Raw genomic sequence first — 71,620 nt, 5'->3', positions numbered from 1 at the left:
ACGAACCTAAAACTGGCAATTCTAGCAACGGGAGCAAATGTTTCTTCATAGTCTACTTGGTACTTTTGAGTAAATCCTCTTGCAACCAGTCTAGCTTTGTATTTTACTGGGACTCCTAGTTCATTATATTTAATGGAAAATACCCATCTACTGTCTGTATTTATTGCCTCCTCCCAATCAGATTTATCATTCCTAAAATTTATTTCATCAAAAGAATTTGGAACTTCATCAAACATTATATGGGCATTTAATATAAATTTGTTAAAGCTTTTATCATGTTCTTTATAAGACACCTTCGGCTTAGACTTTAACCTCTCACTTTTTCTACTAATTATATTAGTATCCTTATTTTCTTCACGACAATTATCTGGCTGATCAGCTTTTTCACAATCCTTACTCTCATTCGGGATATATAATTCCTTACTATCATTCAGGAAATCAGTTTTTCTTTTCCTACTATCATTCGGAAAATTCAGCTTTTCGCATTCCTTACTTTCATTCAGGATTTCACATTCCGTACTTTCATTCGGGAAATTAAACTGATCACATTCCTTACTCTCATTCAGGATTCCACATTCCGTACTATCATTCGGGAAATAAAACAGATCACATTCCTTACTCTCATTCAGGATTCCACATTCCGTACTATCATTCGGGAAATTAAGCTGATCAGATTCCTTACTCTCATTCAGGAATTCTTGTTGACTTTGTTGAAATTTGAAGTGTAACCATAATATGATCTGTCTGGCAACGCTAATTAACATAATGTACATGAACAGCGAGAGCCTCTGTTATCCCTCGTCTCTCCTATTCGTATGTAAGTACATATGTACACATGTCATCTCTTCAGTTCTGAATAAACCACTTATGAGCACAGACGCGTCGTTCGCTATTTAATACATGACAAAAGGCGCAATTCACAATAGGTTATGGGCCCAGATCACCGAAAGATCGGGCGTGTATTAAAGACAATTAAAAAACCGTGGTAGAACTGGAAGTTAATATTTTGTTTGATGCAATTGCAAATAAATCGTGCACCAGTTAGAAAGTGGCGTGTAGCAATTAAAACAAAATGAGTGTGTCTCTGCAAATTGAAAAATTGGGGGAAGACAATTACGATGTGTGGTCTATGTCCATGCGTAGTGTATTGATCACAACGGATTTGTGGACATATGTAACTGGTAAAACCGAAAGGCCACAGGAGGAAGCAGCAGGAACACAGGAACACTTGGCACAGTGGGACAAGGCTGATCAAAAGGCGTTGGCATGTATTATATTAAATGTAAAAGCAACGCAGTTGATGCACATAAAGTCGTGCACAACGTCGAAGCAGGCGTGGCAAAAATTACGCGATGTACATGTGTCAGTGGGACCAGTGCGAAAGGTACAGTTATACCAAAAACTTTTGCGGCAAAATATGCATAACTGTGATAACGTGGTACAATATGTAAATTCTTTCGTGGAAATTACTGAAAAGTTAGCCGAGCTAAATATCGACATTCAAGACGAGCTAAAAGTAATAATGTTGTTGTCGAGCTTGCCCAGCGGTTGGGAAAATTTCGTCGTGGCGATAGAAACACGCGACAGTCTGCCGTCGTTCGAAACGGTAAAAGTAAAAATACTTGAAGAAGGAGCACGTAAAGACGAAAGAGACGATCGTGAGCTTGCTGTACAGGCAGTGTACGCACACACACAGACTCAAAGAAACGGTGCGCGTTCGAAGAATTACGGTTCCAGTCGAAAAGACAGCAAACGAGACGGCCAGAAATCCAACGATCATCGCGAGCTTCGAGGAAAATGCTACAAATGTAAACAAAGCGGGCACCGCGCATCCGAGTGCAAAAGCAACAAAGATAACACGAAAGAGTGCGTAAGGGATGAAAAATCAAACTGTTTAATGCACAGCTGCGTTGTTAAGCAGCGAAAAAATTCTTGGTGTATCGACAGTGGGGCAACATCGCATATGTGTTGTAATAAAAATTTGTTTGAAACCTTTAATAAGAAAAACACAACTATTATGTTGGCTGCAGAAAAGTATATTGAGTCCCTAGGTATTGGAACTGTAAAAATTAAATCAAATGAAACAAATATAGAATTGCGAAACGTGTTGTATGTGCCGGATTTAAAAATGAATTTTTTGTCGGTGAGCAAAGCAGCCGAGTTCGGGAATGTCACTACATTCGGAAATTCAGAAGCTTTAGTGCGAAATAAACATGGACATATAATGTTGCGAGCGGTACAAGAAAACAATTTATACGTGTATGGAGTGGAAAAAACCACTGATGCAGTGCATTTGATATCCGATATATCTCTTGAAAAAAAATGGCATAGCCGCTACGGGCATTTACATTTTCAAAATCTATGAATGTTAAATCCCTGGCTGGAAACCGTTATTTTGTTACATTTATAGACGATTACTCGCGAAAAATTCACGTACATATATTTTATGCGCGCCAAAAATGAAGTTTTTGAGAAATTTAAAATGTATAAAAGTTATGTTGAGTGCCAAACCGAAAAAACAATCAAAGCCTTGCGAAGCGATAACGGTACTTAGTACATAAACAATGAATTTACAAAATTTTTTAAATACGTGCGGAATAAAAAGAGAACTAACGGTGCCTTACACACCTCAGCAAAACGGCGTTTCTGAGCGCGCAAATCGTACAATCGTTGAAATGGCTAGGAGTATGTTAATTCATGCAAATTTAAAAGAATTTTTGTGGGCTGAAGCCGTTCAAACTGCAGTATATTTGAGAAATAGATGTCAAACCAGAGCGTTAAATGGATGCACCCCCTTCGAGGCTTGGAACAAGCGCAAGCCGTCGGTAAACCATCTGAAAATATTTGGTTCACGCGCATTTGCACTGAAAAAAACCAAAAAAGGCAAATTCGTTGCAAAAGGAAAGGAGTACATTTTTGTTGGCTACTCTTTTGCAGCAAAAGCATATCGTTTATATGACCAAGAAAAGCGAATGATAGTGGAACGCCGAGACGTCAAAATTGTGGAGGGTGAGTTCGTCAAGGCAGTAAATGATATTTACGAAAATGGAGATCAGACTGATGATCTTGCAAAAATCATCATACGCTTTGAGTCAAACGAAGAACCTGTGCAGGTACAAACTGTTGTTGAGCCCGAAGACGAAACGATTAGCAACATTGACAACAGCGAGGATGACGAGGAGGAGTACTTCGTAAGTGCAAGCGATCCAGAACAGAGCCGCAGCTCAGATGAAGAAGACATCCCACAAATACGTGGCCCAGGAAGGCCAAAAATCATTCGTACTGGTCAACCTGGCAGACCAAAGAAGCAGTACAATGTCCTCAACAATCTTAGCTGCTCCGATGACATTCAGACTCCACGGACCGTTGCAGAGGCGTTGCAAAGCCACGATGCAGAAGAATGGAAAAAATCTATGCGAAAGGAATTCGATGCACTCGTGTCAAATAATACATGGACTCCTGTCAATCTTCCGCCCGGAAAAAAGGCTATAGGTTCAAAATGGGTTTTCAGAATCAAACGCAACCAAAACGGTGACATTGAAAGGTTTAAGTCGAGACTTGTGGCACAAGGATGTGGCCAGCAGTTTGGCGTAAGCTACTGGGAGACATATTCTCCAGTGATACGTTATGAGACAATCCGAATGTTATTTGCGATTGCTGCAGAAAAGCAGTTACACATGCATCAGGTGGATATCTCTAACGCGTATCTCAACGGTAAACTCCAAGAAGTCGTCTATATGAAGCAACCCGTAGGCTTTATAGATGAGCAGAACCCCCACAAGGTACTCAAACTTCAAAAGGCTATCTATGGGCTGAAGCAGTCTGGACGTGTCTGGAATGACACATTGAACAAGGTGCTGGTTAACATGGGCTTTAAAAAAAGTCAACACGAGCCATGTCTATACGTCAAACAGCATCAACAAGGCTTCAGTTATATAGCAGTTTACGTCGACGACCTGATAATCATCTGTCCAAAAGAGATGGACGTAAGCGCGATCAAGCAAAATATCGCATCCGTATTTGAGATGAAAGATGGAGGTCAGCTCATCTTTTTCCTAGGCATGGAAATTCATCGAGAAGGCAAACAAGGCGCCCTCAAGTTATGCCAGAAGAGGTATATTGAAAGCGTTTTGAATACTTTCGGTATGCAGGATTGCCGTCCAGTCGCAACACCACTTGACCCAGGTTTTCACGTTGGTTGTAAAGATGAAGAATGTGTAAAGGTAAATAAGACATATTATCAATCACTAATTGGTTCGCTCATGTACTTAGCAGTTTTGAGCCGGCCCGACATTCTTCATGCTGTGAGCAAACTATCACAGCGAAACCAAGACCCTCATGTGGAGCACGAAACTGCAGCTAAGCATGTGTTGCGCTATTTACGAGGCACAATGAATATGAGCATCATCTACCAAAAGTCTGGAGAGCCAGTAAAAGGGTTCGCCGATGCTGATTGGGCAAATGACAAGCTGGACCGAAAATCATATTCCGGATACGTTTTCTTCCTAGCTGGTAGTGCGGTTTCGTGGACATCAGCCAAGCAGAGCGTCGTCGCCATGAGCAGCACCGAAGCAGAGTATGTGGCGCTATCAACAGCCGCTAGAGAAGCAGTATATCTACAAGGTCTGTTGCAAGAGATTGGATACTCAAATCAAGGGCCAATGACTATCTATGGTGACAACCTCAGTGCGCATCATATTGCGAAAAATCCTATTCACCATAAACGCACAATGCATATAGATTTAAAATATCATTTTGTTAGAGACAAAGTAGAAAGTAAAGAGATAAAACTTGAATATGTATCCACACAGAAAATGTTGCCAATGTATTAACCAAAATTTTATGTAAGCAAAAGCATTATAGATTTCTAAAATCGCTTGGATTAATTTCTGGCAACGCTAATTAACATAATGTACATGAACAGCGAGAGCCTCTGTTATCTCTCGTCTCTCCTATTCGTATGTAAGTACATATGTACACATGTCATCTCTTCAGTTCTGAATAAACCACTTATGAGCACAGACGCGTCGTTCTCTATTTAATACATGACAAAAGGCGCAATTAACAATAGACCCCTTTCCTTACTCTCTTTCGGGAAATCTGTTTCAAATTTTACTTCTCTAGAATAAAGCATATTAGTCTCGTCTACGACAACATCTCTTGCAACAATAACTTTTCCTTTAATGACATCCCACAATTTGAGTCCATTTTGTTCATACCCTATCAAGATAGCTTTGAATGATTTCTCATCTAATTTACCTTTTTTAATTTTGTTGTGCACATGCACGGTTGAACCGAACACTCTTAAAAACTTTAAGTTGGTCTTTCTATTATGCCACAGCTCATATGGGGTCATTTTACAATCACCAAGTGCTTTGCTTGGAATTCTGTTGATTAGATATGTTGCAGTTAGCACAGCTTCACCCCAAAAACTTTTGTCTAATTTTGCACCATTTACCATAGCACGAGCTTTCTCTGTAAGGTTCTTATCATTCGCTCCGAAACACCATTCAACTGAGGTGTATGTGGCACTGTCAAATGATAACTTATTCCTTTATTAACGCAGAACTCACGCATTTCATTCGACAGGTATTCTCTACCGTTGTCAATGTACAAATTGACAATCTTGAAATTAAAATGAGCCTCGCTCTTTGCTACAAAATCTTTAAATACATTGAATACATCTGATTTATATTTTAACAAATAGGTTACACAATAATGTGTAAATTTCTCTACGAAGATCACAAAATAATTTGTATCGTCTAGTGTACCTGGTTTAATGGGGCCACATACATCTGAATGTATTACAAACAAGGGTCGTTTTATATAACTTTTATCTTTAGATTGCTTAAATGGCAACCTAGCCTGTTTCCCATTTAAACATGACTCACAAACTTCATCTGATATTTTTAAATTAACAAGAAGATTACTGTCATTAAATAAATTATTATTCTTTATTTCAAGCAATTTTGCATTGCTTAAATGCCCCAACCTCTCATGCCATAATCGATAATTATTTTTGTTCCTAGCATCTACACTGTATGCTTGGAATTTGACTACAGGTATATCCAACATACCTGTATGTTTAACAACAATTACTCCGGTTTTTTGATATGGAGACACCACCACAGTCAAACTTAATTGACATCCCTGCCTGTTGCAGACGCTTGACAGACATGAGGTTTCCTGCTGCCTCCTTGCAGTAGAGCACATCCTCCAGTGTGATATTGTGTCCATAGTGCAGCCGCACAATTCCACGCTTAGTGGCATATAAAAACTCGCCTTCTTTTGCCACAGCGATTTTAATTGGCTGCTCCAATTCAATGCAATCGGCGTACAGCGAGTCATCATTGATCAAATGATCCGTTGCACCAGAATCGAGTATAAAACCGAGTTCATTATTTATTTGATCACTCTTTGTCATTTTCCGCATCATAAATGCGAACCCGTGGCCCGATGCTGCAAGCTGAGCTTGTTTATTATGTTTATAATTTTCTTTATTTTGATTTAACCTTATAAACTGGTAACAGTCTTTTTTCATGTGCCCTTCTTTGCCACAGTGATGGCATTTAATGTTACTTCTAGCTTTTCCCTTAAATAATATCTTTTGCCGTGTGTTTCTAGATTCAAACGTTTTACGATTATTAAAATTGTTATTATTTCTTACAACTGCCTTCATGACTTTACTACTTGTATCAGTACTTTCATTTGTTAATTTGGTCTCGTAGTCGAACAATTTATTTTTTACAAACGCTAATGATAGAGTTTCATCTGACAAAGTTTCGATTGCCGTGATGACACCATTATAGGTTGAAGGTAGACTCTGCAGCAAATGTGCCACTTTGTCCATCTCATCCATTTTAGCGCCCGCCCCTAACAACTCACTCACTGTTTCATCAAAAATAACAAAATGACTCGAAAATGTCATTTCACTTGAGAGTTTGAGTGTTATTAAACGTTTACGTGCAGCTAATTTCGACACAAGGCTTCTACGCTCATATATGGCGTCTAAATTCTTCAGGATATCACGTGCCGAAATGTCGCCTGCCGCGAAGTTTAGAAATGCGTCGCCTAAATATTGAATTAAAATGCTCTTCGCACATCGCTCTGCCTTTTTATACCCGATACTCAAAATGAGTATTGGGGTATATTAGATTTGTGGTAAAAGTGGATGTGTGTAACGTCCAGAAGGAATCGTTTCCGACCCCATAAAGTATATATATTCTTGATCAGCATCAATAGCCGAGTCGATTGAGCCATGTCTGTCTGTCCGTCTGTCCGTCCGTCCGTCTGTCCGTCTGTCCGTCCCCTTCAGCGCCTAGTGCTCAAAGACTATAAGAGCTAGAGCAACGATGTTTTTGATCCAGACTTCTGTGATATGTCACTGCTACAAAAATATTTCAAAACTTCGCCCCGCCCACTTCCGCCCCCACAAAGAACGAAAATCTGTGGCATCCACAATTTTAAAGATATGAGAAAACCAAAAACGTAGAATTGTAGAGAATGACCATATCTTTAAGACTGCGGAATCTGAATTGGATTGTATTATTATTATAGCCAGCATCAAGAAAACAATTTCATTTTTTCTCGCCCTGTCTCTCTCTAACACACACGTAGCATAGGCGGCTTTGCTTAGAGTAAAACATTAGCGCCTAGATCTCAGAGACTACAAAAGCTAGAGCAACCAAATTTGGTATCCACACTCCTAATATATCGGACTGAGACGAGTTTGTTTCAAAATTTCGCCACACCCCCACACAAAGGACGAAAATCTGTTACATCCACAATATTGCACATTCTAGAAAACTAAAAACGCTGAATCATAGATAATGACCATATCTATCAGGTTGCTGAATCTGGATCAGATCAGATCATTTTTATAGCCAATAGGAACAAATCAATTTGCAGTGGCTACGCAGCGCCCGACGTCACGCTCAGACTGATTTTCTGTCTCTCTCGCACGCACTCTTTGTCGTGTCGTTTAATATTAGCGGCGTCTGCCGGAGGAGAGCCATACTGACTTAGTATCGGGTATAACCGTAGAGTTGCGGTGTCCGCAGCAACTCACAACGTTCCCCCTCGTTCCAATTATCATCTACTTCGTTAGGCATTATGTTATCGACTACTTGGAGCACCTCTAATTCAGCAAACAAAGCTCTGATTCTAAATTTCCATATAGAATATTTCTCGGCTTAATATGTTGCTTATTTCTTTCCATTTTCTATGTATGTATGTATATATTATACACACACACACTACAAAAAAAAAAAACTACACAAGAACGCACGCGGAACTAATTTCACAACTATTTGTTATTAATTTAATTTATTTAAATTGGCGTGGACTGGGCCCATAACCTATTGGATAACTAGCTATGACAATTAGTAAACGAATGACAGTACCAACTTATATTTTTCTTTAAAGATTATTTATGTATTTTTTGATTACTTTTTCACTGCAACACCGGTACCACGTACATTCGATTCGAGATCAGAAAAGAAAGAGGAAGTGGACACTTCAAGTGTGACCAGACTAACTTTACATAATAATACTTAATATATCGATAGTATTATTTAATAGTATTTAATGTTATTATTTGAATGTGGGAATAGGCGTATTCCAACATTAGTTTTCTCGAATTTGCAATATTGTGGATGCAACAGATTTTCGTCCTTTGTGTGGGCGGAAGGGGGTGGGACGAAATTTTGAGATATACGTTTTATGGTGAGATCTAACAGGAGTGCGGATACTAAATTTGGTTACTCTAGCGTTAATAGTCTCTGAGATTTGTGGATGCCCCAGATTTTCGTCCTTTGCGGTGGCGGAAGGAGGTGTGGCGAAATTTCGACACAAAACGGTCAAGGTCCGATATCACAGGAGTGTGGATACCAAATTTGGTTGCTCTAGCTCTAATGGGTTCTGAGATCCTTGAACTCATATTTTGCAATTGGCAAAACCGACCATGAAACCTGTGTATTAGAGAGAGACAGAGCGAGAAAGAATGAAATTGTTTTCTTGATTCTGGCTATAATATTTATACGATCTGGTTCAGAATTTGCCCTCTAGAAGATATAGTCATCTTCTACGATTCTGCGTTTTTGGTTTTCTCGTATCGTCGAAATTGTGGATGCCAAAGATTTTCGCCCTTTGTGGGAGCGGAAGTGGGCGGGGCAAAGTTTTGAAATTTTCTTGTAGCAGTGACATATCACAGAAGTCTGGATCCAAAACATCGTTGCTATAGCTCTTATAGTCTTTGAGCACTAGGCGCTGAAGGGAACGGACAGACGGACAGACGGACGGACGGACAGACGGACAGACAGACATGGCTCAATCGACTCGGCTATTGATGCTGATCAAGTCTCCAAACTCCAGATGTTCCCACAGACAGAAAGAAGAACAGGGCTGAAAGGTTTATAAATATAAATTCACTCAAAGAAAAAATGAGAAGTCGAAACAGTTTTTGAATCGCGAATGAAGATAATCTCATTATTATTTTTCTTTTAAAACTAGTAATAATGTCGTTGGACTCCCTTTCCTTTGTGACACACTTTGTTCTCAAATTCCAGAGTGATACGAGTACTTTTTTTTTTACCAGTGTTATAGTATATACATATGTGAGCTCCAAGAGAAGGGGGAATAAAATTCCACTCCAGACTCCGTATACTGTCTGATTTCGACTGGTTTCCGTAGATGAAGCAAATGTTTAAGAGTTTAAGGGCAATTTGTGTTTTCCGAAGCTTTTCGCAATAAGTATAGATTACCTTGTCTACATCAATATTTCTGAAAGTAGTGCTCTTAATTGCTAGGGTCAGATGCGACTGAGAGAGGAGTTGCTCACTTTTGAAATCGTTTGCTGTTAAGTTTTCTGTTAATTATTGTGATATTACGCCATTCTGTCAACCGATGTCTTAGTAAGACTTTGGGTCGAGCTTCAGCTTGGACAAACAATGAAGTTGTTTGTCAATTGCTTGGGCAAATACTCGTACTCAGGTGGAAAAACAAATACCAGAATGGGGAAGAGGTTAAGATGGGAGACAAGAAAATATCAAATAAAGGGCCAATTAAGGAAGGTGATTGTGCGATTCTGTTTATCTTATCAACGACAAATTTTGAGCCCAGGGGCGTCATTTACAATCCTCAATTTGTTTGCATACTAAAGCAACATTAGCCGAAGAGCTACCTAAAAAAGAGAAGACGATGTTTCCTGATTCCCAATTCGAAGGCTATTGATAAACAATCAGTGGGGGAATATTCAAATTAGCCAGGTCTCATGTGTGATTAGCCGATTTCTCACACATTTCAAGCATCAAAGCAGACAGCAGACAGAACGGAACAGAACAGAACAGAACACAACAGAGCGGAGAAGACGTTGAGCTGACGGCTGGAGGGATCAGATCCCACAGAAGAAGCCGCCTTGAAATTTACGAAAAGAGCCGCCTATAAATCGCAAGATTTCAGCACTGCCCAGGGCTTTATCTAAAGCTCCATTCGGAACAGTATTCAAAGCATAAAGCGTAACCAATTGATTGCTAATTGATATTGATGTGTCGATTATTTTATGATTATTCTTTATGATCGTTAAATTTTGATATACCAAAAGGCGAGCGAGATCGAACACCAAACTTGATTCAAATTTGTAGATCACTTTGAACAATCAAGCCACTCCCTGAGTACTTCTCAGGCCTTGTCTTACCTTGTCTTCAGTTGGATTGCTATAATTTAATAACTACACGGGAGGGCAAATTAAGTCTGTAGTTCGGGTACCACAAAAACCACTTAAAGACGCTTTCTTTAATTGCCCCCAAAACGAAGATTTGGTTTTTATTTTTCGAGAAACCTGTGGGGTAGCTTTCGGCTGCGGATGTGGCTGTGACTGTGGCTCTGACTGTGGCTCTGCCTCCAGCTGCTGGCCAGCTCCATGGACAGACAGTCATTTGTGTGAAAATCATCGTAGCATGAAGCGTTGTCAAATACCGTTTGTTGCGGGGGTCGGTCCACTCTCATGCTTTTGTTTCGGCCATTTCAAGGTCTGTACAGAAACCGTCTGTTGTGTCAGACCTCCCTCCATTGACCAGAGCAGAGCTCTAACAATGCGGGTTCTGGCATCATTTTCATAGAAACGGCATTAGAAGTTACTCATACGCAGCGTGGGTTGGATAAGATTAACGAAAGCCCACATAGACATAGCTCATCCTCCCCATTCTCACTTGACTCTTTGCAGACAGCAGAATGAGCTCTAACAACTGCGGTTTCATCGATCCGCAGGGCCAGCTGAGCGCAGCCCTCGCTAATCGGGACATACGGGAATTCCACACTGCCCTGGACAGCGGTGCCCAGGCCAATCGCCAGGACGATCGAATGCCTCTCAGGTGGTCCCCTGCATTCAGCTGCTGCTCGAGTACGGAGCCTCTCCGAATTTGGTGGATCAGGGCGAGTTCACGCCCCTCCACCATGTGCTGAAGAATAGAAAGATTGAGGCAGGCACTAAGCTGGAGCTGATCCGACTTTTCCTGAAACAACCACAGTTGGACATTGACAGCTATCGGAACGGGCAGGTACGCCAGATTCTGAGGGATCAGTATCCGGAACTGCCGTTGCCGGAGCTGCGCGAGGCCGGAGCAGAGATCGACTGCGAGCGACTCCTCCGCACGCTGCGGGACGGAGACGAGAACCAGTTCGAGCAACAGTTCGCGGAGTACCACCAGAACGTCAGCGGAAACGCAGACAACCAATGCAATGCCAACCAGGAGGAGTATCAGTCCCTGCTGGCGGAGAGTATCAAGCGGGGCAAGCAGCGAGCCTTTGAGGCCATCCTCGAGACGGGCATCAACATTAATCCTTTAAAATTAAGCGACATCAGCCCCGTGGAGTTGGCCGTAATCTGGGGCAACCACAGGGCGCTAGAGAAGCTGTTGAAGCATCCGCAGCTGAGGCTGACATCGCACTCCAAGCTGCTGAACGCGGTTATCAGTCGCCTGGGTGAGCAGCCGCTGGACGACTTCTGTGACCACCAGCGCTGCTTCCAGCTGCTGCTCGAGAGCGATCGTGTGGACATCAATGAGGCGGACAAGGCTGGCCTGGTGCCACTCTCCTATGCGGTCAAGTATCGCAACACAAAGGTGGCACAGGAGCTTCTACGGCAGGGAGCGTACATCGGGGCGAGAAGCGCGTTCGGAGATCTTCCCATACAGGAGATGGACCCGAAAGTGCTGGAGGAGCACTTCGATTCCTGCATCACCACCAACGGGGAGAAGCCCGGTGACCAGAGTTTCGAGATCATCATCAACTACAAGAATCTGATGAGACGCCAGCGAGAGCCCGGGCAGTCGGACAAGCGGAGCATTGGCCATCCTCACCAATTGGAGGACGAGATGACTCCAATCGCATACATCGCCGATTCCAAGGAGCTGCGTTACCTGCTGCACCACCCGCTAATCTCGAGTTTCCTCTTCCTCAAGTGGCACCGCCTCTCGGTGATCTTCTATCTGAACTTTCTACTTTACTCTCTCATCACTGCCTCCATTATCACGCATACGCTCCTTAAGTTCCACGAAAGCGACCACACGGGCCTGACTGCCCTCTTCGGCCTGTTCTCTTGGATAGGGATTGTGTATCTCATGATCCGAGAGGTCATACAGCTTGCCATGTCGCCGCTGCTGTACTTCAGGTCCATCACGAACCTGATGGAGGTGGCTCTCATTGTCTTGTCGATCCTAACCTGCATGGAAGCCAGCTACGACAAGGAGACGCAGCGCATACTGGCCGTCTTCACCATTCTGCTGGTGTCCGTGGAGTTCTGCCTGCTGGTTGGCTCCCTGCCAGTACTCTCAATTTCGACGCACATGCTCATGCTGCGCGCCGTCTCCAGCAGCTTCATCAAGAGCTTTGCTCTCTACTCGATCTTTGTGCTTACGTTTAGTCTGTGCTTCTACATACTGTTTGGCAAGCCCCAGGTGGATTCCTCCTCTCCGAAGGACAGCACGCCAGAGCCAGCAAAGGAGGGAGAAGATGATGGTCACTTCAACACATTCTCCGTGCCCATGGAGGCGCTCATCAAGACGATTGTGATGCTCACGGTAGAATTTGATGCCGGTGACATAAAGTTTGACAGCGTCTACACTTACCTGATCTTCCTGCTCTTTGTGTTCTTCATGACCATTGTGCTGTTCAATCTCCTGAATGGTCTGGCTGTCAGCGATACTCAGGTGGGTTTATATTTCCTTTTCTTCCTCGGCTTTATCCAACTGTTTTCTCCCCTCTCTTTTCCCACAGGCCATCAAGGCCCAGGCGGAACTGAACGGCGCCATTGTCCGCACCAATCTGCTGACCCGCTACGAGCAAGTTCTCACTGGCCGAGATGGACACGCTCAGACCTCATCGTCCCAGTTGAACAAAGGCAGTCGGTTCGCTCGAGGAAGACCATGAGCTAGTCACCGGTTCAATCGTAATTTTCTTCATGCTTTTCTTGAGTTTCACGCCCTCGTGGCTTTTCCCACACTTGGGACCCCACTAGGCAGAAAAGCGAAAGGAGAGAAAATCTTCACTGATGAATCGCCTGATCGGATCGGATGGGCTGTTATATACTCACAACACATACTCATTGGCCGCATTTGCGAATCGCTGGGCTGTGAACAAGCTTGAATTGAAAGAGTGTCGGCACTTCGGTGTGCCAAAGATACATATCTTTACCCCTTGAATCAGCTCGTGTTGATTTTTCTGCCGTGCATTGCACTTTTGAGCTCAGGTCCTAAACGAGAGTCACACACCACACACATGCACATTATTATCATTATCATCATCATTATGATGACTGTGAGCGAACGAATGCTGATGAAGCATCATTGTCAATGTCGAAAGTTATGGGATTGGTTAAGGAAACCCAAGGTGGGATATGAAAAGTATTGCGTTCTGCTCTGGCATAGGATCCCAACTTTAATATTAGAGGGATTACCCTTCCAAGCAACGATGCGACAATCAACGGACATTGATTAACAACTGTATGTACATATGTACATACATATGTATGTACAGCGCCGAGCAGCGTAGACACCCAGTACCCTGCCACCCTCCGAGGGAAACAGAGAGCGATGAAGGGGGATCTGTGTGTGCGTATCCAATGAATTAATATTTCATTCTAGAACGCAGTTGTCTGCGTAGGTTGGGCACACACACACATAGTACATATATGCTGGCAGCGTTCCCATTCAATCTACTCGACGGCTGATGCACGCCAGTAGCCCCCGCTGGAAACTTCCGCAGATTCTGGAACGCAGAGGATGCGGGCTATCGGCGACAGGGGAATACTACTAAGCAGAAAGAGAAGGCGAGTTCATATTATTGCCAATTTAATGCAAGAAAAATAAAGAGAGTGGAGTGGGCGATGCCAAAGGCAGAAGAAAGAAAGGCCGTAAACCAAAAGAAGAAGGCCCGTCTCGCTCTCTCTCGTGGGAATTGACTTTGAATTTCGAATATTTCGGTATCTATTTTCATTGCGGCCAAAAACGGAGAGACGATTCCGTGTATTGCGATGCCAGCATCAACGAAAATAGATGCCCAAATGGAAGTGCAAACATCTCTGAGGGGAGGGGTGGAGTGTCGGGCGTGTGGCCGTGTGTCTTCTGTCAGTGTGTGATTGGATACTGCTTGCTGCTTTCTGCTCGATGGCTGCCCTAGAGCACGAGGTGCAGGCGTATCTGGAACACCAGCTGCTCGACGGTCTTCTTCAGGAGCGCCGCCAGGGACAGGATGAATCCCAGGAGGCTGAGGGAGAACAGCCAGGGCGTGGTCATGAGCACGGCAAAGAAGACGAGCGTCTCGTCGCCCCGGGCATTGGCCATGCGCCACAGCAACTGGCGCTGGATGGTGCGCAGCTTGAACTTGCTGTTCCACAATCGGTGGCGCTTCGAGCCGACGGTTTCGTTGAAGCCCACGGTATTATCGACCAGCCAGAAAACCGCGCAGCACAGCAGTTGCAGCACCAGCAGCACGACCTTGACCACAGCGGTCTCCAAGACGAGGTGGTACAAGGCCACCATGCGCTGACGGTGCTCCGGCTGCATTGTGGAGAGCACGACTGCGCCGAGGGACTCCAGCGGGGAGACCCTGGGGGAAGGGCCGTCGGAGAGCTCCTCCCACTCCGAGTCCGACTCGGTGCGCTCTATCGAGCTGAACTCGCTCTGGCTGACAGGTCTGGCTCTGACAGGAGCACGACTCCTCCTCTTGGTCCTCCTCGGTGGGCATCGAGTAGTCGCCCTCGTAGTCGCCCTCGTAGCGGCAGTCGGAGTACTCTTCGTGGGGGTCGTCGGAGTAGTCTCCGCGGCTGTCCGGAGAAGCGCCGCCTGTCCAGAAGGAGCTCAACACGGGCGGTGGTCCCTTCGAAGCCATCTGTGGCACAGCATTGAATCTGCAGGGGAGCCGGGTGTAAGCTATGTCCTGGGGGGAAGGGGAGTCTGGGCTGCTGCCGCTCACCCATCTGAATCCCCCATCGGAGGGAAGGTGGGGGGTGAGCGTGACCTATTGGACCCATTGGGCGGGACAGCAGAGGACTGGTGTGGATTTGGCCTAGGAAGGGCATCGCATTGAGTCCATTCTTGTCGGCGGAACCTTCGGGGGGGACCTGCAGCCCCGGCTGCTGCTGGTCGGTAAAGGCGAAGGATCCCATGGATCCGAAAATACTCCGCGAGCGGGTGAATGGGGAACGTGGGTTGTTAATAGTTGGATTCATCTTATTCCAGCACCTGTGAGGAAATATTCGTTCATGGGCTTTGTTTTGTATTTGTATTTTTATTTACTTTATGTTCCCTGTGCTTTCGATATTTGCTGCCGTTCTCTGTGTTGTGCCGCTCTCTCCAGATATTCGTACTGAATGATTTCCAGAGCCAGTTCTGAACGGCTCCAAGTGATAGTTCAGGGCCCACTTCGATGTTGTGTTTCGAATCACAGGTCAGGTGACGTACTTTCCCTGGGCAGAGCTGCGACTTGCAATAGTTGATCGGCTTTGTTGTTTTGGGATAGGACTTGCGATAAATACCATGCCACCATACTCCTGTGGCCGAAATGTTGGCTACCATTCTGGGATTAAGGCGTTAAGGGTTAACGGTTAAGGAGAGTGGTGGAGGGGGGGGTATATTTTTGCTTGGCTTTACATCTTCCTTAAGCTGCTGTTTTGTGTCACAGCCAACCTGTCATTTGTACATTGAATTGCTGCTCGAGAGGTCTCTTTGGAGTCCTCTGTTCCCCGTGTACAAATTTACATAAAATCACAGGAAGCACTTAGGATTAATAGGGGGCACTCCAGTATATCCAGAGCGAAGGTTAATCCATTCGATGGAGCGCTCAAGCAGACCAGCCAGGCGGTTGACCAGAAGCTTAACGAGGCTTAAAATTTCCAAGAGGCCGCCAGCCGGCAAGTGTCATTGCAGTCCCTCCAGTCGACTCCACTCCAGTCCAGTTTTTTCCCAAACTGTGCGACGTGAATAACTTTGATGATTTCTTGGCCCAAAGGCGCCCACACAATATAAATACTCCTCCCTTTTTTGTCAATAAGTTTATTTTCAGTCGTTACATTTACGAATAACAGGCGAGTTTTTCTACTCAAATCAAATATTAAAATTAAAAAACGATACAGTTATTGGTTGATGTCCTTCAGCTTCTCTGCATCCGTCTTGGCGGCCCACAAGCGGCACCCAATTTTTTTATAGTCATCGCTGCACATGACTATCGCCCTCAAATACTCGGCCGGCACCCCAGTTTCCTCTGATAGTCTTAACATGGTCACTTTTTTTTTCCTTAAAAACGGCAGCAATTTTTTGCATTGTCTTCGAATTCTTTGAAACCATACCTCTTATTGCTGTGTAATGTTGGTTCATTACGTGGTTTCCCAAGGTGCTCAACCTTCCAATCATTTTGCCGCATAGTTTGCACTTGCTGCCATGCACGGGGGGCGAAGCCTTAGGGGAAATCGGTGTTTTCAAATTGTCCTTTCCACTTTCAGTACTAAGAATGTCTTCAGTAACCATGTCTGGAGAATTAAGAAGTTATTATATTTATTTTTTTTAAATTTTACTTATTTACTTACTTAAGTCCGGATCCTCCCGAACCTCCTGCTCCTGCTTCTCCTCCATGTGGTGCACTGGCTCAGACGAATCATATATTTCATCAGAAATAGTACACTCCATATCATTGACTGTATAATCAGAAATATTGTGAATATTGTCAGAAATGTTGTTAATATTCTCCTCAATATCGTGAGTTGTGGCCGACTCCTCCGTATGACCGTGCATATTGTTGTCAATATCCTCAATATCCTGAGGTGTGGCCGACTCCTCCGTATCACCGTGAATATTGTCAATATCCTCAATATCGTGAGTTGTGGCCGTCTCCTCCGTATGACCGTTCATATTGTTGTCAATATCCTCAATATCCTGAGTTGTGGCCGACTCCTCCGTATCACCGTGCATATTGTCAATATCCTCAATATCCTGAGTTGTGGCCGACTCCTCCGTATCACCGTTCATATTGTTGTCAATATCCTCAATATCCTGAGATATCATCAGAACAGAAATATTCTGCACCTGAGTAACAGGCTCAGCATACTTCGCGTGCGTCGTCCCCGCTGAATGGAACACATTATTAGAAGAATATAATATAAATGTAACTAATTTACTTACCCTTACGTTGATGGTCCTGAAAAAAAAAGTACAAATTAATTACTCCTGCTGCACTTATGTTGCAAACTTGGGCTCCACCGAACGACAACGTCATGTTGTCAATTTCCTGTGCTTTCGGGCTTTGCACTTTCCGGCCTTGCAGATGGTCCCAGTATATCCCGCATAATACATTAACAAGGGCACTGTCCACCCCGTCAATTCTTACACCTCCCAAATTAATGTACATCTTTGTCTTATTTTGTGTTCTTTATTTATGTTTTAAATAACGGGGCATGTATGGATTTGGTATTTACTCATCGATAGTATTATAAGAAATACCAATGTACTCGATTGTACTCCTGATTTCAACATGTATAAAAATAAAAATAAAATAATTGTAAGGCAACATATATTAACCCTAACCGATCGAAATATTATACTGCAATTATTTTACTGCGATATGATACTGCGATAGGTTTTATGCGATATTATACTGCGATAAGTCTGAGGCGAGTTATTCGACGATCGACAAAAATAGAGAAAAGAGTGAAATAAGTTAATAAGAGTAACCCAAGAACCGCGCCAAGATGGATAAAAAGATAGATTCAGAAATGCATAAATTGTCGTGTTTCGATGAGGACATAAAGGAACTCAATCTGTTCGAGCCGTATCAGGACATAGAGGAAGATATGTTCGAGCCGTCGCAATTGTCGTGTTTCGATGGGGACATAAATGAACTCAATCTGTTGGAGCCGTCGCAATTGTCGTGTTTCGATGAGGACATAAATGAACTCAATCTGTTCGAGCCGTATCAGGACAAAGAGGCAGAGGAACATCTGCCGTGTGGACCGCTGGACCGGCTGGTTAGTACATTGCCTATGGATGTTGACGACGACGACACTGAAGGTGAGTAGATTGTGGCAATTACATTGGAGCAGGTGAATCAGACTTTTCTTCCTCCAGGTATCGTCGGTAACGATATTGGTCGCCTTCAAGCGAGCAATGAATTGCACAAAGGTACAGGCCCCCGAAAAGCTGGTAACGGACGCTTTGGAAGAACTGAAAATGCAAGGAAACATAATGAATGGACGCATTAACATGACTGTAAATTTACAGAAACTAAGCGACTCAGAATTTTCCATTTTCATGGATGAGTATCACATGCCGTGGTACCAATATGCAAAAAAAGGACCGGTACATAAATGGAAAATTCTTGCAGTCGCTGCAATCCCAATTAACGGGAATGAAATTCATTATTTGTATTTCCACATTTGTCCCGTTTCCAAAACATCTGCACTAGGCAGGAATGCGGTCAAGGAAGGACTCGATTTAGTATTGAGAGAGGTTGAGAGTGGGTGCTTGTCAAGTCAACTGTTGGCAGTTGGATCCGACCACTGCTTGGCAAATTTCATGCCGTGCAAAAGTGTAAGGGGAAAATTCCCCATATTGTGGGATCTGCCCCACCTCAAAAAGGTTATCCTAAAAAATGATATACATGAGGATGTGTTGTTGTCAAATATGTATGTCAAGGAATACAGGAAAGAAAATTACAAGAGTATCTTTGAGGCTACGAAGTCGGTAGACAACTTGCCCGACTACCTAATGTCTGATAAGGTTTAAGAAATCATTAAAAATGAAATAATGAACTTATTACGCGCTGTTGAAAAACATTTCGAATTTAGAAACGAACTAATATGTTTTAACAACATGAACAGCAATACCTTCGAGGAACGTGGCAAGCATTTATCAACAATTTTTATAAACATAATGAAAGTATCGTTTAAAGAAGATTTCAACAGAAACCCCAGTATATTATGCTACAACTGTAGTGTTCATGGCTCTCCAAATAATGGACCAAAAAATTAAATTATTAAATAAGACGTTAGAAAATATTTTGTAGTATGTAGTATAATTATATTAATTTTAATAATAATAACAATAATAATAATAATAATAATTTGTTTTTTATTTTATTTATTTTATGTAGTATGTATTATACATGTACTATACATAATTAATGTATTTTCAGCTGTAGAATGTAGAATATTTTCAGCCTGTACAAGATTTTCAGCTGTAGAATGTAGAATATTTCAGCCTGTACAAGATTTTCAGCTGTAGAAGCCTGTACAAGATTTTCAGTTGTAGAATGTAGAATATTTTCAGCCTGTACAAGATTTTCAGCTGTAGAATGTAGAATATTTCAGCCTGTACAAGATTTTCAGCTGTAGAAGCCTGTACAAGATTTTCAGCTGTAGAATGTAGAATATTTTCAGCCTGTACAAGATTTTCAGCTGTTGAATGTAGAATATTTCAGCCTGTACAAGATTTTCAGCTGTAGAAGCCTGTACAAGATTTTCAGCTGTAGAATGTAGAATATTTTCAGCCTGTACAAGATTTTCAGCTGTAGAATGTAGAATATTTCAGCCTGTAGAAGATTTTCAGCTGTAGAAGCCTGTACAAGATTTTTAGCTGTAGTGTTCAATTTTTGTTTGTTGTTTGATTGATTTTTGAATTGATTGTTGTTGTTTGATTGATTTTGTTGTTCTGAAGGCTTGATCCACCGGTGAACAGGGACGCTGGATGGCTCTAAGCTATCGTATTTATTGTACGAGTAATAATCAACTAGCACAGCACTAGCATTTAACCCGTATTCAGAGCAGACTGTAAGTTTAAGTTAGTCTGAAATTGAATAATGAAATTGAACAAAACCCTTAATAATTTGTTGTCAGTAAGTAAGTTGTATATAATGGTTATATAGACAGTAAATATTGTTTAAACGAATATCTTTACTGTATGTACCATTTTGTATATTTATGCATTCTTGAATTTTCATTTCTTTTTCTTTTCGTTATAATAGTTTTATTATCTTTAATTGGTTTTCTGTTTTCTGTTTTCGTTTTGTTTTTTTTTTGCATTTGACATGATTCGGTTCAAAATGTGTGTGTTGTTTACGCACATATTATGGTTAATGGTTCTTAATCTTGTTCGTTACTCTTTTATTACCCTTTTTGTATATCTTTTGTTTTATAAATTAATCTTTAGCTAAGCTGAGGAGCGTAGCGTATCGGATCAAATCAATCAAAAGTTGATGGGTCTAAGGGGCTAGCTAACGAGGCAGTCAATGGCAATGGCAATGGAAATCCAAATGGAAATTTATGCAAACCATGCGGCAAAACTAAAAAAAAAACTAAACGAAAAACGCAGAATCATAGACGAGGGGGAACGTTGTGAGTTGCTGCGGACACCGCAACTCTACAGTTATACCCGATACTAAGTCAGTATGGCTCTCCTCCGGCAGACGCCTCTACAGAAAATCAGTCTGAGCGTGACGTCGGGAGCTGCGTAGCCACTGCAAATTGATTTGTTCCTTTTGGCTATAAAAATTATCTGATCTAAACCAGATTCAGCAATCTGATAGATACGGTCGTTATCTATGACTCTGCGAGTTTTAGAGTAAAAAATCTGAACCAGATCGTATAATTATTATAGCCAGAATCAAGAAAACAATTTCATTCTTTCTCGCTCTGTCTCTCTCTAATACACAGGTTTCATGGTCGGTTTTGCCAATTGCAAAATATGAGTTCAAGGATCTCAGAACCCATAAGAGCTAGAGCAACCAAATTTGGTATCCACACTCCTGTGATATCGGACCTTGACCGTTTTGTGTCAAAATTTCGCCACACCCCCTTCCGCCCCCGCAAAGGACGAAAATCTGTGGCATCCACATTTTTAAAGATACGATAACACCAAAAATGCAGAATCGTAGAGGATGACTATATGTTCTAGAGTGTAAAGTCTCAACCAGATCGTATTATTATTATAGCCAGAATCAAGAAAACAATTTCATTCTTTCTCGCTCTGTCTCTCTCTAACACACAGGTTTCATGGTCGGCTTTGCCAATTGCAAAATATGAGTTCAAGGATCTCAGAACCTATAAGAGCCAGAGCAACCAAATTTGGTATCCACACTCCTGTGATATCGGACTTTGACCGTTTCGTGTCCAAATTTCGCCACACCCCCTTCCGCCCCCGCAAAGGACGAAAATCTGGGGCATCCACAAATCTCAGAGACTATTAAAGCTAGAGTAACCAAATTTGGTATCCGCACTTCTGTTAGATCTCACTATAAAACGTATTTCTCAGAATTTCGCCCCACCCTTTTCCGCCCCCACATTCGAGAAAACTAAAAACGCAAAATTATAGATAATGACCATATCTATCAGTTTGCTGAATCTGGATCAGATCGGATCATTTTTGTAGCCAAAAGCAAGAAATCAATTTGCAGTATCGGGTATAAATGTAGAGTTGCGGTCTCCGCAGCAACTCACAACGTTCCCCTCGTTTTTTTTTTTAAATCTTGCCATTTTCAGGGCTTTTGGAAGTTCCGGGGAGAATCGTGAAAGTCCCAGTACTGCCGCCTCGTCTGGGCTTAATTAAATTATTCGAAATTATCGAAACGTGCGGGGCACTGACTGACATCCCCCCAATTCTCCCACTCCACACACACCCCCCTCAAATCTTTTGTTGTGTGTTGTACGAGTACATGATGTAGGCCAGCCAATTGTTTATGAAGTGCACAGCGAGTACGAGTAGTACTTATGTATATACCCAATATAGAGCATGTATATGCGATGCATGTGTGTGGGTATCCACTTTAGTTAAGTTAAGCATGTGTCCATGTGTTTGTGAGCTGTCCGTATTTCGGTGCCAGCTAAACATTTCTTGTATACAACTATATTTTGTTGCTTTTTATCTGCGGATGCCACTCGGAGGCGGTTCAGCATGAAGTCATGCTTGGTCTCAGCTCCAGCCCCATCTCCTCACGAATTCATCTTAATTACGAAGTTTTTATGATGACAATTTCGGAGCTGCGTTTCACTTCAAGTCAAGTATATATTTCACTGTAAAAAAACTTCATTTGTAGATCAAGATTGTAGTTTTTTTCTGCCACACCCGAGTACTTTTTTCTTCATACTAGAATTTTTGGTTATTTCCCTTTGTTTTTCCAGTTTTAATGCCAAGTGTAAACAAAGCGTCTCGGGCCAGACCATCGCCTGTTGTTCATTAAGTGCAGCAAAACGCTGAGAATGCATAAAAAAAACGAGGGGGAACGTTGTGAGTTGCTGCGGAGACCGCAACTCTACATTTATACCCGATACTGCAAATTGATTTCTTGCTTTTGGCTACAAAAATGATCCGATCTGATCCAGATTCAGCAAACTGATAGATATGGTCATTATCTATAATTTTGCGTTTTTAGTTTTCTCGAATCTGCAATATTGTGGATGGAACAGATTTTCGTCCTTTGTGTGGGCGGAAGGGGGTGGGACGAAATTTTGAGATATACGTTTTATAGTGAGATCTAACAGGAGTGCGGATACTAAATTTGGTTACTCTAGCGTTAATAGTCTCTGAGATTTGTGGATGCCCCAGATTTTCGTCCTTTGCGGGGCGGAAGGGGGTGTGGCGAAATTTTGACACAAAACGGTCAAGGTCAGATATCACAGGAGTGTGGATACCAAATTTGGTTGCTCTAGCTCTTATGGGTTCTGAGATCCTTGAACTCATATTTTGCAATTGGCAAAACCGACCATGAAACCTGTGTGTTAGAGAGAGACAGAGCGAGAAAGAATGAAATTGTTTTCTTGATTCTGGCTATAATAATTATACGATCTGGTTCAGAATTTGCCCTCTAGAAGATATAGTCATCTTCTACGTTTTTGCGTTTTTGGTTTTCTCGTATCGTCGAAATAGTGGATGCCAAAGATTTTCGCGCTTTGTGGGAGCGGAAGTGGGCGGGGCAAAGTTTTGAAATTTTCTTGTAGCAGTGACATATCACAGAAGTCTGGATCCAAAACATCGTTGCTATAGCTCTTATAGTCTTTGAGCACTAGGCGCTGAAGGGGACGGACAGACGAACGGACGGACAGACGGACAGACAGACATGGCTCAATCTACTCGGCTATTGATGCTGATCAAGAATATATATACTTTATGGGGTCGGAAACGATTCCTTCTGGTCGTTACACACATCCACTTTTACCACAAATCTAATATACCCCAGTACTCATTTTGAGTATCGGGTATAATAATGCCATAAATTGGATAAACAATCCAAGCACAGTTTGCCAAAAAACAGACTTTATGGACAAGCAATTTAGTTTAGTGCTTACTCTGCTCTCATCCTCCCACGCAGCTAGAGGGTCTCTCGATCTGATCACATCACGTATTCGGGAAGGGTATGGTAAAATATCATGTGAGAATGTTATAGCAGTGTAAGACAGTACGTATATGGTATAAATTATTGACAGACGATCGGAGAAACGCGGCTGATCCTGTGCAGCTGGACATATACATATTCAGTTTATCGCGTTAAAAACTTTACCTTAATCACGTCTGTCCCCCTTCTACTTACTCTTTCCGATGTGTTGTCATTTGCTGATTTCACTTTTGCAGCTGCACCAACACAAAGAACTTTAGTAGAGGATTCGGTGTGCAGCTCAGAGCCAATTTTGTTGGGCAGTTTACTAGGCTCCAGCTCTCTCAGTCTCCAAATTCCAGATGTTTCCACAGACAGAAAGAAGAACAGGGCTGAAAGGTTTATAAATATAAATTCACTCAAAGAAAAACTGAGAAGTCGAAACAGTTTTCGAATCGCGAATGAAGATAATCTCATTATTATTTTTCTTTTAAAACTAGTAATAATGTCGTTGGACTCCCTTTCCTTTGTGACACACTTTATTCTCAAATTCCAGAGTGATACGAGTACTTTTTTTTTAACAGTGTTATAGTATATACATATGTGAGCTCCAAGAGAAGGGGGAATAAAATTCCACTCCAGACTCCGTATACTCTCTGATTTCGACTGGTTTCCGTAGATGAAGCAAATGTTTAAGAGTTTAAGGGCAATTTGTGTTTTCCGAAGCTTTTCGTAATAAGTATAGATTACCTTGACTACATCAATATTTCTGAAAGTAGTGCTCTTAATTGCTAGGGTCAGATGCGACTGAGAGAGGAGTTGCTCACTTTTGAAATCGTTTGCTGTTAAGTTTTCTGTTAATTATTGTGATATTACGCCATTCTGTCAACCGATGTCTTAGTAAGACTTTGGGTCGAGCTTCAGCTTGGACAAACAATGAAGTTGTTTGCCAATTGCTTGGGCAAATACTCGTACTCAGGTGGAAAAACAAATACCAGAATGGGGAAGAGGTTAAGATGGGAGACAAGAAAATATCAAATAAAGGGCCAATTAAGGAAGGTGATTGTGCGATTCTGTTTATCTTATCAACGACAAATTTTGAGCCCAGGGGCGTCATTTACAATCCTCAATTTGTTTGCATACTAAAGCAACATTAGCCGAAAAGCTACCTAAAAAAGAGAAGACGATGTTTCCTGATTCCCAATTCGAAGGCTATTGATAAACAATCAGTGGGGGAATATTCAAATTAGCCAGGTCTCATGTGTGATTAGCCGATTTCTCACACATTTCAAGCATCAAAGCAGACAGCAGACAGAACGGAACAGAACAGAACAGAACACAACAGAGCGGAGAAGACGTTGAGCTGACGGCTGGAGGGATCAGATCCCACAGAAGAAGCCGCCTTGAAATTTACGAAAAGAGCCGCCTATAAATCGCAAGATTTCAGCACTGCCCAGGGCTTTATCTAAAGCTCCATTCGGAACAGTATTCAAAGCATAAAGCGTAACCAATTGATTGCTAATTGATATTGATGTGTCGATTATTTTATGATTATTCTTTATGATCGTTAAATTTTGATATACCAAAAGGCGAGCGAGATCGAACACCAAACTTGATTCAAATTTGTAGATCACTTTGAACAATCAAGCCACTCCCTGAGTACTTCTCAGGCCTTGTCTTACCTTGTCTTCAGTTGGATTGTTATAATTTAATAACTACACGGGAGGGCAAATTAAGTCTGTAGTTCGGGTACCACAAAAACCACTTAAAGACGCTTTCTTTAATTGCCCCCAAAACGAAGATTTGGTTTTTATTTTTCGAGAAACCTGTGGGGTAGCTTTCGGCTGCGGATGTGGCTGTGACTGTGGCTCAGACTGTGGCTCTGACTGTGGCTCTGCCTCCAGCTGCTGGCCAGCTCCATGGACAGACAGTCATTTGTGTGAAAATCATCGTAGCATGAAGCGTTGTCAAATACCGTTTGTTGCGGGGGTCGGTCCACTCTCATGCTTTTGTTTCGGCCATTTCAAGGTCTGTACGGAAACCGTCTGTTGGGTCAGACCTCCCTCCATTGACCAGAGCAGAGCTCTAACAATGCGGGTTCTGGCATCATTTTCATAGAAACGGCATTAGAAGTTACTCATACGCAGCGTGGGTTGGATAAGATTAACGAAAGCCCACATAGACATAGCTCATCCTCCCCATTCTCACTTGACTCTTTGCAGACAGCAGAATGAGCTCTAACAACTGCGGTTTCATCGATCCGCAGGGCCAGCTGAGCGCAGCCCTCGCTAATCGGGACATACGGGAATTCCACACTGCCCTGGACAGCGGTGCCCAGGCCAATCGCCAGGACGATCGAATGCCTCTCAGGTGGTCCCCTGCATTCAGCTGCTGCTCGAGTACGGAGCCTCTCCGAATTTGGTGGATCAGGGCGAGTTCACGCCCCTCCACCATGTGCTGAAGAATAGAAAGATTGAGGCAGGCACTAAGCTGGAGCTGATCCGACTTTTCCTGAAACAACCACAGTTGGACATTGACAGCTATCGGAACGGGCAGGTACGCCAGATTCTGAGGGATCAGTATCCGGAACTGCCGTTGCCGGAGCTGCGCGAGGCCGGAGCAGAGATCGACTGCGAGCGACTCCTCCGCACGCTGCGGGACGGAGACGAGAACCAGTTCGAGCAACAGTTCGCGGAGTACCACCAGAACGTCAGCGGAAACGCAGACAACCAATGCAATGCCAACCAGGAGGAGTATCAGTCCCTGCTGGCGGAGAGTATCAAGCGGGGCAAGCAGCGAGCCTTTGAGGCCATCCTCGAGACGGGCATCAACATTAATCCTTTAAAATTAAGCGACATCAGCCCCGTGGAGTTGGCCGTAATCTGGGGCAACCACAGGGCGCTAGAGAAGCTGTTGAAGCATCCGCAGCTGAGGCTGACATCGCACTCCAAGCTGCTGAACGCGGTTATCAGTCGCCTGGGTGAGCAGCCGCTGGACGACTTCTGTGACCACCAGCGCTGCTTCCAGCTGCTGCTCGAGAGCGATCGTGTGGACATCAATGAGGCGGACAAGGCTGGCCTGGTGCCACTCTCCTATGCGGTCAAGTATCGCAACACAAAGGTGGCACAGGAGCTTCTACGGCAGGGAGCGTACATCGGGGCGAGAAGCGCGTTCGGAGATCTTCCCATACAGGAGATGGACCCGAAAGTGCTGGAGGAGCACTTCGATTCCTGCATCACCACCAACGGGGAGAAGCCCGGTGACCAGAGTTTCGAGATCATCATCAACTACAAGAATCTGATGAGACGCCAGCGAGAGCCCGGGCAGTCGGACAAGCGGAGCATTGGCCATCCTCACCAATTGGAGGACGAGATGACTCCAATCGCATACATCGCCGATTCCAAGGAGCTGCGTTACCTGCTGCACCACCCGCTAATCTCGAGTTTCCTCTTCCTCAAGTGGCACCGCCTCTCGGTGATCTTCTATCTGAACTTTCTACTTTACTCTCTCATCACTGCCTCCATTATCACGCATACGCTCCTTAAGTTCCACGAAAGCGACCACACGGGCCTGACTGCCCTCTTCGGCCTGTTCTCTTGGATAGGGATTGTGTATCTCATGATCCGAGAGGTCATACAGCTTGCCATGTCGCCGCTGCTGTACTTCAGGTCCATCACGAACCTGATGGAGGTGGCTCTCATTGTCTTGTCGATCCTAACCTGCATGGAAGCCAGCTACGACAAGGAGACGCAGCGCATACTGGCCGTCTTCACCATTCTGCTGGTGTCCGTGGAGTTCTGCCTGCTGGTTGGCTCCCTGCCAGTACTCTCAATTTCGACGCACATGCTCATGCTGCGCGCCGTCTCCAGCAGCTTCATCAAGAGCTTTGCTCTCTACTCGATCTTTGTGCTTACGTTTAGTCTGTGCTTCTACATACTGTTTGGCAAGCCCCAGGTGGATTCCTCCTCTCCGAAGGACAGCACGCCAGAGCCAGCAAAGGAGGGAGAAGATGATGGTCACTTCAACACATTCTCCGTGCCCATCGAGGCGCTCATCAAGACGATTGTGATGCTCACGGGAGAATTTGATGCCGGTGACATAAAGTTTGACAGCGTCTACACTTACCTGATCTTCCTGCTCTTTGTGGTCTTCATGACCATTGTGCTGTTCAATCTCCTGAATGGTCTGGCTGTCAGCGATACTCAGGTGGGTTTATATTTCCTTTTCTTCCTCGGCTTTATACAACTGTTTTCTCCCCTCTCTTTTCCCACAGGCCATCAAGGCCCAGGCGGAACTGAACGCCGCCATTGTCCGCACCAATCTGCTGACCCGCTACTAGCAAGTTCTCACTGGCCGAGATGGACACGCTCAGACCTCATCGTCCCAATTGAACAAAGGCAGTCGGTTCGCTCGAGGAAGACCATGAGCTAGTCACCGGTTCAATCTTAATTTTCTTCATGCTTTTCTTGAGTTTCACGCCCTCGTGGCTTTTCCCACACTTGGGACCCCACTAGGCAGAAAAGCGAAAGGAGAGAAAATCTTCACTGATGAATCGCCTGATCAGATCGGATGGGCTGTTATATACTCACAACACATACTCATTGGCCGCATTTGCGAATCGCTGGGCTGTGAACAAGCTTGAATTGAAAGAGTGTCGGCACTTCGGTGTGCCAAAGATACATATCTTTACCCCTTGAATATGCTCGTGTTGATTTTTCTGCCGTCCATTGCACTTTTGAGCTCAGGTCCTAAACGAGAGTCACACACCACACACATGCACATTATTATCATTATCATCATCATTATGATAATGACTGTGAGCGAACGAATGCTTATGAAGCCTCATTGTCAATGTCGAAAGTTATGGGATTGGTTAAGGAAACCCAAGGTGGGATATGAAAAGTATTGCGTTCTGCTCTGGCATAGGATCCCAGCTTTAATATTAGGGGGATTCCCCTTCCAAGCAACGATGCGACAATCAACGGACATTGATTAACAACTGTATGTACATATGCATCTACAGTGGGTACACAGCAAGGCAGGCGCGATTAGATACAGTGTGAGGAAAGGTATTCCCACACGTAGGGGGCAGTGCAGGGTTAAGCGCTAACGGCCGTTATCCGGGGATATCCGGAGGCGGCGAATTTCCGAGGAGAGCTCTCCCGGGGACCCAAGATGAGAGGGGAGGACCCCTGGAGAGAGAGCCGCGGGATGGCGGGATCGGGCCGGCAGTGGCCCAGCGCATGACCGAATATGGTCATGAGATCACGCCACCAGCCAGGTCACGTTGGAAAGCGACAAGGGAATGAAGGAACGCCGATGGTAAAATACGGGCACCGCATGGCGGAAAGTGCTGTTAGCGCCAGGCGGCATCGGCGGCGCTGACGCAGATGCGAGCCTATAAGAGGAGGGCCGCGACCAGGAACAGAGGACAGTCAGCAAACGGAGCTAGCAAGAGTGAAGTGCACAGTGAGCGACAAGAGTGAGACCAAGCGAAGGGAAAAGAGCGTTAGAAAGCGAACACTTTGTGTGAGGATTGAGAGGCGGACTCGAGCGTGCAGCCAAGAGCCAAAGACCCCAATCCCTTGAACCAACGGTGCCACGCTTGACGCGCAACCCACCAGGAGTGAGGCACCCTCGGCCCGCAAAGCCAAGGGAGTCGAGTGAGAGCGAACGCGTCAGGCGCCTGACTGAGAGGCGGATTTGGGCCACGTGCCAAGAATCGCTAGCCCCAGTCAGTAGTGCCGGCGGTGCCACGCTCGGCGACGCCGTGGGGGGCCCAGGGAGCGACACGCTCATCGAACCACCGGAGTCGGAATAGCATAAGATAGACTTAAAATACCAATAAAGCATATTAGCATACCAGTACAAGACCCAACCCGTGCCTTCTTACTTGTCGTCGGGGCAACATACAAATATTGTTGCAGCGAGCCTACCGACCGCTGAGCCAGCCCAGCTGCATCAGACGGGAAAAGAACGGACCGTTACAACTGGCGCCCAACGTGGGGCCTCTCGACAAGCAAAAGACAAAGTGCATTTGGGAAGGGCGGTATTGAGTTTGGTATCGCGAGGGCATAAAAATGAGGAGCCGACGATGGGTTCATTCATTGAGGAAAGAGGACTTGGTCCAGTGCGCGCGGGCGTGCGGTCTTCGATTGGAAGGCACGCTGACCGAGATGCGCCGAATCTTCAAGGAGTGGATAGAGAAACACGGAGAGGAACCGGAGTATGCGGACGCGCTCGAGGCCTGGGAGATGAAGGCGGGAGGAGCCGTGACCGCGGCCCAAATGGAGGACGGGGCGGATCCATACGAGCGCCTGACGCTGCCGGCGAGTGCGGAGCAAGTAACGCTGTGGAGACGGCCGTCCGAGACCCCAGAGGAGCTCATCGCGAGCCTGGCGGTCCCGGTGAAAAGCCGGTCGCCTAGCCGACCGCGGGCAGAGAGTGGGGAGAGGCCAACCAGGCCAGCACAGCCGGAGCAAGGGGGCGCGAGAAACCCACAGGGATTGGAAGAAGGGAGAGCAGGGGAGGATCGTCGACGGGGACTAGATGAACAAACCACGAGACCGCACAGTTCGAGTTTTGCCCACGTCGCCAAGCAGGTCAGGGAGTAGTCGTTTCGGTTCGACGGAACAGCGAAACCACTCGAGTTCCTGGAACAGATCGAGTGGTCAGCCGACATGTACGGGTTGGAGTTGAATCTAATTCCGCGAGCCATGCCTGAGCTGCTAAAGGGTCGGGCGCTCATGTGGTTTGTAGCCAACAACAGGCAGTGGCAGACATGGGACGCATTTGCGCGTAGCTTCCAAGCATACTTCCTGCCGAGGGGGTATTTTGAAAAATTACTCCAGGAGGTGAGGTTGAGGAAGCAAAGATGGGGAGAGCCATTCAAGGACTACATGGTGGAGATGCAGACCCTTATGCGGCCACTAAAATGCACGCCCGAAGAGCAGTTGGAGCTCATTAGAGACAACAGCATGCCCGATCTGAGGGTGTTCATCCGGCCACATAGGTGCAGAGACCTGGATCACATGATGACGCTGGCCGACGAGTTTGAGGCTCTGGAGAGGGACCGGCTGGAGTTCCAACGGGAGTGTCCGGCGAATAAGGCAAAAGCAAACAATCCGTTCGCTCATCCGGCAGTAACGGAGATATGTCGCCGCTGCCAGGGCGACACGACAGCCAGCTCTGATTCGACAAGGGAAAAAAGGCCGGTCCCAACGCGGCGGGACGACCAAGCGAACACGAACATAGAGGCTGGGTTCGTGAAAAACCCAGCCCAGGCGTGTCGACGATGTGGAAGTGACCGCCATTGGCGCAAGCATGCGATGGCCGACCTATAACATTCTGCTGGAGGTGCGGCAAAGTAGGAGCCCCGACATGGCAGTGCTGCCAGAAAGCGGGAAACGCCCCGCGACCCAAGCCGCGGAGGGCCGTGCCAGGGTCGCAAGACGAAGCCCCCCAAAGCTCATAGGAGAACTCACGGAGGAGGATGTCCAGCTGTCGGCGGTAGTGAGGATCGCGGGCAGCAACTGGAAAGCAACGGTCGATACCGGGGCGACAAGCAGTTTTATCAGCTGCGAGGCGGCGAGTAGACTGGGGGAAGAGGGGCGACAGAAAGAGACGAGGAAGCTGGTGCGGCTGGCTGACGGACGCAGCCGGGAAATCAATTCCCAGATCGAGGTGGAGCTGGCCTTCGGGGACAAGATCGTTACAATCCCGCTTCTCGTGTTGCCCGGAGTAATAGATGAGCTGGTTCTGGGATGGGATTTCCTCGCCGCGGTCGGAGCAGAGGTGACCTGTGCGGGACACAGGATTGTGATCCCGGCGAGAAGCCACCGCCAGGGGCGGTTGGAGGAGAAGTTGTCAGTGGCGGTGGTAGCGAACACGGGATGGTCTGTCGAGCCCGCATCCGACGGAACGCAAGCGGAGGAGGGATCGGTTGAAAACTTTCTGGCAAAGGAGTTGGAAGAGTTCCGAGAACTGAAGGGAGTGTCGAACATAGCTACACACACGATCTCTATGTGTGATGCACAGCCGGTCAAACAGCGCTACTATCCCAAAAATCCCAAGATGCAAGCTGGAAAGAGGGTGTATTGAGACATCGAAGAGCCCGTACAGTTCACCCATCGTGATGGTCAAAAAGAAGACGGGAAAGTGGAGATTATGCGAGGACTTCAGACAGATAAACGCGAAGTCCATCAAGGATGCGTACCCCATGCCAAGAATAGACTATATTTTGGACCAGCTCAGGGAGGCACGGTTCATCAGTAGCTTGGACTTAAAGGACGGATATTGGCAGATACCACTGGAGGAAGGCAGTAGAAAGTTCACCGCGTTCACGGTGCCCGGCAAAGGGCTGTTCCAGTGGAAGGTGATGCCATTCGGACTCCACTCAGCCTCGGCTACGTTTCAGAGGGCATTGGACCAGGTGATAGGCCCCGAGATGATGCCACACGCGTTCGCGTACCAAGACGACATCATTGTCATCGGCCGTACCGAGGAGGAGCACAAGCGCAACCTCGAAGAAGTTTTTCGACGGTTGAAGAACGCCAACTTGCGCCTAAATGTGGACAAGTGTCAATTTTTTAGGAAGGAGCTACGATACCTGGGGCATTTGGTAAAGGGAGACGGAATCTGCACCGATCCCGAGAAAGTGGCGGCCATTAAGGAGTTGCAGCCGCCAGCGAGTGTCAAAGAGCTACGACAATACTTGGGCGTGGCCTCCTGGTACCGGCGTTTCGTAAAGGGATTCGCCACGTTGGTGCAGCCCCTCAGCCCTTTGCTGAAGAAGAAGGCCAAGTGGGAATGGTCAACGGAACAGCAACAAGCGTTCGAGGACGTAATAAGTCGGCTGACAGCAGATCCGGTGTTGGCATGCCCAGATTTCTCAAAGAAATTCGTGCTCCACACGGACGCCAGCGACTACGGACTGGGGGCGATCCTGACGCAAGAGACGGAGAAGGGCGAGAGGGTCATCTCATACGCCAGTAGGACTCTGAATAGCGCAGAAAAGAACTATTCGGCGACTGAAAAGGAGTGTCTGGCCATTGTATGGGCTATAAGAAAGCTAAAGCCCTATCTGGAGGGATACCATTTCAAGGTGGTCACGGATCACATGGCGTTGAAATGGTTGAACAGCATCGAGAGCCCAACAGGGAGGATCGCCAGGTGGGCGCTGGAGCTACAACAATACGACTTCGAAGTGGCATATAGGAAAGGGCAGCTGAACGTAGTGGCGGATGCACTGTCCCGACAGCCATTGGCGGAGCGATGCCTGAGAACCACCGAGGAGGAAGCAGAAAAGGGACACGAACCGGAGGCAGAGTGCGGATGGAAAAAGGTCAAAGAGAGGATGAGGACGGAACCGAGGAAATATCCGGATTACGTCGAGGAAGCAGGCCGGATATACCGGCACATCCCGCACCGGGCTGGAGAAGAGGAGATAGCATCATGGAAGTTATGCGTACCGAAGGATCTAAGAGAGAGAGTTATAAGAGAGAATCACGACTCGCCGGAGGCGGGGCACGCGGGCGGCAGAAGGACGATGGCCCGAGTAGCCGCCCGATACTACTGGCCGGGGATGCACCGAGATGTGAGGACATACGTGAGAAAGTGTGAAAGCTGCATACGCTACAAACCAAGTCAACTGCAGGCGGCCGGGAAAATGCTGACACAAGTGCCAGAAGAGCCGTGGGCAACGGTGTGTGCCGACTTCGTGGGCCCTCTGCCCAGGTCAAAGCATGGGAATGCCATGTTATTGGTGATGGTGGATCGGTTCTCGAAATGGACCGAGTTGGTCCCCTTGAGAAAGGCCACTGCGGAAGAACTAACGAAAGCGTTCCGAGAGCGCATCGTGTCCCGGTTTGGCGTGCCGAAGGTGGTGATCACGGATAATGGCGTCCAGTTCACCAGTAGAGCTTTTAAGAGGTTTTTGGAGCAGATGGGTGTACGGCATCAGTTCACGGCCCCGTACACGCCGCAGGAGAGCCCGACGGAGCGAACTAACCGGACAGTGAAAACTATGATAGCTCAGTTCACCGAAGGGAACCAGAGGAACTGGGATGAGAAATGGCCAGAGATAATGTTGGCCGTAAATTCAGGTGTGTCCGAATCCACCGGGTACTCGCCGGCGTTCGTGGTCCAAGGGAGAGAGCCGAGGCTACCAAAGGCTCTATACGATGACGAAGCGCTTGGCACAGGACAGGGCACGCACACTCCGGACGAGAACGCGGCCAAGTTGAGAGAGGTGTTTCAACTGGTGAGGCGGAATCTCGAAAGAGCGGCGCAGGACCAGGCGAGGTATTATAACCTGAGGAGGAGAGCGTGGAAACCCACGATTGGAGACAAGGTATGGGCCAAGCAACACCATCTATCCAACGCGGCCGAAGGGTTTGCGGCAAAACTGGCCCCGAAATATGACGGGCCCTACACCATAATGGATTTCGTGTCCCCGGTCATTTGTAACTTAAGAAAGGACAGCGAGAAACGGACGCGGACCGCCCATATAGGGGACCTGAAGCCACAACCCGGGAAGGAACCCCTAAAACAGGCCCGGGAGCCGAAGCGTAGACGACGCACAAGGAGGGGCAACGGGCGAGGCATACGGAGAAGGGTGGACGAGCACGGAAGACAGAGACTAACGGCAGGGGCAGAAAGGAGAGTCCCAGCTGGATGCCACGCAGGACAAGGTCGTACGAGATACTCTTACAACTAAGGTTCAATAAAACTAAGAACCACGCGTGTCACGCAGGACATGAATCGCCCACAGGGGAGGAGCGGGTGGCCCAACTTGATGCCACGTAGGACAAGGCCGTACAGGATGCTCTTACAACTAAGGTTCACTAAAACGGAGCAGCAGACGGCGGCCGGCGGACCAATAAAGCTGGACCTACAAGAAAAAAAAAAGGAGGATTAGCTCGTCAGCCAATTGGAACTGATCAAAGGCAAAGAAGGTAGAAGATACCCGGGTTACCACTATCCCTGGGGGGGCGGGTTGCGTGGTGCGTCGACGGACGGGGGGGCGCCCGAGAAGGGGTTCCGAGATGAGCAGAAGTTCGGGTCCGGGTCCAGGGCATCGAAGCCAGCTGCTAACGTCGGGGATGGCGGGACAAAAGCGGATGCCGCCCGTGCGCGGTCTACCGGCTGGGGAATCGGATGATCCCTGGGTCCGAGGCGCTGCACGGGGGTGACATCCGCGTCTAAGCCGATCCAGAGACGGGCGGAGCTGCCCACGGGGGGCGGGCCGATGTTTGGCAGCACGGGCGAAAGGTCGGAGGACCTATTGGTCACGAGCTGGGAGATCGGTCAGCACCCTGGACTGGAACCCAAGGACGGGCTGGAAGAAAGGCAAGGTGAGATGAGGAACCCAATAACTCGGGAGGCTTACCAGATCCAAGGCGGAGCCGGGCAACACGTCGCCAGACCTGGAAGTAGAAAAGGCCAAATAAAAATAAATAAAAAAAGGGGAAAAGGAAGAAAAGTGGGAACCGAAGGAAAGCTAACAAAATCAGGGGGCACCCTAGGGTTAACGCGGCGAGAGGCGCGGATAACTTTCAAAACGGGAGCGAGCGAGAGAGCCAGCTGGAAAGCAAGAGAGAGCCGGCCCACGGGCCCATGTAAGGCACCGTTACAGGGAACGGTGAACACCGGCACGAGCCCTTATAAAGGGGGAGCAGCGCTCGATCAGGTCTTTTCAAAAGTTGACCACGTAAAAAAAAGAAAAAGGGTAAGATGCAGCAGCACGAGGAGCAAAGGTCGAGTAGGAGTAGGTCCCCGGAGCTACAATTGTTGGCCTCACCGCTAGTGTCAACCGCGGGATCCATGGGACCGACGGTGTCCCCCATGGTATCGCCGGGGTACACCGAGGCGGAAAGTGACCTAGAATTGGTGAGCTGGGAGCCGGCGCCACGGAGAGAACGCGCACGCGAGGCGAAGCGCGAGGAGCCCCGGACCAGCAGACGCGAGGAGCCCCACACCAAGCGCGAGGAGCCCCGGACCAGCAGTAGCAAGGAGCCCCGCACCAGCAAGCGCGAGGGGCTCCGCACCAGCAAGCGCGAGGAGCCCCACACCGGCAAGCGCAAGGAGCACCGGACCAGCAGACGCGAGGAGTCCCGCACCGGCAAGCGCGAGGAGCGCCGGACCAGCAGGCGCAAGGAGCCCCGGACCAGCAGGCACGAAGAGCCCCGCACCGACAAGCGCGAGAAGCCCCACCCCAGCAAGCGCGAGGAGCGGCCTGAGGGAGGAAGGAGGGGCGCACGGAGACGCGGAAGGAGGAGCCCAGTGAGCGGGCCTCGAAGCGGGCGTCCACGCGTTCGACGCGTACGGCCAAGGAAGAGGAGTCGTCGGCACGCACAAGGGGGAGGTCGACGGCGCGGCGAGGGGATCAGCGGCCGACAGACCCACAGGTCGAGGAGCCGCAGCCAACGCCGGCCGAAACCGCGGTCAAAGAGCCGCAGACAATGCCGACCGAGACCGCGGTCAAAGAGCCGCAGGCAACGCAGGCCGACATCGCGGAAGATAACGCGGCCGCTGAGGCACGACGCCTCGCGGAATGGCACCGGCGGTTCGCGCTGGGCGCGGCGGCGGAGGAGCGGAGACAACGGCGGGTATGGGAGGACGCCTTGACGCTGGCAAAGAGGCTGAAGGCCACGCAGGAGGCTGAAAAGGCGGTGCAAGAAGCGGAGGCGGAGCGCCACGAGCGAGACGTCGCGCACCAATGGCGGTGTATTAGCCGGGTCGACGCAGCGGAGCGAAGGGAGACGGCGCGTCTGCGTGCGGAAGCGGAGAAGGCAAGGGCGACGCGGGCGGAGGACGCGGCAGGCAGGCTGGCGGTGATCTCCAGCGACGAGGAGGAGGCGGAGTGCCCACCAGCGCCGAAGGCGGCTCGAGTCCAGTCGCCCGAAGAGAAGTGGCAGGAGAGGCTACGACGAGCCGAGGTGGAGGAGGAGGAGCTCTGGCAGCCACCCCTGAACACGTCGAGTCCGAGGAGGAGCCACGGCCGCAGGCCCCACCGTCACCGGGGCAGAGGAAGAGCTGTTCCGGCGTCGGCCGCCGGCTGACAACGCGCGCGGTCAAGGGGGTCAGCAGCAGCAGCGTCAGCAGCAGCAGCGTCAGCAGCAGCAGCATCAGCAACAGCAGCATCAGCATCAGCAGCAGCAGCGTCAGCAGCAGCAGCATCAGCAGCAGCAGCAGCACTGGCACGGGCCACAGGGGCCGCCATCGGGCCGTTCGTCTCGCAGGCACGTGCAAACGCTGCACATATCGTGGGCCTCTGGGCCCGCGCCCCAGCAGCCCGGGCAAGAAGCGAGGGAGGCTCGACTGTGGGAGGAGGCACCACGCGCCAGTGACGAGCGGGACCCGAGGCGGCGGGCACGGCCACAGGAGTCGACAGGCCCAGCGGTGGCACCCACCGCCGAAGAGGTGCCCGAGGAGGCGCCCGGGAGGACGGCAGAGGTCGAGACGGAGGGCACGACGAACACGCCAACATCACTGACGGCGGAGGGCCCAGCGGCGGCGCCCGAAGCCGAGGTGGCGGCCGACGGCGAAGCGGATGACGGCGCAAGAGCAACGGCGGAAGCGAAGAAGGACGAGGCCGCGGAACAACACTCACCTGAGCCATGGGAGAGAGGTCCTTGGCGATGGCCGGAACCCGGCCAGGGCGTGCGTCCGAAGCTGGGCCGACAGGCGTCGTGCCCAGGGGAGCGGGCGGAGGCGCGCCGGCCCGAGCTCCAGCGCCAGGCATCGTGGCCCCAGACGAGGTCGGCGGACAACTCACGGTGGCGGGCCGTCAACCGCGAGGAGTGGCCGGCCGTCGTCACGCGCTCTCTCGCGCGGATAAAGCCAACCGCAAGGAAGGTGAAGCGTCTGGTCAACGACGGGGGCGTCCGGTACCGGCTATTGGTGTCCACCGACCGGCAGGAGGTATTCCGGGCTAGGTATTGAGGAGAAAAGAAGAGTAGAGAAGAAGAATGGAGAAGAAAGTAACTGAAAACAAGAACAAGTAAAAAAGAAAAAAAAACCAAAAAAAAGGGGTGTTTTAAGAAAAAAAAACATGGTCTTACCTTGCAGCAGAGGAACAGCGGGGAATCGGGGAGCTTGAATGAAGGCGGCGGAAGGCGTCAAAGCGGGAGGAAAACTTACCCGAAGCATCCAGAGGGCCGGCGGAAAGCAGGCGGCCCAGCGAAGGGTAGTAGGAAAAACCAGACGCGCACAAGGTAAACAAAGAAAACACCCGGCGTCGCGAGAAAATAGTACGTTTCGAGTCCATTGAGGAATTCGCGATCCGGAAGTAGAATACGCACGCTGCGACATATCGAGTAGAGCACAGAAACGACCCTACGTTGTATCGAGTGGAGCGTAAAGGCAACGCTGTGTCATATCGAGTAGGTCAGGATAGCGACCGTACCCTATACCGGGCGGGGCAAAAAAAAAAAAAAAAAAAGCTCCTATGCGAACTATCGGTAAGGGGGAATCGAATCGATCGCGCTCATCGGAGAGGTACGGCAACACCGCAAGGCGTGAAGCCGAAAGAGGGCGCCAGGGGCACCCGGGTCGAGAACAAAGCACGCGCACCGGTCGCGCGGGCTTTTGAAGCATCCCAAACCTGGGACGCGGAAAACCGAGGTTTTCCGCCAATAAAAGAAAGGGGGAAGTGTGAGGAAAGGTATTCCCACACGTAGGGGGCAGTGCAGGGTTAAGCGCTAACGGCCGTTATCCGGGGATATCCGGAGGCGGCGAATTCCCGAGGAGAGCTCTCCCGGGGACCCAAGATGAGAGGGAGGACCCCTGGAGAGAGAGCCGCGGGATGACGGGATCGGGCCGGCAGTGGCCCAGCGCATGACCGAATATGGTCATGAGATCACGCCACCAGCCAGGTCCCGTTGGAAAGCGACAAGGGAATGAAGGAACGCCGATGGAAAAATACGGGCACCGCATGGCGGAAAGTGCCGTTAGCGCCAGGCGGCATCGGCGGCGCTGACGCAGAAGCGAGCCTATAAGACGAGGGCCGCGACCAGGAACAGAGGACAGTCAGCAAACGGAGCTAGCAAGAGTGAAGTGCACAGTGAGCGACAAGAGTGAGACCAAGCGAAGGGAAAAGAGCGTTAGAAAGCGAACACGTTGTGTGAGGATTGAGAGGCGGACCCGAGCGTGCAGCCAAGAGCCAAAGACCCCAATCCCTTGAACCAACGGTGCCACGATTGACGCGCAACCCACCAGGAGTGAGGCACCCTCGGGCCGCAAAGCCAAGGGAGTCGAGTGAGAGCGAACGCGTCAGGCGCCTGACTGAGAGGCGGATTTGGGCCACGTGCCAAGAATCGCTAGCCCCAGTCAGTAGAGCCGGCGGTGCCACGCTCGGCGACGCCGTGGGGGGCCCAGGGAGCGACACGCTCATCGAACCACAGAGGAGAACCACGAGGAGAACCCGCCCCGGAGTCGGAATAGCGTAAGATAGACTTAAGACTGCGCAGCCAGAACCTCAAGACGTTCATCGAGCAGCTGCGCGTCGAGATAAGCAAGTGGTGGGATCTAACGCTCAAGAGCCAGCAGGAGCGCAAGCGTTTCTCCAACTACTACAATAAGTATTACAACGAAGACCTGTTGGAGCTGCACGAGCTGGATGATCTGAAGAGCTTCTACACATGCAACAAGGAGATGTTCGATCTGTACGAGAGCCGTGCAGAACTTTGGTCCCGCATGCAGGCTCTAGAGGCAAAGGCCAACGAGCCGAATCGTTTCAACAATCGTGGCGGCCAGTTCCTTAAAGAGGAAAAGGAACGCAAGGCCATCACCTCGAAGCTGCCCAAGATTGCCCAGCAGATCACTGAACTGGTGCACGCCTATGAGGTGCAATCGCATGGCCCGTTTCTGGTTTATGGCGAGAACATACTGGAGCTGATGGCTGGCGAATGGGAGAACTATCGGCAGGTCAAGCAGAGCTCGGCCCGCAAGAAGGCCCGCCCACCACGAGGACGGGCAGCAGCAGCAAATTGATGATGCCACCGCCGACTGCCGGTTCAACGGCCCCTCGCACGCCCCGAACTTTGAAGAACATGTCCACAATGTCGACCTCGACAATGTCGTTGCGCAAGTCCCCAACAATCCAGCTGATCACTCCCAATATGACCAAGAGCACTGGGAATCTACACAAGCGACTGAATCCATCAGCAGCCGCCAGCTCTTTGGGCTCGCGTGGCTGTGCCACGAATTCGCCATGTCCTCGTAAACCACAATTCGGTGGCGTCGGCCGCCAACACACCGTCAAAGCAGGCGGTCAATCAGAAGGAGAGGCCTCGATTTGGCAATCAATTGAAGCTCCCATCGCCACGTGAAAGTCGCATGTGGTCGAATCCACGATGAGATTATTGGAATTTTTATTTGCGTTTTATGTTTGATTTCATTTTTTGTTCCTTTATCTGTTTATCTCTGTTTCATTTATTTTCGATGTTGCCCCAATAAAAATTAAATTACCTTCAAGAAGGACAACCGAACCAAAAAAAAAAAAAAGATATAAAAAAGCGCTAAAGATAAGCTTGTTTATATTATTATCAGGCTCAAAACTTTCAGCAGTCTACCATTCCATGCCCAATAAATTAAATTTGGCCAAAAAATCTGATGCCATAATTATGGCGATTTATTTGTTTCATTTAATTGAGAGGCAGATCAATCATAATACTATATTCCTAGATGAATATGCAAGTCGATTTAGCCATGTCCGTCTATCCATCTTATACCTGTTTCTATTCAAACTAGTCTCTCAGTTTTGAAGCTCATTAAGTTTCATGAATACACAGATCATTCGTCGAAACAGAGCACATCGAATGACATATAAACGAAGTATCGATAGAACCTACAAATATAAACATATATAAGGAACGACAATATCAATAGCTGTCATAGAGAACGAAGTATTGATAATGGCATGGAAGAGGATCTACCTTTGAACATGTAGAACCAACAAACATAAAAATCAATAAGGAACCACATTATATAGCTATCATATGAACGACGTTTTGATATTGGTCCTGTTTCAGACCTACCTTTAAACATGTAAAACCTACAAACATAAACATCAATAAGGCTCTGAATTGTTGACATGGAAAGCTTACCTTTCCCAACAATTGAAGTGTTCATATCTCTTGGTAAGTGCTGTAGAACCTGTATATAATTGTTTACCAGCAAATTTCTAATCAGTTGTGCAACTGATTAGATATCATATTTGCAAGTCATCATGATACTCAAACATTTTCTAGGGAATAGTGGGGTATATTTTATTTGACTTCGTTTAAAAAATGGAAAAAAATCCTATAGAAAATTGATTCCCTTAAAAGTTACAATCATTTGTGCGTTAAACATGGCGATTGAATAGCTATTAAAAATCGATAAACTGAACTTTAATTCCTGCACATCAAAAGTAATTCCATATTACTTATATTATGATTATACGAATGATTTTTCATCTCTTTAATCAATTCCTGCAATGATTTCATTGCGTAATATTTATGCGAACTTTACCAAATCGCCTTTTCTGCGCCTCAGTTGAGTTTTTGTTGCGGACGAGTTAAGATCATAGAAAAGGCAAAAATATGTTGAAAATCCGTAGTGGAATTGCCGTAGCTCACAAGCAAGTGGCGGCCGTCTCTTTCAGTGGACAGCAGGTTAGAGGATAGAAGCTGGCAATGATTTGGTATGTAAAATGCCTCAATGCCGATCATTTCCAGCGCCGGCAGACCACAGCTGCTGCAGCTCTAACCCGAGACGATGCAGAGTGGCAGCAGGCGCGGTCCCTTCAGGCAGGTGCCTCGGGCCAATTTGATATCTCTGATTCCCAAAATGTTCATGCCAGGGGGTAAATATAAGAACAAGGACCTTGCGGACTTGATAATGGCCATGCGCGAAGACTATGGCAGCATTCATGTTGTGCCAGGCATCATGGGAGGACCTCCCATGTTGAGTACACGCAATCCCAAGGACTTCGAGGTAGTATTCCGGCACGAGGGCACGTGGCCCAATCGGCCTGGCGCCGACGCTCTTTTGTACCATCGGCAGATGCACAGAAAGGATTTCTTTCAGGGCGTCGAGGGCGTCGCACCCACCCAAGGAAAGGCGTGGGGCGACTTTCGATCGGCTGTAAATCCAGTCCTCATGCAGCCCAAGAACGCGAGGCTTTACTACAAGAAAATGTCCCAGGTCAATCAGGAATTTGTGCAGCTGGACCCTGGAGTCAGCTTCCGTCGTGGCATTGGACAGGCAGTTGGGACTGCTGAAGGAGTCGAACAAAAGGATCGAAGCCACAAAGCTTTTCCACCTCTTGGAAGATTTCTTTAAAGTATCTGCTGATCTGGAGCTGAAGCCCTCCGCCTGGCGCATGTTCAAAACGCCCAAACTGATGAAAATGATGAACATTCTCGACACCATTCTGTACATTATATCGGCATATATTGATGAGGCGGTAGAGCGATTGGAGAAGGAAGCCAAAGAGGGTGTTGTCCGTCCTGTGGACGAGCAGAGTGTACTGGAAAAGATGCTCAAGGTCGACAAGAAGGTGGCCACAATCATGGCCATGGACATGCTAATGGCCGGAGTTGATACCGTACGTACTCTGCAGATCACGTAATAATCAGAGATTGATATAATTCAATATTTTTTCAGACCTCTAGCACATTTACAGGGGTCATGCTCTGCCCTGCCAAGAATCCAGAAAAGCAGGCCATACTCCGAGAGGAGGTGATGAAGATACTACAAGGACTCGGATTTCACGGAGGAATCCATGAAGAACGTAACCTATTTGCGTGCCAGCATCAAAGAGTCGCATCGGATGTACCCGCTGGCTGTTATGAATGCCCGAGTTCTCAATCGGGACAGCGTTTTGAGCGGATACCAAGTGCCAGCTGGTACCAGTGTGTCGATGGTTCCCCTGAGCTTGCTATCAAGCGAGGAGCACTTCCCCAAGGCTGCTGAGTTCCTGCCAGAACGTTGGATTCGTAACGCCACAGACTCCACCGGGCAATGCCCAGCGAATGACTTGAAGCTGAAGAATCCGTTTGTGTTCTTGCCCTTCGGATTTGGACCCCGGATGTGCGTTGGAAAGCGCATCGTGGACATGGAGTTGGAGCTGGGCATCGCCCGGCTCCTTCGGAACTTCAACATCGAGTTCAATCACTCCACGGAAAAAGCTTTCCGCAGTGAACTGATCAGCTTTCCCAACATACCGCTCAAGTTCAAGTTCACGGATTTGGCCAACTGAGCCGTTCAAATATTCAATATTAGACGGGTGTCTTCATCGTAGCGAATGTGTTCGATATACTCATATTCACGTTCTATTTTCCTATCTTCTATATACAATAGAATACATTTGATGTATATGCATACGAGGTTGTATATGTATGAATGTTTCCCTTTGTTTGCGGGCAGTAAACACATTTCTCATCCTAAATTATCTTTAAAACTGGAAAACCTTGAAGGAACTTATTTGCAATATAAAGTAGGTGTTTTTTCGGCCGCACGTCAATCAGAATCAACTTGTTTTGTGCTTTGAGGCATGAGGCAAATCAAGCACACAAAATTTTCATTGTGCAATTTGTGCCAACACGAGAGGCGTCACTTATCTGTGCGGAGGCATTTTCCTTGAGCAACACAGTGTGCAATCGAAATCCTGCACACATCACATAAATTCCTTCCATTCGCGAATACAAGACCCATTCCTATTGGCTATGGTGGACCCAACCTCCATCAAGGGAGATATCCTTGAGATGACTGGCGAGCATGTGGAGCAGCTCCATTGAATGTGGTCCCTCATGTTCGAGCCGAAGACATGCGAGGACTTTCTGCACAAACTCAAGGCGCACGCGGATAATTTCTATACGGATCTGCTGACCGAGTCGCGGGAGAAGCAGGCGGCCATCCTGGATGACATAGCCGCACTCCGAACCGAGGCCAGCGACCTTACCCGACTCCTCCATGAGACGGACATTGGTCAGAGGCCCGACGATGTGCCACTGATCATATGGCAGCTGAAGCTGGACAAAAGCATTGAGCATCTGCGCGAGGAGCTCTCGAAACGTCGGGCGGAAATCGGGGAGCTGCTGCTCCAGCAGGAGCAGCTCTGCGAAGAGCTGGGCGCACTGCCGCTCCCTCTACTGGCGGACCCGCTGCCCCTGCCCGATGAGATGGACGGCTTTCGCGACCATCTCGACAACCTGCGCTCTCAGCGCGCAGTGCGCCAGACGGAGCTGGACCAGCTGCGCAAGGCCATCAAGCATGACATGAAGATGCTCGAGCTGATGCCCCAGACCGATGCAGAGGATCGCCTACTGAACGATCTAAGCCACAACCTAACACCAGAGACACTAGAGCGGCTGCGGCAGATGCGCAACAGCTATGCCCAGAAGTATCAGGAGCTGCGCTCCAAAATCCATGACATGCGCGAGAAGATCTACGTGCTGTGGGATCGCCTCCAGGAGACGGACGAGAGCGCCATGCGACGAGTGCGCGAGTGCACCGAGAATACGCAGCGCACCTATGACATCCTCCATTCGGAGCTGCAGCGCTGCCAGGCACTGCGCCAGGCACTGCGCAGCCAGAACCTCAAGACGTTCATCGAGCAGCTGCGCGTCGAGATAAGCAAGTGGTGGGATCTAACGCTCAAGAGCCAGCAGGAGCGCAAGCGTTTCTCCAACTACTACAATAAGTATTACAACGAAGACCTGTTGGAGCTGCACGAGCTGGAGCTGGATGATCTGAAGAATTCTACACGTGCAACAAGGAGATTTTCGATCTGTACGAGAGCCGTGCAGAACTTTGGTCCCGCATGCAGGCTCTAGAGGCAAAGGCCAACGAGCCGAATCGTTTCAACAATCGTGGCGGCCAGTTCCTTAAAGAGGAAAAGGAACGCAAGGCCATCACCTCGAAGCTGCCCAAGATTGAGCAGCAGATCACTGAACTGGTGCACGCCTATGAGGTGCAATCGCATGGCCCGTTTCTGGTTTATGGCGAGAACAGACTGGAGCTGATGGCTGGCGAATGGGAGAACTATCGGCAGGCCAAGCAGAGCTCGGCCCGCAAGAAGGCCCCGCCCACCACGAGGACGGGCAGCAGCAGCAAATTGATGATGCCACCGCCGACTGCCGGTTCAACGGCCCCTCGCACGCCCCGAACTTTGAAGAACATGTCCTCAATGTCGACCTCGACAATGTCGTTGCGCAAGACCTCCAACAATCCAGCTGATCACTCCCAATATGACCAAGAGCACTGGGAATCTGCACAAGCGACTTAATCCATCAGCAGCCGCCAGCTCTTCGGGGTATCGGACTCCCAACGCCAAGCGCAGCCTCATGAGCTCTCTGAATTCGATACGCCCGTCGCCATCTACCGCACAGCGGCTGGCCAACAGCCAGCTGAAGGCGTCCAAGTCGCCACTAAAGCGGGTCCGCGTCCGGGACAACACATTGCGTCGCAGCGGGGGATTGGGCAGACGCAGCATTGGCACACGCTCGAACAAGAAGCCACGCACAAAATCAGCGGTGCCGGATACAAGATCGCCCAGCGATTCCGAGTATATGACCGATGAGACCACTGAAAATGACCGCGAAGCCGGGATCTCCTATGAAGAATTGGTGCCCACGAGTCGCTCCTCAGTGCTGCCCATCGGCGGGGCTCAGCATCAGCGCAATCGCGTGGCTGTGCCACGAATTCGCCATGTCCTCGTAAACCACAATTCGGTGGCGTCGGCCGCCAACACACCGTCAAAGCAGGCGGTCAATCAGAAGGAGAGGCCTCGATTTGGCAATCAATTGAAGCTCCCATCGCCACGTGAAAGTCGCATGTGGTCGAATCCACGATGAGATTATTGGAATTTTTATTTGCGTTTTATGTTTGATTTCATTTTTTGTACCTTTATCTGTTTATCTCTGTTTCATTTATTTTCGATGTTGGCCCAATAAAAATTAAATTACCTTCAAGAAGGACAACCGAACCAAAAAAAAAAAAAGATATAAAAAAGCGCTAAAGATAAGCTTGTTTATATTATTATCAGGCTCAAAACTTTCAGCAGTCTACCATTCCATGCCCAATAAATTAAATTTGGCCAAAAAATCTGATGCCATAATTATGGCGATTTATTTGTTTCATTTAATTGAGAGGCAGATCAATCATAATACTATATTCCTAGATGAATATGCAAGTCGATTTAGCCATGTCCGTCTATCCATCTTATACCTGTTTCTATTCAAACTAGTCTCTCAGTTTTGAAGCTCATTAAGTTTCATGAATACACAGAGCATTCGTCGAAACAGAGTACATCGAATGACATATAAACGAAGTATCGATAGAACCTACAAATATAAACATATATAAGGAACGACAATATCAATAGCTGTCATAGAGAACGAAGTATTGATAATGGCATGGAAGAGGATCTACCTTTGAACATGTAGAACCAACAAACATAAAAATCAATAAGGAACCACATTATATAGCTATCATATGAACGACGTTTTGATATTGGTCCTGTTTCAGACCTACCTTTAAACATGTAAAACCTACAAACATAAACATCAATAAGGCTCTGAATTGTTGACATGGAAAGCTTACCTTTCCCAACAATTGAAGTGTTCGTATCTCTTGGTAAGTGCTGTAGAACCTGTATATAATTGTTTACCAGCAAATTTCTAATCAGTTGTGCAACTGATTAGATATCATATTTGCAAGTCATCATGATACTCAAACATTTTCTAGGGAATAGTGGGGTATATTTTATTTGACTTCGTTTAAAAAATGGAAAAAAATCCTATAGAAAATTGATTCCCTTAAAAGTTACAATCATTTGTGCGTTAAACATGGCGATTGAATAGCTATTAAAAATCGATAAACTGAACTTTAATTCCTGCACATCAAAAGTAATTCCATATTACTTATATTATGATTATACGAATGATTTTTCATCTCTTTAATCAATTCCTGCAATGATTTCATTGCGTAATATTTATGCGAACTTTACCAAATCGCCTTTTCTGCGCCTCAGTTGAGTTTTTGTTGCGGACGAGTTAAGATCATAGAAAAGGCAAAAATATGTTGAAAATCCGTAGTGGAATTGCCGTAGCTCACAAGCAAGTGGCGGCCGTCTCTTTCAGTGGACAGCAGGTTAGAGGATAGAAGCTGGCAATGATTTGGTATGTAAAATGTCTCAATGCCGATCATTTCCAGCGCCGGCAGACCACAGCTGCTGCAGCTCTAACCCGAGACGATGCAGAGTGGCAGCAGGCGCGTCCCTTCAGGCAGGTGCCTCGGGCCAATTTGATATCTCTGATTCCCAAAATGTTCATGCCAGGGGGTAAATATAAGAACAAGGACCTTGCGGACTTGATAATGGCCATGCGCGAAGACTATGGCAGCATTCATGTTGTGCCAGGCATCATGGGAGGACCTCCCATGTTGAGTACACGCAATCCCAAGGACTTCGAGGTAGTATTCCGGCACGAGGGCACGTGGCCCAATCGGCCTGGCGCCGACGCTCTTTTGTACCATCGGCAGACGCACAGAAAGGATTTCTTTCAGGGCGTCGAGGGCGTAGCACCCACCCAAGGAAAGGCGTGGGGCGACTTTCGATCGGCTGTAAATCCAGTCCTCATGCAGCCCAAGAACGCGAGGCTTTACTACAAGAAAATGTCCCAGGTCAATCAGGAATTTGTGCAGCTGGACCCTGGAGTCAGTTTCCGTCGTGGCATTGGACAGGCAGTTGGGACTGCTGAAGGAGTCGAACAAAAGGATCGAAGCCACAAAGCTTTTCCACCTCTTGGAAGATTTCTTTAAAGTATCTGCTGATCTGGAGCTGAAGCCCTCCGCCTGGCGCATGTTCAAAACGCCCAAACTGATGAAAATGATGAACATTCTCGACACCATTCTGTACATTATATCGGCATATATTGATGAGGCGGTAGAGCGATTGGAGAAGGAAGCCAAAGAGGGTGTTGTCCGTCCTGTGAACGAGCAGAGTGTACTGGAAAAGCTGCTCAAGGTCGACAAGAAGGTGGCCACAATCATGGCCATGGACATGCTAATGGCCGGAGTTGATACCGTACGTACTCTGCAGATCACGTAATAATCAGAGATTGATATAATTCGATATTTTTTCAGACCTCTAGCACATTTACAGGGGTCATGCTCTGCCTTGCCAAGAATCCCGAAAAGCAGGCCATACTCCGAGAGGAGGTGATGAAGATACTACCCCACAAGGACTCGGATTTCACAGAGGAATCCATGAAGAACGTTCCCTATTTGCGTGCCAGCATCAAAGAGTCGCATCGGATGTACCCGCTGGCTGTTATGAATGCCCGAGTTCTCAATCGGGATAGCGGCTCCTGGCCCACAGGGTCGTCAGGGAGGAGGAGCGTCGACGGCAGCAGCAGCAGCAGCCTCAGCCACTACGGCAACAGCCACAGCCAATGCAGCAGCCACTCCAGCAGCAACAGCCAACACATCGTCTCCAGCAGCCACCACAACGTCACCAGCAGCCACTACAGCGACAGTTGCAGCAGCAGCCACCGACACAGCCACTCCACCCACAGCCGCAGCAGCAACGCCAACGCCAAGGCGGTCCGGGTCGACAGCATCGGCAACAGCTACAGCATCGCGACCAACATCCCCAGCCACTGGCCAAGGGGCGGCAACACCAGAGGGTCCAGCCGATGCAGCCGATCCCAAATCGTGCTCCGGAGCCACGCCAACCCCAGGTACAGCAGCAGCCAGGCGCCCAGTGCGATGGGAGCTGTGCCCATTACCTGAAAAGAGATGCCAGAAAAATTAGAGAGCTGGAAGAAAAGCTGGCAGCAATTTCGACGACACTGACAAACCTGCTGCAGGCAAGGCGCGGGAGCACGGGAGGAGTGCCGCCACAATGGACAACAACAGCAGCAGCAGCATCCACACAGCCATCACCACGACCAACTGCAAATACGCACCATGACGCCGCAGCCATATCGGACTCCGAATCCGATATGGACTGCGAAGCAATTAACGACGAAGATGACGACGAATGGACCGACCACGATCCATTCGACGATCTGGAGGGTCTGGGCCAAGTGTGGAGGGCACAAATCGCCAGCGCACGCGAAAGCATGCGATCGGGAGGCGCCTATTGATGTGCCCAATCGTCGATCCAGAGACAGCCACTGCAACAAAGGAAAAAGACGTCAATACGGACAACAACGAAAAACTGCCAAGACACACAAAAATCACACTTACCTGCCAATCATCAGACAGAGCTGCCCAACAAGAAGCTGCCTCGCCATCAACATCAACAATTTCCTGCCAAATAAGAGGAATATGAGGCCCCTTTCTGATGACGCTGCCACCACCCCATCCCAATGACGTCACGCAAATACCTGCTCACAGCTGCCATTCCCAACGACGACGCAGATGCTGGCGCCTGTTGCCGCTCCACTGGGTCACACCCGTCTCTCATGCCAATTATGTGAGGGCGGGATGGCCTGGTGTTGAGCCGCCGGACGCCAGCAAATCCTGCAAAAAAAAAAGGAGAATCATGAACGAGGCTGCCAATAAAAACACAAATACTCACCCGCAAACGTCTCCTATGCCAACACAAACCAGACAAGGGTCGCCAGCAACAACATCCAAATCGACGAAAGGCACCTGTAAATAAAGACAAATTAAAATCAAAAAGCCAAAACAAACACCTCCTCATCTGGGTGGCCGGACCAGCAGCCACTTAAAACGCCATTACAATCCGACGACGAACGTGGCCGAGGAGGCCAGGCCAATTCTACTGACAACGCATCCTGGTGGCCGGACCAGAGCCACTCGGATGCGGCCAACAACAACAAAAACGACAACGTATCCTGGTGGCCGGACCAGTTCGCCACTTGGATGCGGCCAATAACACAATTCGTTGTCATCACACACCGATGCCACACACAACGACAATGCAGTTGGGTGGCCGGACCAGTGCCACTCGAGTGCAGCAGCCAACACCAACCAACGACAGATGCAACGTGGGCGGCCGGACCTGAGCCGCTCGTCAATGAACACCTTTGCCCACGATGCACGCCATCTCCAAGTCCAGCCATCGCTACTAAAGATCTCAGGTGGTGCCACTAATCCTGCACAGGGGGACAGCGGAGCCGGCCGGTATGCGGCGCAATGTTCTGCATTGCGTTTGCCATGCCGGCCGGTGCTTCGTTGTAGTTGTCCTCCTGTTAAAAATAAATGATATTTAAGTATGTTTATTGTTGTGTAAATGTATTGTGATTATTGTTTGTGTTTGTAGTGGGGCGGATCGAAGCTCAACTCTCCCACAACGCAATTGCTGTAGCCGTCATAAGAAATGAAAACCGTTATGTTTAGTGGTATATACATAATTATGTGTGTGTATTTGGTTGGACGGTCGCGCGGTAGATCGACCGTCTGAAGCGGGGGTGAAATCGTAACTGCTTAACTCTATGGTTTATGGTGCTTTTTCTGCCGTGAGCGCCGTGTGGATCGTGGATTGTGGATCCGAGCGCCCCTCCGAGCGCGCGAGAGCGAGTTGGGACCGGGGCGCACGGAGTTGGCACAGTGCGCGGAAATTGTTTACGGCTGGCCTGAACATCCTCCCCCCCCCCCCCCCCCCCCTTGCAGGATTGCAAAGTATAATGGGGTGGCCTATGGCTGGGCGTACGCCCCGGACCCGATTCATCCCAAAAAAGGCGCTCTGGACTTGACAAGGACGTCGACTCAGTGTCGCTCCACGGTCGGATAGGCGTGAGGATGCGCAAAACGGGGTTGCTCTTGAGGAATCTGTGGATGGCGCCGTGGTTCCTACGACGGGGCGGCTCGCGGGGAGACGAGTGTGTCGTACGTCGTGAGCCGATGTAGATGGCGACGGTACAGTCGCGGCTGAGCGGGCTGGACGACGAGGGCGGCGTTTTGCATGGTTCGATTTAGATGGCGACGATGCTCCCGAGGCTGAGCGGGCCGGACGACGAGACGTGGGTACGTGGAGTAGCGTGTGGTTGTTTTTGCCGGAGTGTTGGTGAGCCAGGCAGTTCCCGCAATACTGGTTGATAAGGACAGCTCGGAGTTTCTCTTCGGGGCTCAGGAGAAGAAATTGGTGGTAGGTCCGTAGCGGATGGACTCCTTGGCAGATTCGGCAACGGTAGGAGCCAATTTCCCGAGCACGTCGGTTCTCCCTGGTGCGGTTGGCGCGGGGACGTGGGGCCATATCTGGGTGCGGAGAACTAAATTGAAATAAAGGCGTCGAAGACACATTAGTAACGATCTTGGAACGGGTGAGAGGCACATTTAAGACATTGGAAATTGCCGCCCGGTTACATAGTCTGGTGAGGCTATGTTGATCTAAGGACGGATTCACCTTCGAGTTCAGGCTTGAATTCGGACCGGAGCGTAGAGCTTTCATACAGTGCATATTTTGGAAATATTTCCGTCGGTCAGGAGACCGTTCGAGAACTTCTGCGGAGGGAGCTGGAAGGAAATTGCTGTCGTAAAAAGACCCCGAGTCTTCTACCAGTGTGATAGGTTGTCTGGAAATTTGACTCGAGAACGATGAGATTTGATTCATCACCTGAGGCACTGGACCTGTGAGTACCCAGCCGAAAATGGTCTCCTGCCCGAGGAGAGAGCCACAGATGTTGGTCAGTGAACCACTTAACTGAATGGACGGAAGGATATCCGCTCCAATCAGGATATCTATTTGTGAACTCTCATAGAAGGTTGGATCCGCCCATGAGAGGTTCGGCATGTCTCTCAAGAACCCTTGCGAGATCGGATGCGATGGAATATTCGCGGCCAATTCCGGAATAACGTAGTCTGTGGAATTTAGTTGTAAGCCCGGCTTAGTCGGAGAACGGATGGAAAAACTGCAGAGCTTCTCTGACTGAGCGGATACGGCATTATTTAGGCCGGAGACCTGTGCCTGGATACGTTGGAATGGCAATTTGATCATGTCCACAAGACGTTCTGTAATGAACGTCGCCTCTGAGCCAGAGTCGATCAGAGCGCGGGCGTGGAAAGTTTTTCCCAGGTGGCAAATATTAACGATGGCCGTGCCTAGGAGGACAGCACTCGTGCCGGAGGCGAAATATGACTGAACGTTTGGCTGGGCTTTTTTTTTTCGCTGGAGTTTGCTGGATTGCTACGGTCCAGAAGCGTATGGTGCCGGTCTCCACAAATTATGCAATTGTGGGCGCTTTGGCATGCTCGTATCTGGTGGCCCCTTGCAAAGCAGTTTAAACAAAGCTGCTTTTGCCTAATGTAGTCGGAGCGAGCGCCAGCGGGCATTTGAAGGAAGTAAGGGCATAACCGGATTGGATGATATTCTTTGGAGCAGAGATCACACGTCCTCCTCGTTTGATTCACTGTGGTCTCGAACGAGTGGGCACTCCTAGGATAAGGACTTCCTTGAGACCGAAACGGATTGCTTCTCGAATTGTCTGCAGTGCGTATGCTAGCCCTGGAGTGGGCCTGAGTCTCCATGCCTGGATGGTCGTCCTCGGTCACTTCGAGAGACAGGTACCGCTCCGCCAAGAACTTGTCCATGGCGTGCCAGGTGGGAATTTCGGACTTGTGCGTCACGGATTGCTCCCAGAGCTCTAAGGTCGTTTTTGGCAGCTTCGCGGAAATGATGTACACTAAAACTCCGTCAGCGAAAACGCTGTCTGTGGAGACCTCGGAATGGGTGAGTGTCGTGAGGCACTTGTGGACGGCCCTCTGGAGCTCTTTTAGCGCTGCTGCTGACTCGGTACGGATTTGGGGCAGACTGAAAAGGATCTTCAGCTGGGCCTTGAGTATCAGCCTCTTGTTTTGGAAACGCTCACGGAGGGCGTTCCATGCGGACGCTAAACCCTCGTTCGTAAGTGGAGCCTGTGCCACTATGTCGTGGGCTTCACCGCTGGTCTTTTTGTTGAGGTGGAACAGTTTTTCCACTGGAGCCAACCTTGGGTTTTCTATGTAGATGGCGGTGAACAGGTCTCGGAACGTGGGCCACTGCTGGTAGTCCCCACTGAAAACTTCAGTGTCACATGGAGGGAGGCGGCAACCGCCGGAAGTCGGCACTTGAACGGCCAGTTGCGGCGTGTGAGGGACAGTCGGGGGTTCGAGCTGATCGTTCAGTTCGGAAAGGCATTGCCCGTAGGCCGCATGTTTTGCTGATGGATCTGCGATAACGCGTAGTAGAGTCGCAAAGGTAGGTGAGCGGAAAAGGCAACGTGGAATTTCAGAACTACGAACCGTGGATATGTGGTTTTGGTGGAATTTATTGCGAGTATTTAAATTATGGAAATAGTACACCGTGGCCGGAATATATACATAGATATATTTACTACGATACTACTCTCGAAATGCAGGGTAGCGCGTCACTTGGCGTTCCGTTACAGTCAAGCGCGGCACCGAAAAATATTCTCCCAACAACTACAACGCAGGCAAACGGTGGAGAAGCGAAAGCGAAAAGAAAAACGAAAAGAATGCACCGCTGCTGCTGCTTGTATGTGTGTATGTATGGCTGTAAGTGCTATGTACCGCGGCTTGGGTTGAAGAGATGTCAAACAACGGGTAAAACGGTGGATAACCGTTTTATATACATTATGTGTATTATATAGATGTGCAAGAATATGCTAATTTAAAATGCGTACGTATAGATATGTAAGATAAATACATACATATGTTTTTGCAGTATGTATGGATCGTTATTTTGTTGGTAGTATAATTAGTTAAATAAGGAGGCGCAGTGATTTGTTATTTTATTTCCTTATAAAACCGACAAACTATGGAACGTTGAGCATGCACGGAATAAACCACACAAATAATTGCAAGAATATGCCTTTATGTTTGTTGCCAGCCGCTTGGATTGCGTTGCGATGTGTACATATGTACATGTATGTATGTATGTATTTTAGCAACGAAAGCTCAGCTGGAAGCTGGAGAGGTAAGAATATTATTTACACTGGATCGGAAGCTGAACGCAGGAGTTAGCTCGGATCAAATTAAACCTTTGGAGAAGTAGGAAGCCACAACCGTTGGCAGAACGAAGTATGGTTTAATTTGGAGCTAGAGCGAGAAATAAATGTAGTAGTTTAAGTTGCTTGATGGCAACGAGTAACATTTATTTAATAAGTATGTTGGACTTAAAATTATAACAGCTCCAAGTTTTACAAGTATGTTTGTGACTAATTATATGCGTGTACGTCTGATGCGTGGCTGAACTGACAACTGACTGATCTCTCTCTCTCTTGCTATCGGCTCTCTCAGAGCCGATTACTGCTTTATCCCGACGACACGACGAAAACACGACCGCTTCGTGTCTCTCTCTTTCCTTCGTTTCCTTCGGCTGTCCTGACGGACCATTCGCCTCGGATGGGTCTAGCCAAGGTTTCATCTATTCTGAAACTGTAGAGGTCTTATAGGGACCCTCAGTATCCCCAATCTTCTCGACTTCGTACCTTCCATGATTCTTTACCCTAACCACCTTATACGGCCCTAGATCCTTTCCTTTTAGCCTTAATCCAGTACCATACTGAGTACGCTTGATAGCTACTAGCTCATTAACCTCATACTGTCTATCAAGTTTCCTTTTTAAGTCAAAACTCTTCTTGTTTTCCTGCTGTAACCGTGCAATGTTTTCAACTACTTCCTTTCTAATTTTTTCGCGGTCCTTGGTCAACTCTTCGATAAGTGATTCTTCCAATATTTCTTTTATTTTTGGATCCATTCCTATACGCATGCCTAGCCCAGTCAATATCTTGAAAGGTGTTACCTTGGTACTTCGCGGCTCAACACTGTTGATCATTTACTATACTTTTCCTAGATGCTTATACCAACTACCGGAATTACCCTGACACAATTTCGACAACATAGGCACCACTATCTTGTGCATCCTTTCGACTTGACCATTCCCACGTGGAACGCCTGTGGCAATCATTAAATGCTGTATTTTCTCTCTCTCACAATATTCACGAAACAAATTGGACATAAACGCTGCACCCCTATCCGTCACTATTCTGTTCGGATTACCAAAACTAGTCCCCTGAATTTCCAAACACTTAACGACCTCTTCAACGCCTGTACTACGTGTAGAATAGAACCAAACAAACTTAGAAAATCCATCAACGACAACCAGTATATAATTGTACTGTTTTTTAGTCATTTCCCTTTGTCCAACGTGATCAATGTGATACGTTTGTAACGGCCTATCACCCTTGTCTATTGGTTGCAAATAACCCTCACGTTTTCCTGTCTTTTCATTGACAATGATACACTCGACACAACTATTTATTACGCGCCATACTTTGTCTTTTAACTTCGGAATATAATACGACTTTTCAATGATGTCTTGTGTCTTTTTAACTGAAAAATGTCCTTGCTTATGTGCTATTGATATAATCTCATTTTCCAACTGAGCTGGTACTACGATAAGCTCCTTATCCGGATCCTTAAACAAAATATGATTCCGAATATAATAATCCTCATATTCCTTGTCCTCCACAATACTTTTAACAGCCTTAACCCAATCGTCGGTTAGCTGAGCTTCTTTCAAACGATGAGCTATACTTTCGGTCACCATAAGACAAGATACACGACTCAACGCGTCAACGTGCCTCATCTTCGTTCCTGAGCGATGTTCTATAACATAATTAAAATCTTGTAGGTACATGGCCAAAGTGCTACTCTCAAAGGAACGTTTTTCTTTTTGATCGTCATTGTAAATGCATTACAATCTGTGACAATTTTGAACTTTATACCCAAAACGTATTCACGCCATTTCGCTCAAGCTTCGATAATTGCCAGAACCTCAAGGTCATAAGCAGGATATTTCTCTTCACATGGCTTAGTCCTACGGCTCATATATTGAACTGGATGGAATTGGCTGTCTTCCAAACTCTTTTGCAGTAACACGGCTCCATACCCCCATTTTGATGCATCAGTATGGATTTCTGTCTCCAACTTCAGGTTGTACATTTCTAACACAGGTCTACTAATCAATGCTACCTTTAGTTGTTCAAACGCAACCTGATGTATCTCCTTAAATTGAAATTTAACACCCTTCCGCAGCAGATCTGTCAATGGTTTTGCAATAACAGCATAACCCTCAATAAACTTTCGGAAATAAGAAGTCAATCCTATGAAACGCTGCACTGTTTTTTTATCAACTGGCACTGGGAACTTTTCGACTGCCCTCGTCTTCTCATCAATTGGTATTATCGTATTCTTTTCTATTATATACCCCAGAAAATTAACCTTTTGTCGTAACAGCTGACACTTTCTCCAATTTATACGTAGCCCATTCATTTCCGCTATCTTCAGTACTTGTCTCAACTTTAACAAACCCTCTTCTATATCTTGACTACAAATAATAACGTCATCCATATAGACTGCTGCTTCATTATTCTTTACCAAATCTCTCAACACAGCCATTATAAATCTGGTAAACACCGCTGGAGAATTTGAAATTCCAAATGGTACATATAAAAATTCGAACTGACCATTCTGAGTCACAAAAGACGTATATTTTTGAGACTCGACTTCTACAGGCACATGGAAAAAACCATTCGTTAAATCCAACGTGGTGAAATACTTTGCACCCTGCAGTTTCTCCAACACTGTATCCATATGTGACATTGGAAAGTTATCGCGAACTATTTTCTCATTCAGCTTTCAATAATCACAGCATAGTCTCTTGCTACCGTTCTTTTTGGGTACCAACACTACGGGTGATGCATACTCCGATGTACTTGGCTTTATAATCGTCTGAGCCAGCCACTCTTCCACTTGCTTGTCCACGATTTCCTGTTAACACAACGGTAATCGTCTCGGATGCTGGAAAACTGGTATCTCATCCACTAATACAATTTTCATTTTTATCGGCGCATCTACATTTCTCTGAGGTTGGTACTTTCCTACCATACCCCTAACCTCTCTAGCATGTGCTTCACTGAGATGACCAACATCAATTGAAAACTCCTTCTCAACTTCGTCAATACTTGACATGCAAATGCCTTTATATTCATTAAACAATTCCACGCATGAAGACGATGCTACCTGATCAAGTTTCTTATCTTTATCCTCGCCACAAACTCTACGAACAAATCTTGTTCCTGTCTTAGAAACTTGCATGTCCACATGATCCAGAATAGTCCTTCCTAAAATGGCTTCAAACCCAATATCCTCGTCTGGAATGACATGAAATTCTACCTCCATTTCAATCTCATCGATTTTCACTGGTATCGAAAAGCTACCAAAAGTTACAACTTGACTTTCTCCAATACCTGTTAAAAATTTCTCCTGGCCGATCAGTTCAAGATTTCCAAATTTCAAAAATACCCTCCTGCGAATTAAACACAAATCTGCTCCAGTATCAATCAAACCTTGGAATACCAAATTCGCGTACTTAATATCCTTTAATTCCAAACCTGATGGAGTGAAAATACCTGACGGCTTATCAACGACTTCCTTATCTCGAATAATGTTCGTATTCGATCTCTTTTCTTGTCTGGTTTCGACCTTGACTTTACAGCTTGCAGCACGGTGTCCTGGTTGGCCACATTTGAAACAACAAAAATCATTTTTGGGACAATCTTTCCTCAAATGCGATTTGTCTCCACACTTAAAACATTTCCTAAAATTCTCTGCCATCGACCCTTTCACCGAACTCTCACTTTTATTCCTCAGCGGCCAATTCTTACTCATCGGCTTGGATCCGCCTCTAGCTTTCTGGTAAACATCGATCTGAAATTTAAGCTCCTTTAAGTTTCTAGCTTGGTACAGCATTGCCTTACTTGCCCTAGCGTCTGGTATACCATCCACAAAATATTCGATTAAACTCTCATCATCTAGTTTAATTGGCTTGGCTATCTCCATTAACGCATACAAAAACTCATGCAACGACTCTCTTTTTTTCTGCTGGCGCTTTTGCAACATTCTATGTACTTCTACGGACGACAGTTTAACACTAAACTCATCCAACAGAGCTGCCTTCAACGAATTCCAGTTACGAATATCACGCAAACTACGAGCGAAAGATTTTGCTGCACCAACTAACAACTGCTTGGCATAAATAAATAATTGTAATTGACTCCATTGAACAGTAGCTGCGCATTCTTCTAATTCCTCTATCCATTGATTGATGTCGGGGTTATTAGAACCAGAAAATTGTGACACACTACCTTCCACGTCTTTTAGCGTAAACCAAGATTTATACTCTGCCTGTCGCGTACCTGGTTGAACTGCTACGGTATCATCCTCTGCTGTTACTACGGACTCATCCTCTGACTCTTCTTCATCCTCAACTGGAAAGCCGTGATGTATTAATAGTCTATCTTGCAAATCGCGCTTTCGTCCCGTCGTCTGCAACGCAAGCTCTCTTAACTTCTCTCGCAAATCTGCGACTCTCAGTGTCATTATCTCTTCAACTTGCATCGTGACGATTTAAATACAAAATAATTGATATTAGCTTATATCTAAGAAAATGTAATTAAATCAACTTAAACAACCTTATTACTGCTGGTCTGTTAACAATTTTCCAGTTAACATGGACTCCGAAAACGCCTTTAAAGTCGTCACTGTTAACGATCGCTTCTCTGTTAACGCTCACCTTACTATGGGCTTACCCTTGTTAACTCTCGCTTCTGCGCAGAACTTTCCAGACTCCAAATTTGACGCACACACACCACCACATCCAGATCTCGCTTGCCTGTCGATGTCGCTGTTGCCGTCCTCTCTTTGTTGCCTTGCCTTGCTCTCGCTGTTCGCCGTTAACTCGTTGTCGCTTCCCGAATCGTCGCTGCTTCTGCTGTTACAAAATGGTCGTCTCCTTGCTGCTTGTCTCTTCTTGTAGTTGTAGTCTTCTTCCGACGCAGTGCAACACAACAACAATCAATGTTCTTTGATTCTTGCTGTTTGCTGCCGTCGTTTTGTCGCTTCTGCTTCCTTTGGAACGAACGCACTCAGATTGTCGTCTCTGTGCCGCTTGTCTCCTTGTACCTCTAGCCTCTCAGACGCAATGCACAACAACAACAACGAAGGTTTTGATTCTTGCTGTGTTTGCTGCCGTCTGCCGTCGTTTTGTCGCTTCTGCTCTCTTGGGAACGAACGCGCTCAGATTGTCGTCTCTGTGCCGCTTGTCTCCTTGTAGCTCTAGCCTCTCAGACGCAATGCACAACAACAACAACGAAGGTTTTGATTCTTGCTGTGTTTGCTGCCGTCTGCCGTAGTTTGGTCGCTCCAGCTCTCTTGAATGTCTGCTCAAACTAATGCGCCTTCTTCGACAGGTGTCTCTCTCGCACTTATAGGCCAGACTGCAATTCAATTTCGCACCGCGACCGATCTCTTGTGTCTCTTCGTGTTCGCCAAAATTTCCAAATACACGCACAAATCTCACTTGCAAATGTTGTTGTCTTGGGCTTATTTTCGGACGAGCCCCCAATTTGTAGTAGTTTAAGTTGCTTGATGGCAACGAGTAACATTTATTTAATATGTAAGTATGTTGGACTTAAAATTATAACAGCTCCAAGTTTTACAAGTATGTTTGTGACTAATTATATGCGTGTACGTCTGATGCGTGGCTGAACTGACACCTGACTGATCTCTCTCTCTCTTGCTATCGGCTCTCTCAGAGCCGATTACTGCTCTATCCCGACGACACGACGAAAACACGACCGCTTCGTGTCTCTCTCTTTCCTTCGTTTCCTACATAAATACATACACATGCATGTACATATGCCACGGGAGCTCGGACTGGGATGGAAAACTCGCACAAAATCACTGCACTGTTGTTCGGCACAATCGAAGAGTACTTATCTTGAACCTGGAGCGATCCGCCGATGCTGGCTGGGGTGAGCTTCTCCTTATGGGGAAGGCGAAGATCCGGCTCGAAGGACCAATGTTTGTAGTGGGGCGGATCGAAGCTCAACTCTCCCACAACGCAATTGATGTAGCCGTCATAAGAAATGAAAACCGTTATGTTTCGTGGTATATATATAATTATGTGTGTGTATTTGGTTGGACGGTCGCGCGGTAGATCGGCCGTCTGAAGCGGGGGTGAAATCGTAACTGCTTAACTCTATGCCTTATGGTGCGTTTTCTGCCGTGAGCGCCGTGTGGATCCGAGCGCCCCTCCGAGCGCGTGAGAGCGAGTTGGGACCGGGGCGCACGGAGTTGGCACAGTGCGCGGAAATTGTTTACGGCTGGCCTGAACAGACTTGAATGTACCCAAAGCACTAATCCATTCTGAGGATATGATGAGTGGAAATTATCTGTAAATTATCGTCGAACCATGGCTTGTGTGTATGTGCAGTGCCATACTTGAAACAAAATAGAATGTTATCTAGGGAAAAACACCTCTATTGCATTAACACAAAACAAGGAACCGGGTGCAAAGCGGATTCTCCCCAGTGGAACACTTGAAACGTTCAACCCATATCAAACGATAGACGATTATCAGCAGATCAGCCGCTCCACTACGCTGCCACCTCGTTGAATGTGTCCACTGCCCGTTCGATGCTCCTCCACACGCGTATACAAATTCAAATCCAAACGATCAACATCAATGAGGACGCCACTTTCCTGATAACTTGACCGCCATGTGACCGTTGGAATAGGAATTTTGTCACAGTTTAGAAACCTACCTACATGTGTTTTAGTCGTGATGAGTACGATGATGTGTTAAGAGCCAGATTAGATGCTCTCCAGGCGATTTACGCCCATTCAATTATTTTGGTAGGTAATGCTATTATCTACTTTCACACGATGCAATAATTAGAAAAATGACCCGGAAATGAAGCCTTACGCCGAAAATGAAATACTCTTGTAAGTGGAATTCCACATAGATATATTGGATTTCTAGAACTGGAAGTATCCTGCATGCATGTAGTAGTTTAAGTTGCTTGATGGCAACGAGTAACATTTATTTGATAAGTATGTTGGACTTAAAATTATAACAGCTCCAAGTTTTACAAGTATGTTTGTGAATAATTATATGCGTGTACGTCTGATGCGTGGCTGAACTGACAACTGACTGATCTCTCTCTCTTGCTATCGGCTCTCTCAGAGCCGATTACTGCTCTATCCCGACGACACGACGAAAACACGACCGCTTCGTGTCTCTCTCTTTCCTTCGTTTCCTACATTCGGCTGTCCTGACGGACCATTCGCCTCGGATGGGTCTAGCCAAGATTTCATATATTCTGAAACTGTAGAGGTCTTATAGGGACCCTCAGTATCCCCAATCTTCTCGACTTCGTACCTTCCATGATTCTTTACACTAACCACCTTATACGGCCCTAGATACTTTCCTTTTAGCTTTAATCCAGTACCATACTGAGTACGCTTGATAGCTACTAGCTCATTAACCTCATACTGTCTATCTAGTTTCCTTTTTAAGTCAAAACTCTTCTTGTTTTCCTGCTGTAACCGTGCAATGTTTTCAACTACTTCCTTTCTAATTTTTTCGCGGTCCTTGTTCAACTCTTCGATAAGTGATTCTTCCAATATTTCTTTTATTTTTGGATCCATTCCTATACGCATGTCTAGCCCAGTCAATATCTTGAAAGGTGTTACCTTGGTACTTCGCGGCTCAACACTGTTGATCATTTGCTGTACTTTTCCTAGATGCTTATACCAACTACCGGAATTACCCTGACACAATTTCGACAACATAGGCACCACTATCTTGTGCATCCTTTCGACTTGACCATTCCCACGTGGAACGCCTGTGGCAATCATTAAATGCTGTATTTTCTCTCTCTCACAATATTCACGAAACAAATTGGACATAAACGCTGCACCCCTATCCGTCACTATTCTGTTCGGATTACCAAAACTAGTCCCCTGAATTTCCAAACACTTAACGACCTCTTCAACACCTGTACTACGTGTAGAATATAACCAAACAAACTTAGAAAATCCATCAACGACAACCAGTATATAATTGTACTGTTTTTTAGTCATTTCCATTGGTCCAACGTGATCAATGTGATACGTTTGTAACGGCCTATCACCCTTGTCTATTGGTTGCAAATAACCCTCACGTTTTCCTGTCTTTTCATTGACAATGATACACTCGACACAACTATTTATTACGCGCCATACTTTGTCTTTTAACTTCGGAATATAATACGACTTTTCAATGATATCTTGTGTCTTTTTAACTGAAAAATGTCCTTGCTTATGTGCTATTGATATAATCTCATTTTCCAACTGAGCTGGTACTACGATAAGCTCCTTATCCGGATCCTTAAACAAAATCTGATTCTGAATATAATAATCCTCATATTCCTTGTCCTCCACAATACTTTTAACGGCCTTAACCCAATTGTCGGTTAGCTGAGCTTCTTTCAAACGATGAGCTATACTTTCGGTCACCATAAAACAAGATACACGACTCAACGCGTCAACGTGCCTCATCTTCGTTCCTGAGCGATGTTCTATAACATAATTAAAATCTTGTAGGTACATGGCCCAACGTGCTACTCTCAAAGGAACGTCTTTCTTTTTGATCGTCATTGTATATGCATTACAATCTGTGACAATTTTGAACTTTATACCCAAAACGTATACACGCCATTTAGCTAAAGCTTCGATAATTGCCAGAACCTCAAGGTCATAAGCAGGATATTTCTCTTCACATGGCTTAGTCCTACGGCTCATATATTGAACTGGATGGAATTGGCTGTCTTCCAAACTCTTTTGCAGTAACACGGCTCCATACCCCCATTTTGATGCATCAGTATGGATTTCTGTCTCCAACTTCGGGTTGTACATTTCTAAAACAGGTCTACTAATCAATGCTACCTTTAGTTGTTCAAACGCAACCTGATGTATCTCCTTAAATTCAAATTTAACATCCTTCCGCAGCAGATCTGTCAATGGTTTTGCAATAACAGCATAACCCTCAATAAACTTTCGGAAATAAGAAGTCAATCCTATGAAACGCTGCACTGTTTTTTTTTGTCAACTGGCACTGGGAACTTTTCGACTGCCCTCGTCTTCTCATCACTTGGTCTTATCGTGTTCTTTTCTATTATATACCCCAGAAAATTAACCTTTTGTCGTAACAGCTGACACTTTCTCCAATTTATACGTAGCCCATTCATTTCCGCTATCTTCAGTACTTTTCTCAACTTTAACAAACCCTCTTCTATATCTTGACTACAAATAATAACGTCATCCATATAGACTGCTGCTTCATTATTCTTTACCAAATCTCTCAACACAGCCATTATAAATCTGGTAAACACCGCTGGAGAATTTGAAATTCCAAATGGTACATATAAAAATTCGAACTGACCATTCTGAGTCACAAAAGACGTATATTTTTGAGACTCGACTTCTACAGGCACATGGAAAAAACCATTCGTTAAATCCAACGTGGTGAAATACTTTGCACCCTGCAGTTTCTCCAACACTGTATCCATATGTGACATTGGAAAGATATCGCGAACTATTTTCTCATTCAGCTTTCAATAATCACAGCATAGTCTCTTGCTACCGTTCTTTTTCGGTACTAACACTACTGGTGATGCATACTCCGATGTACTTGGCTTTATAATCTTCTGAGCCAGCCACTCTTCCACTTGCTTGTCCACGATTTCCTGTTCACACAACGGTAATCGTCTCGGATGCTGGAAAACTGGTATCTCATCCACTAACACAATTTTCATTTTTATCGGCGCATCTACATTTCTCTGAGGTTGGTACTTTCCTACCATACCCCTAACCTCTCTAGCATGTACTTCACTGAGATGACCAACATCAATTGAAAACTCCTTCTCAACTTCGTCAATACTTGACATGCAAATGCCTTTATATTCATTAAACAATTCCACGCATGAGGACGATGCTACCTGATCAAGTTTCTTATCTTTATCCTCGCCACAAACTCTACGAACAAATCTTGTTCCTGTCTTAGAAACTTGCATGTCCACATGATCCAGAATAGTCCTTCCTAAAATGGCTTCAAAACCAATATCCTCGTCTGGAATGACATGAAATTCTACCTCCATTCCAATCTCATCGATTTTCACTGGTATCGAAAAGCTACCAAAAGTTACAACTTGACTATCTCCAATACCTGTTAAACATTTCTCCTGGCCGATCAGTTCAAGATTTCCAAATTTCAAAAATACCCTCCTGCGAATTAAACACAAATCTGCTCCAGTATCAATCAAACCTTGGAATACCAAATTCGCGTACTTAATATCCTTTAATTCCAAACCTGATGGAGTGAAAATACCTGACGGCTTATTGACGACTTCCTTATCTCGAACAATGTTCGTATTCGATCTCTTTTCTTGTCTGGTTTCGACCTTGACATTACAGCTTGCAGCACGGTGTCCTGGTTGGCCACATTTGAAACAACAAAAATCATTTTTGGGACAATCTTTCCTCAAATGCGATTTGTCTCCACACTTAAAACATTTCCTAAAATTCTCTGCCATCGACCCTTTCACCGAACTCTCACTTTTATTACTCAGCGGCCAATTCTTACTCATCGGCTTGGATCCGCCTCTAGCTTTCTGGTAAACATCGATCTGAAATTTAAGCTCCTTTAAGTTTCTAGCTTGGTACAGCATTGCCTTACTTGCCCTAGCGTCTGGTATACCATCCACAAAATATTCGATTAAACTCTCATCATCTAGTTTAATTGGCTTGGCTATCTCCATTAACGCATACAAAAACTCATGCAACGACTCTCCTTTTTTCTGCTGGCGCTTTTGCAACATTCTATGTACTTCTACGGACGACAGTTTAACACTAAACTCATCCAACAGAGTTGCCTTCAACGAATTCCAGTTACGAATATCACGCAAACTACGAACGAAAGATTTTGCTGCACCAACTAACAACTGCTTGGCATAAATAAATAATTGTAATTGACTCCATTGAACAGTAGCTGCGCATTCTTCTAATTCCTCTATCCATTGATTGATGTCGGGGTTATTAGAACCAGAAAATTGTGACACACTACCTTCCACGTCTTTTAGCGTAAACCAAGATTTATACTCTGCCTGTCGCGTACCTGGTTGAACTGCTACGGTATCATCCTCTGCTGTTACTACGGACTCATCCTCTGACTCTTCTTCATCCTCAACTGGAAAGCCGTGATGTATTAATAGTCTATCTTGCAAATCGCGCTTTCGTCCCGTCGTCTGCAACGCAAGCTCTCTTAACTTCTCTCGCAAATCTGCGACTCTCAGTGTCATTATCTCTTCAACTTGCATCGTGACGATTTAAATACAAAATAATTGATATTAGCTTATATCTAAGAAAATGTAATTAAATCAACTTAAACAACCTTATTACTGCTGGCCTGTTAACAATTTTCCAGTTAACATCGATTTCGAAAACGCCTTTAAAGTCGTCACTGTTAACGATCGCTTCTCTGTTAACGCTCACCTTACTATGGGTTTACCCTTGTTAACTCTCGCTTCTGCGCAGAGCTTTCCAGACTCCAAATTTGACGCACACACACCACCACATCCAGATCTCGCTTGCCTGTCGATGTCGCTGTTGCCGTCCTCTCTTTGTTGCCTTGCCTTGCTCTCGCTGTTCGCCGTTAACTCGTTGTCGCTTCCCGAATCGTCGCTGCTTCTGCTGTTACAAAATGGTCGTCTCCTTGCTGCTTGTCTCTTCTTGTAGTTGTAGTCTTCTTCCGACGCAGTGCAACACAACAACAATCAATGTTCTTTGATTCTTGCTGTTTGCTGCCGTCGTTTTGTCGCTTCTGCTTCCTTTGGAACGAACGCACTCAGATTGTCGTCTCTGTGCCGCTTGTCTCCTTGTACCTCTAGCCTCTCAGACGCAATGCACAACAACAACAACGAAGGTTTTGATTCTTGCTGTGTTTGCTGCCGTCTGCCGTCGTTTTGTCGCTTCTGCTCTCTTTGGAACGAACGCGCTCAGATTGTCGTCTCTGTGCCGCTTGTCTCCTTGTAGCTCTAGCCTCTCAGACGCAATGCACAACAACAACAACGAAGGTTTTGATTCTTGCTGTGTTTGCTGCCGTCTGCCGTAGTTTTGTCGCTCCAGCTCTCTTGAATGTCTGCTCAAACTAATGCGCCTTCTTCGACAAGTGTCTCTCTCGCACTTATAGGCCAGACTGCAATTCAATTTCGCACCGCGACCGATCTCTTGTGTCTCTTCGTGTTCGCCAAAATTTCCAAATACACGCACAAATCTCACTTGCAAATGTTGTTGTCTTGGGCTTATTTTCGGACGAGCCCCCAATTTGTAGTAGTTTAAGTTGCTTGATGGCAACGAGTAACATTTATTTGATAAGTATGTTGGACTTAAAATTATAACAGCTCCAAGTTTTACAAGTATGTTTGTGAATAATTATATGCGTGTACGTCTGATGCGTGGCTGAGCTGACAACTGACTGATCTCTCTCTCTTGCTATCGGCTCTCTCAGAGCCGATTACTGCTCTATCCCGACGACACGACGAAAACACGACCGCTTCGTGTCTCTCTCTTTCCTTCGTTTCCTACATGCATGTGCTCCTAAAGTCAGATGACCAATAAATCTGTATCTTTCAAAATGGATGTTGGGCTCCCCACGCAACATACCCAACCATCTATATTTGGTACTTATATATGAGCGTATAGTGATTTTAAAGCACGATCCAGTACAAATTATAGTTCTGGCTGATGTTTCCTATAGCAGATATATAATTTTGCGGTGATCCGATACTGATTCAATCTGTGTGTAATAAATACCATTTTCGTAGCGTAGCAGGATGGAATATAAAGTGCCTAAGTTCCGCGCAAAAGTATAATCAGTAGCTCCAGATAGCCGACTGGTAGCGAACGGATTGTTATAGAGGCACTTGATTGTTCTTATAACAATAGGCGGGGTGTGTATTGGGGGTGGGTGGAGGTGGCGGTGGCATATCAGCAGTCATTTAATTAGCTGTTTCAGATTCCGATTGCTTTTTGGGGACTTTTGCTTACGTTAAAGCACGCTTTCCACACCTCTGCCTCCGCCGCCGTTCTAAAGGGAAACTGTAGAATCTGATTTACGACTCTCTCCAACTTCAAGTATTTCCCCCTCTGCCAGCGTGCCAGTTGTACGCCAGCGTCGACGCTTTGGTTATCTCATGCAGGGCAATTTGTCAAGCCAAGTAACGGTCTGCGTGTCAGTTTCAGTTCCATTTTTTGCATCACGGAGAACAGAACAGACCACAACATGTCCAAGGGATCGGTCCTACCACAGTATATAGCCGGTTTATCGGCCAGCTTTGGCGCCATGTGTATGGGCGCCTCAATCGGCTGGTCCGAAATTTGTAATTTCGAGTTCTTTAAGAGATTTAATAACTAATTTCAGCTGTAAATAAAGAAGCATTAGTGTACAGCTTATAATTCTTTAACATTGACATGGCGTTTTCGCACAAAATGTTCTTTGGACGCCAGTGACAGCTCTGCCAGTTCAATATTTCAATTTTTGCAGCGCGTCTCGCCCAATTTTCCGCAATTAAATTCCACCAGCAAAGCTATCAACAAATATGCTGTCAGGCCACAAACCTTCTATATTGTACTTTTAGAAAAGTAATATTTGTTAAAGTGAGCGTGTGAGTGCTGGGATTCGAATCTACGGAAGTCCTTTTCGTTTGTGCTCTGCTGTTGTTGTTTTGTTGCTTTGGCTACTGCTGTCGCCCTGTATACGCCCTTGCGTATAACAATGGACATGGAATACGCCAACATCAATGAATGTGGCGCCATAGTGCTATGGTCCGAACAACCACTTTTCTTGGCCAAAACCTAATTTTTAAAAGTCACAACTAAAACTTGGTTTTGATCACTGTGCATTAGAAAAAAATGGACCATTAAAGCTGCGTACCAGAGATTTCCATAGATGGCGCCACATTCGCAAAATCAGCTGTGCAACCCAACTGTTTTTATAGTAAAGCACGTGAAGGGAAAAAGTGCCAAATTAATAAACATTTTAGATCTCTCAAAAATTGAAAAACGCCAAGAAGTGATTAAATTTGTTTGATGAATCTTAATCTGTCGGGTTCTTACTACGTGTTTTGAGTTTTTAACTGTCTCTAGTTGTTGTGATGTCTTCGTAATTGAAGGTTAAAGTGAGGCCTTCAACATGTGCCAACTTGTAATGAAAACTAATTTTTGAAAAGGTGTACAAAGTGAGTCCTACCTAGTCCCACCCTGAAACCTTTTGTGTCTCGTAGATTAATAAATTCTTTTTGAAATTTATATAGTAAGAAATGCCACTTTTCACCACAATTCTTGGAATTTGCATTAATAGAGCATAACCTCAAATTCGAAAATGCAGAGATGTTTGCCGTATGGAATTCAGAGAATGGTAAAATTATCAATTAATTGAAAACTGATCTTAAGGCGACATATCATATGAAATTAATAAAGCTTTTGAAGATACCAGCAAGAAAATTTGTTATCGCTTGGCAACATACCGGAACAAATGCAAGTAAAATTTAAAGATGTTTGAACGAAAATATGTGAATTGGCCACAAACCTTTATTTCACTACTATTATCTTTATGCCCAGAGAATGCTAACTAAGTTCGTAAGGCTGTACAGGACCCAGTCGGAAAGCCGGCACATATCTCACCTAACGAGGCGTTAAACTTGCTTCTAGACAAGGATCTCAGCAATAATTTACGGAAACCTTTAAACGATTTTATTTATATTTAAATCAAAATTTTGTTTAGGCAAACGCCGTTTTCTTAAATAAAATATGCTTAATACTTTTTATACCCGATACGCAAAATGAGTATTGGGGTATATTAGATTTGTGGTAAAAGTGGATGTGTGTAACGTCCAGAAGGAATCGTTTCCGACCCCATAAAGTATATATATTCTGGATCAGCATCAATAGCCGAGTCGATTGAGCCCTGTCTGTCTGTCCGTCTGTCCGTCTGTCCGTCCGTCCGTCCGTCTGTCCGTCTGTCCGTCCCCTTCAGCGCCTAGTGCTCAAAGACTATAAGATCTAGAGCAACGATGTTTTGGATCCAGACTTCTGTGATATGTCACTGCTACAAAAATATTTCAAAACTCCGCCCCGCCCACTTGCGCCTCCACAAAGGACGAAAATCTGTGGCATCTACATTTTTAAAGATACGATAAAACCAAAAACGCAGAATCGTAAAGGATGACTATATGCTTTAAATCGTGAAATCTCAATCAGATCGTATAACTATTATAGCCAGAATCAAGAAAACAATTTCATTCTTTCTCGCTCTGTCTCTCTCTAACACACAGGTTTCATGGTCGGTTTTGCCAATTGCAAAATATGAGTTCCACACTCCTGTGATATCGGACCTTGACCGTTTCGTGTACAAATTTCGCCACACCCCCTTCCGCCCACACAAAGGACGAAAATCTGTTGCATCCACAATATTGCAGATTCGAAAAAACTAAAAACGCACAATCATAGAGAATGACCATATCTATCCGTTTGCTGGATCTGGATTAGATCGGATCATTTTTATAGCCAAAAGGAACAAATCTATTTGCAATGGCTCAGAATGATTTTCTGTCTCTCGCGCACGCACTCTTTTTCGTTTAATATTAGCGGCGTCTGCCGGAGGAGAGCCATACTGACTTAGTATCGGGTATAAATGTAGAGTTGCGGTGTCCGCAGCAACTCACAACGTTCCACCTCGTTTTCACTATAACTAATAATTTAAATATGCCTTTTTAAAAAAAAGGGGCGGTGCCACACCCATTTTTTTAAATCCACTTCTTATTGATTATATATATCCAATACAAAAAACTAAATGAAACGAGGGGGAACGTTGTGAGTTGCTGCGGACACCGCAACTCTACAGTTATACCCGATACTTAGTCAGTATGGCTCGTATACTTTAAAATTGTGGATGCCACAGATTTTCGTCCTTTGTGGGGGCGGAAGTGGGCGGGGCGAAGTTTTGAAATATTCTTGTAGCAGTGACATATCACAGAAGTCTGGATCCAAACCATCGTTGCTCTAGCTCTTATAGTCTTTGAGCACTAGGCGCTGAAGGGGACGGACAGACGGACAGACGGACAGACGGACGGACGGACAGACGGACAGACGGACAGACAGACATGGCTCAATCGACTCGGCTATTGATGCTGATCAAGAATATATATACTTTATGGGGTCGGAAACGTTTCCTTCTGGACGTTACACACATCCACTTTTACCACAAATCTAATATACCCCAATACTCATTTTGAGTATCGGGTATAAAAATCTTGTTCCGTTCGGGAGTTATTAATTTTGGCCAACAAAAGTGGTCGTTCGGACCATAGTGCATAGTGCGGCGGTAGCAGTGGTAATTAACATAGGGTTAAGTTTACATTTTCAATAACATAACATCAAGTTTAAAGAGCGGAATACTGTTAATTATTGTAAGGTCTGAGAGGAACTGGATTCTAAAACTGTATTTTGTCGAGCGAGCGGCATAGATCCATTTCTTATTCTATTATATTTCATACAAGTTTGTAAAAATGAATAGAGATGAGATTTTGGCACTGTTGGTGGCAGATTTGCGCGATAAATTGGCCGAGATAGGTTTAAATAGAACCGGAAGAAAAGTTGAATTGCAAAACAGACTGCTGGCTCACTATGGTTTTCAAACCGATCAAAACGATGAAGAAGTTAGGGATGAGGGAGAGACTGCAGATGAGATTAATGAAGAGTTATCATTTAGAACAGTGGCCTCAAATAATGAACAAGCAAGGGGAAATGAAAGGCGAGATGAAAATCCAATTGGATCTGGTCAGAGGCGGCAAGCAGACGGTTCTAATTCAGGAAGGTCATGGTTTACGTTGAAAGATGTAGAAGGCAGTGTATCACAGTTTTCGGGTACAAGTTCACCAGACATTAATCAGTGGATCGAAGAACTCGAGGAGTGTGCACTCACGGTGGAATGGAACCAATTACACGTGTTCATTTATGCCAAACAATTGCTCAGTGGGGCAGCGAAGCTATTTATTCGAAGTCAACGCGATATTCGTGATTGGAATGTTTTAAAGGGTGCATTGATCGACGAATTTGGCGTGAAGGTCTCATCAGCTGAGATACATCGTAGGCTAGGGAAGCAGCAGAAGAGGAAGAACGAAACGTTGCACGAGTATCTGTACGCTCTGATGGAGTTGGCAAAGCCAATCGAGATGGATGACGAAAGTTTAATTGAATATTTTGTCAGCGGGATTCCAGATTCTAGTACAAACAAGGCTTTACTGTATCAAGCTAGGAATATGAGGCAATTGAAGGTGCAAATTGAGGCATACCAGAAAATGACAGGGTCGGTGAGATCACAAGGGAAGTTTGACTCACACTTCAATAAAGGAGAAAAAGAGTTAGTGAAATCAGCGGAAAAGTTTAAAAAGTGTTTTAACTGCGGAGATGAGTCGCATATTAAGCGGGATTGTCCAAAAAGAGATAACAGGTGTTTCAGATGCAACCAGCTAGGACATAGAGCTGCTCAATGCAAGGTCGACATGGCAATTAAACAGGAGAAAGCAACCAATCTAGTTCTGGAGAATGGTAGGACAAAGCCATCAAGCACGTTCACTTCGTCAGGATTAGATTTGAAATCGGTAAACTACGGAAAAGTTGTGTTTAAAGGATTGGTCGATACAGGTGCAGATTTGTGTCTTCTAAGCAGAAATGTGTTTTTGAAGCTTGGTAGAGGAAAACTGGCAGGACGTAGTAAATGTTTAACGGGAATTGGTGAAAGCCAAATTATGACTTTCGGTAGTATCACAATACCTGTGCAGATTGATGACATTGACTTAATTGTAGAATTTCA

The 71,620-nt window shown here is 46.4% G+C and overlaps 4 protein-coding genes, 1 long non-coding RNA gene and 1 pseudogene across 6 annotated transcripts; 4 read left to right on the top strand and 2 right to left on the bottom strand.

Annotated features, from left to right (window-relative positions):
- Positions 1-14,934: 14,934 nt before the first annotated feature.
- LOC117194860 lies at positions 14,935-15,503 on the bottom strand. Its single transcript, XM_033399327.1, has 2 exons — positions 15,469-15,503; positions 14,935-15,403 (listed from the first exon to the last, which is right to left on the bottom strand). Exons 1-2 carry the CDS (start codon positions 15,483-15,485, stop codon positions 14,935-14,937), a joined length of 486 nt encoding a protein of 161 aa, XP_033255218.1. The 5' UTR covers positions 15,486-15,503.
- Positions 15,504-16,839: 1,336 nt separating this feature from the next.
- On the bottom strand, positions 16,840-17,121 carry LOC117194335. 2 transcript variants are annotated; one of them, XR_004474798.1, is made up of 2 exons: positions 17,078-17,121; positions 16,840-17,005 (listed from the first exon to the last, which is right to left on the bottom strand). It is a non-coding gene; the product is annotated as an uncharacterized LOC117194335 (long non-coding RNA). The 2 variants fall into 2 exon arrangements; XR_004474799.1 differs by having other exon boundaries at positions 16,840-17,020; positions 17,078-17,112.
- An 18,459-nt stretch (positions 17,122-35,580) lies between these two features.
- Positions 35,581-40,892, top strand: LOC117194859 (proteoglycan 4-like). The gene is made up of 3 exons (XM_033399326.1): positions 35,581-35,736; positions 35,830-36,129; positions 40,881-40,892. Exons 1-3 carry the CDS (start codon positions 35,581-35,583, stop codon positions 40,890-40,892), a joined length of 468 nt encoding a protein of 155 aa, XP_033255217.1.
- Positions 40,893-41,679: 787 nt separating this feature from the next.
- LOC117194858 (probable cytochrome P450 12a4, mitochondrial) lies at positions 41,680-43,093 on the top strand. Its single transcript, XM_033399325.1, has 4 exons — positions 41,680-41,954; positions 42,037-42,439; positions 42,499-42,625; positions 42,696-43,093. The coding sequence occupies exons 1-4, from the start codon at positions 41,680-41,682 to the stop codon at positions 43,091-43,093; spliced, it is 1,203 nt and encodes a 400-aa protein (XP_033255216.1).
- A 466-nt stretch (positions 43,094-43,559) lies between these two features.
- LOC117194620 lies at positions 43,560-45,689 on the top strand (annotated as a pseudogene).
- A 1,225-nt stretch (positions 45,690-46,914) lies between these two features.
- On the top strand, positions 46,915-48,627 carry LOC117194857 (probable cytochrome P450 12a4, mitochondrial). The gene is made up of 5 exons (XM_033399324.1): positions 46,915-46,986; positions 47,050-47,435; positions 47,518-47,920; positions 47,980-48,218; positions 48,576-48,627. Exons 1-5 carry the CDS (start codon positions 46,915-46,917, stop codon positions 48,625-48,627), a joined length of 1,152 nt encoding a protein of 383 aa, XP_033255215.1.
- Positions 48,628-71,620: the final 22,993 nt, after the last annotated feature.

This window comes from Drosophila miranda, assembly GCF_003369915.1.
Source record: "Drosophila miranda strain MSH22 chromosome Y unlocalized genomic scaffold, D.miranda_PacBio2.1 Contig_Y3_pilon, whole genome shotgun sequence".
Lineage (NCBI taxonomy): Eukaryota > Metazoa > Arthropoda > Insecta > Diptera > Drosophilidae > Drosophila > Drosophila miranda.
This window is presented reverse-complemented; position numbering and strand designations above follow the sequence as displayed.

Excerpts from the sequence above, each read along its gene's own strand:
- LOC117194859 (XM_033399326.1), top strand. The coding sequence starts at position 35,581 with ATGCAGCAGCACGAGGAGCAAAGGTCGAGTAGGAGTAGGTCCCCGGAG. Across the intron at positions 35,737-35,829 it reads CGGAAAGTGACCTAGAATTG|CGCGAGGAGCCCCGGACCAG; the intron begins GTGAGCTGGGAG and ends CCCCACACCAAG.
- LOC117194858 (XM_033399325.1), top strand. The coding sequence starts at position 41,680 with ATGTTCATGCCAGGGGGTAAATATAAGAACAAGGACCTTGCGGACTTG. Across the intron at positions 41,955-42,036 it reads GCACCCACCCAAGGAAAGGC|GTCAATCAGGAATTTGTGCA; the intron begins GTGGGGCGACTT and ends AAAATGTCCCAG. Across the intron at positions 42,440-42,498 it reads TAATGGCCGGAGTTGATACC|ACCTCTAGCACATTTACAGG; the intron begins GTACGTACTCTG and ends ATATTTTTTCAG.
- LOC117194857 (XM_033399324.1), top strand. The coding sequence starts at position 46,915 with ATGTTGAAAATCCGTAGTGGAATTGCCGTAGCTCACAAGCAAGTGGCG. Across the intron at positions 46,987-47,049 it reads TCTCTTTCAGTGGACAGCAG|CGCCGGCAGACCACAGCTGC; the intron begins GTTAGAGGATAG and ends GATCATTTCCAG. Across the intron at positions 47,921-47,979 it reads TAATGGCCGGAGTTGATACC|ACCTCTAGCACATTTACAGG; the intron begins GTACGTACTCTG and ends ATATTTTTTCAG.